General features: G+C 43.2%; 7 protein-coding genes across 7 annotated transcripts; 6 read left to right on the top strand and 1 right to left on the bottom strand.

The window, feature by feature from the left end:
- Positions 1-4,135: 4,135 nt before the first annotated feature.
- Positions 4,136-5,071, bottom strand: LOC133133520 (putative gustatory receptor clone PTE03). Its single transcript, XM_061249622.1, has one exon. It carries the CDS (start codon positions 5,069-5,071, stop codon positions 4,136-4,138), a length of 936 nt encoding a protein of 311 aa, XP_061105606.1.
- A 9,065-nt stretch (positions 5,072-14,136) lies between these two features.
- LOC133133519 (olfactory receptor 52J3-like) lies at positions 14,137-15,084 on the top strand. Its single transcript, XM_061249621.1, has one exon. The coding sequence runs from the start codon at positions 14,137-14,139 to the stop codon at positions 15,082-15,084; it is 948 nt and encodes a 315-aa protein (XP_061105605.1).
- A 6,399-nt stretch (positions 15,085-21,483) lies between these two features.
- LOC133133518 (olfactory receptor 52J3-like) lies at positions 21,484-22,437 on the top strand. Its single transcript, XM_061249620.1, has one exon. It carries the CDS (start codon positions 21,484-21,486, stop codon positions 22,435-22,437), a length of 954 nt encoding a protein of 317 aa, XP_061105604.1.
- Positions 22,438-30,286: 7,849 nt separating this feature from the next.
- On the top strand, positions 30,287-31,240 carry LOC133133517 (olfactory receptor 10A3-like). Its single transcript, XM_061249619.1, has one exon. The coding sequence runs from the start codon at positions 30,287-30,289 to the stop codon at positions 31,238-31,240; it is 954 nt and encodes a 317-aa protein (XP_061105603.1).
- Positions 31,241-31,735: 495 nt separating this feature from the next.
- LOC133133516 (olfactory receptor 52K2-like) lies at positions 31,736-36,433 on the top strand. Its single transcript, XM_061249617.1, has 3 exons — positions 31,736-31,744; positions 33,669-33,744; positions 35,544-36,433. Exons 1-3 carry the CDS (start codon positions 31,736-31,738, stop codon positions 36,431-36,433), a joined length of 975 nt encoding a protein of 324 aa, XP_061105601.1.
- A 4,058-nt stretch (positions 36,434-40,491) lies between these two features.
- Positions 40,492-41,445, top strand: LOC133133515 (olfactory receptor 52K2-like). Its single transcript, XM_061249616.1, has one exon. It carries the CDS (start codon positions 40,492-40,494, stop codon positions 41,443-41,445), a length of 954 nt encoding a protein of 317 aa, XP_061105600.1.
- A 1,805-nt stretch (positions 41,446-43,250) lies between these two features.
- slco2b1 (solute carrier organic anion transporter family, member 2B1) lies at positions 43,251-66,399 on the top strand. The gene is made up of 15 exons (XM_061248583.1): positions 43,251-43,340; positions 45,024-45,127; positions 46,818-46,955; positions 47,163-47,325; positions 47,807-48,025; positions 48,557-48,649; positions 49,575-49,708; positions 52,869-52,974; positions 53,594-53,758; positions 55,255-55,444; positions 57,432-57,579; positions 60,646-60,818; positions 61,473-61,537; positions 62,991-63,111; positions 64,421-66,399. Exons 2-15 carry the CDS (start codon positions 45,047-45,049, stop codon positions 64,617-64,619), a joined length of 1,995 nt encoding a protein of 664 aa, XP_061104567.1. The 5' UTR covers positions 43,251-43,340; positions 45,024-45,046; the 3' UTR covers positions 64,620-66,399.
- The last annotated feature ends 5,046 nt before the right edge of the window (positions 66,400-71,445 follow it).

The raw sequence follows: 71,445 nt of genomic DNA, 5'->3' as shown, positions 1-71,445 counted from the left end.
TGTCGACTAAGCTGGGTATTCCAGGTGTTCCTCCCCCCTTCAACGCATTCCAGCTCCTCCTGGGGGATCCTGAGGCATTCCCAGGCCAGGAGAAATATATAATATATAATTCTGGGTCTACCTCGGTGTCTCCGCCCAGTTGGACGTGCCCGGAAATCCTCCAATGGGATGCGCCCAGGAGGCATCCTGATCAGATACCCGAACCACCTCAATTCGCTCCTTTCGACGCGAAGGAGCAGCAGCTCTACTCCGAACTCCTTCCGGATGTCCAAGCTCCTCACCCTATCTCTAAGGCTGAGCCCAGCCACCCTACGGAGGAAGCTAATTTTGGCCGCTTGTATCCGCGATCTCATTCTTTTGTTCACTACCCAAAGCTCCTGACCATAGGTGAGGGTTGGGACGTAGATCGACCGGTAAATCGAGAGCTTCACCTTCCGGCTCAGCTCCCTCTTCACTACGATGGCCCAGGGCAACGCCCGCATTATTGCTGACGCTGCACTGATCCACCTGTCAATCTCACGCTCCCTTCTACCCTCACTCGTGAAGAAGACCCCGAGATATTTGAACTTCTTCACTTCAGAAGCTCCTGCTTCCCGCCTCTGCACTGGCGGTTTTGAACATGGCTCACTCGGACTCCATGTCCCCAGTCTCCCCCGGGATGCGTGAGAAGTTACTCCGGAGGTGGGAGTTGAAGACCTCGCGGACGGGGGGCTCTGCCAGACATTCCCAGTTCACCCTCACTACACGTTTGGGTTCATGGGGTCTATCCACTTGATCCAACTCACCACCAGGTGGTGATCAGTTGACAGCTCTGCTCCTCTCTTCACCCGAGTGTCCATGGCCGCAGGTCTGATGATACGACCACAAAGTCGATCATTGATCTTTGGCCTAAGGTGCTCTGGTACCAAGTACACTTATGAGCTACCCTATGCTCGAACATGGTGTTCGTTATGGACAATCCATCACCAGCACAGAAGTCCAATAACAAGACACCGCTCGGTTTAAGATCAGGCAGGCCATTCCTCCCAAGTTACCACTTTGTCGTGGGAGACCCAATGCTAGCAATGCTAACGCTAATGCCCCTGACAACATAGTTCCCAGAATCACCGGGACACACAAACCCCTCCACCACATTAAGGTGCTGATTCCTTGGAGAGGCCACCTCTTAGAGAAGGGCGAAATATATTTTAACATAAGAAATGTTGCTCGTGAACACACATATGCGTTGCACTTGTCATCCCCCCACCCGGGGCGACATGGCTCAGGCAGTAAGAGCAGTCGTCTGGCAACTTGCATTAGAGTTCAGGTTTCCTCCAAACATGACGCCTAGCATTCACGCCAAAGAGTTCAATCTTTGTCTCATCAGACCAGAGAATTTTGTTTCTCATGGTCTGAGAGTCCTTCAGGTGCCTTTTTTTTGCCAAACTCCAGGCGGGCTGCCATGTGCCTTTTACTAAGGAGTGGCTTCCGTCTGGCCACTCTACCATGCAGGCCTGATTGGTGGATTGCTGCAGAGATGGTTGTCCTTCTGGAAGGTTCTCCTCTCTCCACAGAGGAATCCTGGAGCTCTGACAGAGTGACCATTGGGTTCTTGGTCACTTCCCTGACTAAAGCCCTTCTCCCCCGATTGCTCAGTTTAGACGGGCGGCCAGCTCTAGGAAGAGTCCTGGTGGTTCCAAACTTCTTACATTTACGGATGATGGAGGCCACTGTGCTCATTGGGACCTTCAAAGAAGCAGAAATGTTTCTGTACCCTTCCCCAGATTTGTGCTTCGAGACAATCCTTTCTCGGAGGTCTACAGACAATTCCTTTGACTTCATGCTTGGTTTGTGCTCGACATGCACTGTCAACTGTGGGACCTTATATAGACAGGTGTGTGCCTTTCCAAATCATGTCCAATCAACTGAATTTACCATAGGTGGACTCCAATTAAGGTGTAGAAACATCTCAAGGTTGATCAGTGGAAACAGGATGCACCTGAGCTCAATTTTGAGCTTCATGGCAAAGGCTGTCATTTCTTAGTTTTTTATTTTGAATAAATTGGCAAAAATTAAAAAAAAACTTCTTTCATGTTGTCATTATGGGGTGTTGTGTGTAGAATTTAGAGGAAAAAAATGCATTTATTCCATTTTGGAATAAGGCTGTAACATGACAAAATGTGGGAAAAGTGAAGCGCTGTGAATACTTTCCGGATGCTCTGTAAATTAAAAAGGATTGTAGGGCTTGTACCATTCAGAAATTTGAGACAGAACAGATTCATGACAGAGCATGTACATACAGTGTACACAAAAGATACACTAAATTACAAAAAAATTACAAAATGCCTCTCAGCCAGTTCTCCATAGTTCTCAGTTCTCGGGAGTGCTGAGATTTAACCCCAAACTACTTTGCCTGGTTCAGGTACCTGCATTATTAAAAATACAATGACCAGATCGTCCACATGCTTTAAACGAACTGGTTTGTACAATGCATTTTCCAACCATGCCAGACAGTGTTATCTTTGCCGAAGTAGCTGGACTCGAAGGTGGGGCGTGAAGTTGTCTGTAAATTGAAATCACCCAACCCACTGGAGTTCTTCAAAAATTAAGAAGGGTACATTGTACGTCATCATAATGTAAACCAAAATGTGCACATTTGCTGCTAATATCTCTGCACAGACATTGCTTCGGCCAGCCACCAAGAGAGAATGACTGGTTATAACTTTATCTGTAAAATGAACTAAATGTTGTTTTGTGGTGGAATTGCCATTTAATCTTTTCATTTTCTTCATTGTTGAAGTCTTTTGTCCCCTTCTCTCAGTGATATTCAACAGTTTCCTTTTTTCTTGGAGATAGTCTTGAATACTACTTATCACTTTTTATATATTAAGAGTACAAAGGGAAGATGTCTGCTACTATAGATCATCAATATATGATCTATTATCTAGGGATATATCCAGGCATGGGGGGAGAGAGCTCATGCCCTATTTCTTCAGTGACAAAACAATACTGTTTTGTCTGAACTGGGCCCCAGCCGTATTACAATATTATTATTACAACACTGACTTGCTCCAAGATAATTCATGTGTCCAAGAAGGGTGAAAGATACTTTTAGAATCAACTCAAAACAAATGGATCAATTTAGAATCAACTCAAAACAAATGGATAATTCCAACTTTGTTGGAAATTAACAGGGAAAGTCAGAAGGGTGTGACAGTAAAGTTCTATAGGACTGCAGCAGCATAATCATGAAGACAGGTGACAGAATGCTAGGTAAAATTATTTTTATTAAAGCAATATTACTATCATATTCAAGCAGAGGTATGTGCAATTTGTTGTATTTTATCAAATTATTAAATTATATACTGTATATATTACATATAGAAGAGCCCAAGTGATGGAAGTTGCAGACTGGTCTATCAGTGTAGAAATACATTTTAAAGCTCTGTATTATACAATAGTTTATTATTTTTGTTTTATCACTTCTCATTGATATAAAACAGGACAGGATCCTCTTCTAAAGCTGAGTCAAGATGCCAAGAAGTGCATACAGTATATATTACCAGAGATACAGTCTTAGGCACCCGAGATTATATATATATATATATATATATATATATATATATATATATATATATATATGTTTATTTTTTTGTGTGTGTGTTAGTATAAAAGAACACATTTGAGATTTCCAAATATTCATTTTCCAAAAGATTAAGATTTAGAGACATTTTTGTATTTAATTTTAAAAAGTAACATATTACTGTAAGCAATTGACTACTTTTTACATAGAAACGTGATCAAGGCTGTCTGAGATCAGAAGCAGGGAGCCAACCCAAGTCTGCAGAAGAACTGTGGCAAGTTCTCCAACATGTTTGGAATAACCTCCCTGCTGATTGTCTTATAGAACTGCAGGACAGCGAACTGATGAAGAGAACTGATGCAGTTTTAATGTTGAAGAGTGGTCAGAAAAAATATTGATTTGATTCAGTTTGTAACTATTCTGCCAAATTACTAAAATGTAATGTAAAATGTATAGTATATTTATTTAGGACCTTTCATTTAATTATTTTTGAAAGAATCTTATCTGTACAGAATGTTATCCAGGTGCCTAAGACTCTTGCACAGTACTGTAGCTCCAAGGCTAATTTTCTCATTACTGCAGCTGGGTTACTTTTGAATGAAGTATCTGCACAATCTTGGTCTTCAGTTCCTTGGTCTGCATGGCATATAAGATGGGGTTCATGTTGGCGGGAATGATGTGAAAGAGAAGAGCTGCCATTTTCCGGTAACCGTTGTGAATCTGGAGACGATGCATAATGATGACGAGGAATCCGGACCAGAGCATGATCAGGTAGAGGGCCAGGTGGGTGCCGCAGGTCTGCACTGCCTTTCTGTTCACTTCCTTGTTCTTTTTGGAGACACAGCTGACCAGGATCCTGAAATACGTGAAGGCCACACTGCCAATGGATGAGCTGAGCAGGACCACACTGAAGGTCAGTCCGTAGATATTGTTAATGCTCACATCCTCACAGGAGAGCTTGAACAGGGAGGCGTTGTCACAGTAGGCATTTAGAATCACGGAACGACAGCGTGATAGTCGTACGGTGAGGCCTAGCAGGATGGACACCAGGGTTATCGATGTACTCCAGGCAGATGCAGTCAGCTTAGCCACCATTGCAGGACTCATGATGGAGGTGTACCTCAAAGGGTGGCATATGGCCACATACCTGTCAAAGGCCATGATCATCATCACCGTGTGGCAGGATGTGGCATAGGTGTGGATGAAGAAGGCCTGGGAGACACACCAGGAGTAGCTGATGGACCAGTTGGCGGAGACCACATCGAATATCAAGCGGGGCAGAAGCACAGTGTTTCCCAGGACGTCGTTGAAGGACAGGCTGAAGAACAACAGGTACATTGGCGTCTGCAGGCTCCTGTCCATCAAAATAATCAGCATGACCCCTATGTTGGTGGTCAGGATGATCAGGTAAATAACCAAAAGCAGGGCGAAGACTGGGTAGATGAAACGATGGGGGACATCGAGTCCCTCGATCACCAGGATGGGACTGTTGTGCGTCAGGTTATTCATCCTGGTTTTCTATGGGAATTTTGTCAGGCTGGGAAAATGAAAAGCATACAAAACATTTAATGGCATGGATTTATAAAATGAAAAGTATATTTAATGAGCCACAATTCCTGATCTTTAGACAAAATGTAGTATTAGACCAAAGAAACCTGAGTGAACAGAAAACACATTGAATCACTACCCAAATCACCTCTATGAAAAAGTAATTGTGCCCTTAAAATGTAATTTTCCAGGAAATCCAAATACACAATTTCACAAGAACAAAAATACACAAAAAAGACTGAAATATTTGTCTCAAGCATGATGGAACCCAATGAGCACTTATCACCTACCCCAGTGAATGTGTGACTGGCGTGGCCCCATCCTTCCCTTCTCTTGGATGCATTAAATGGTTCCTTTTTTTATAGAACTTTGTGTTCCCCTGAGCTGTACTTTTCTGTGCTCACTTGTTGCTGTGCATCAAGATGGAAGATGTCTATTACTATAGTGTCATAAAAAATTGTGTTGTGTAGCTATTATCTCGGGATATATCGCATAATTAGGGAGTGAGAGATAATTCACAGTACAACACTGAAATGCTCTAACAAGCAGAGGTGACAGTAAGCCAGAACACACCGGTACACCGTACCACAAAGATATTAGAAATGTGTACGGCAGAAACGATTGGTTTTTAATGGATAATGTTACATATAGCCTCCACATGTCAATTCAATTTACAAGGTCAACTGCACGCTGTTATAAAAACTTATAAACTTATAAAAACTAAAGGCCAGTTCTTGCGATTAGGTTACAACGGCTGCCCACAGTAGCCTGAATGTCAACATTTTACTTGCAATCAACCTGCCTAACATTACTTAAAATTCTGTCACTCTGGGTTTTAAGACATGATTTACATTACATTAGATTATTGCCATTTATGCCATCATTTACGAGACCTGTCTAAATATAGTGAGTTCTCCCACAAGAGAATTTGTCAGGTCTGGCCCTTGTAGAAGTTGTTGTTCAATGAGGTTCCTAGGAATTATGAAAGTAGTAATGACCATTAACATGGTGTACCCAGTCTGATACAGAATCCATGAATTGGTGGTCCTCTTGTGGCATCTCTTATTCATCACAATAAATCATGATTATATTGCTGTAAGAGTGGTCCATGCTCTCAATGGAGATCCTGTTGACTATACATGACTGTGTACAGGCATCTGAGTTGGCATGTTTGTGTGGTAATTATCAATCCATCCAAGTGCAGTCCTGACAGAATAAGGGCCATTGTTTTTGCTTGCGTGGCTTTATGGACTTGTGCTCCTTCCTTCTAATGAGAAGTTCTACTTCAATGTCGATTTCAGGCACTTTCACCTCACTGAGGTAGGGCATTCTTCCGTTGAGGAATGCTCTCTCTTGGAACTGGGATACTGTTCTGAGTGAACAATTTGCTGAGCTCTATGAAATTGTTCTCTAGTTCACTGACTTCAAAATCTGCGAGGCTGCAACGTCCCAAGCTCAGTCTTTCTGCCCTGAACATCAAACTACATTGAATTGTACCTGTCGCTACTTCATAGTGCTTGGACGCCTCCAATCGAAGAAGAGAAAAGGGTGTGGAAGTGAGCACCACATACGCTTATGTGAGTGGTCAATACACATGCACACACAGGCACACAATCTGACTTTAGCAAGTATTGATGCATTTATTTATATATTTATGTTGGTCACACCTTGGGGTTTTCATTAAATCTATTTTTAAATAATGTTTGTTCGTACACTATTAAGAACACAGCTGGTTGCTTGTTCACTCGAGTAAACGGTCCCACCCCAAATTCCAGTTAATGTAGCGAGATATTTGAATCAAGTGGTAACCAGTTGCATATTCACATTATTCATTGCATAGCCTAATTACAGACCAAGACTTTTACAAATGAAAAAAAACAAAAAACAAAAAAACATTAAAACATCTAATAGATCTACGGCCAGTTTCACAGACACAGATTAAGCAGTCCTGGACACAACTGAGTATTGTATGGAGAATCAAAATGTAATTTAGTCTTGGACTAGGCTTAATCTGTGTCTGTGAAACTGGCCCCAGATCTAGTAGATGTTGGAGTTCATCCATCCATCACACACATGGATCACGGGCAGGCTGGAGCCAATCCCAGTGGGCTGGAAGCGGGAATGCACCCGGACAGGTCGACCGCATGTCTTTGGACTGGGGAGGAAACCGGGGGAAATCCACGTGGACAGGAGGGGAACATGCGGACTCAGCACAGAAAGGCCCTAGCTGGGACTCACACCCCGGGCCTTCTGGCTCTGAGGGGACAGTGCTTTACACATCCACGCCACCCACTCAAATTAACATTTTTACCGACCAGCTCAGGAACTACTGGTAATTACATGAGTAATTATACAGAGGATGCTTTCCTGCAAAGATACTGTTAATGTTAATGGGGCAAAAAGGTCCTACAGTCAGATATACATAAACATACAATACGATACAATATTTACACCTGTACACCTGTAAATAGAGTTGCTAAAAGCAGTATTACACTATCAGTGAACATGTTGACCCATCGATTTCACAGAAACAAAACAAAAAGTATGCTAAAATGATGCTGCAGACGAAGTAAAAATGAAACATTTTATTGAATTTAAAATTGTAAGAACTTTATTATTTGTAAAACAACTGATGCAACATTTTGTATTCTGTCATTCACTCACTCTGTTGTTGTTTATTCATGAGGGCTTTGGGCCCTGTCGCCACAATGGGGGGGGGGTGGGGGGTGGGGGGTTATACCTAATTAACACCTAAGGTGCTATCATACCTGGCCCAGAGTATCTGGAGGATAGGGAAGACACTTTATGGGGACCAATTAACTGTGCCCCCTGAGTATGATACTCACAGGGACAGAAGCAAAGTTATGATACTCTTATTGAAATTTTTTATTTTAACCTTTTGGTATCATCTCTTTTTACTTGGATTATCTTTTTTATGAAAAAGGTAGAATGCAGGGCAGTTTCTCATTTGTTTAAACCCATATATAAATTGTATTTGCTCTTGCAGCAGTTGGGCTTTCTATGGGGCTAATCTGTTTGTAAGAGGACCCTGTGTGATTTTCTTCTCCACTATCACACAAATGTTGACTTCACCAAGCCAACACTATGAAAATAATTTTTGAAGAATATGATAAAAACTCCCAGTATATCTAATCAGACTAGTTCATGCATACGAGTCGACTAAATGTCATCATTTGTTATAAGGGTGCCCTCTACCATGAATCATTTCAAGAATGCTGAAGGAATATTCCAGTTCATTTCCCATCTGGTTATGAGGACAGTGTTCCCAAAACAGTCTCAGAATGTAATTCTGTGTTTTCTGTAAGGAAAAGAAAGTCAAAGGAAACTGGTAACACTCCCATTTGTTGTGAATTTAAGGAACATAAAATTAATCAAATTAAGTGTTTAACATGTAAAGAAATGTACAGATTTATGCACGGGGTAAAGTTTTACACCAACGTTCACGGAACATTCTGGGAACCAAAGATCATTAGCTGTGTATCCAGGGCCAAATGGTCACAGCAGAAATCAATTTGAGGGGATGAAGTATAAAACACTTAAAGGAGTTTCTTCTCCTGAGGGGGTAAGAACACAAAATGATTAGCCAAATCTCTTGTGTCCCCACCGGCTTTAGGCTTCGGCCTTCCACCCCCCTTTCCTTTTCCTCTACTGTATTTTACAGAATGAGCCTGTTACATCCGCCCCCTCAGGGACATTGTTGCCCACACATGGCGATGAGTGGGGAGAAAGAGATGACCATTGCTTAGTGGTAATAGAATTCTTGTGTCTAACAAAGTGAAATAGCTCCCAGCTTCATAATGTATCACTGACCTTTATTTGAAATACCACAATGTGAATCTGTAGTTAGGACACAGATATCAACCCTCAGTCTAACGTGAATGTTGAAGTTTTCACATGATGTTCAGGGCAACTCACACACTTTCCTTTTCTATATACAGATGGACATTTTCTAAAGAGATTTCAGTTAAGTACCTTGCTGAAGGGTACAATAGCATTGTCCCCCTAACTGGAAATTAAACCTGCAATCTAAAGCCCAGTTGCAAAGCCCAATTCCCTAACCACTGCAACTTGCCCTCACTATTGCCAAGCAGACAATAACTTAGATGATGAAACTCCACCTGCTAACAGCACCAGAATGTCTCAATTCTAAACTCATAGTTCCCCAGACAAACAGGTCTTTATATGTTTATGCTTGTTAAGCATAGTAAAAAAAAAAAGTCATAACTGATCTGTCTATTGTGTACCTGAGCTGTCTACCAGCTACAATCCTTTATTATAATTTCCTTTTATTTCATGTTATTGTTGTTATTATTATTATTATTATTATTATTATTATTATTATTATTTAGTATTATTTTTATTATTATTCCTTGTACAGCTCCTCTCAACTACTTATTATTTTGAAATGTGTATATTTTGCATTATATTTTATGCTAAATAAAATAAATAACAATATATAAAGGAATCATGATGTTATATACACTCACCAAGCTCTTTATTTTTACTTTATTACACCTACATATTCATGCGATTATCTAATCAGCCAATTGTGTGGCAGCAGTGCAATGCATACAATCATGTAGATACGGGTCAGGAGCTTCAAGTAATGTTCACATCAACCATCAGAATGGGGAAAAAATGTGATCTAAGTGACTTTGACTGACTGGTCAAAGCTGACAGGAAGATGACAGTAATGCAAATAACCATCTAAGTGACTTTGACTGTGGAATGATTATTGGTGGCAGACAGGGTGGTTTGAGTATCTCAGAAACTGCTGATCAGTGAGCAGCAGTTCTGCAGACAGAAATGCCTTGTTAATGAGAGAAGTCAGAGGATAATAGCCAGACTGGTCAAAGCTGACAGGAAGGTGACAGTAACGCAAATAACCAGACATTACAACAGTGGTATGCAAAAGAGCATCTCTGAACACACACCGCATCATAACTCTAAGTGGATAGGCTACAGCAGTAGAAGTCTAAAAAATATGTCTAATAAATACGTAATAAAGTGCTCACTGAGTGGATATCTTTGTCAGTTCTAATGTGCTCTTTGAGATTGTGGAAGTAGACTGTAGTTATGTTACTGCATAATGTTTTTAATGCAAAAAAGCTGTGTAAGGCAGCCTAGATTTCAACATTGGCTAAATGCCTGTAATGTACAGAAATGTGCAAAGCATAATTATAGTTAATATGAAGGAAGAAAGGGGAAATATTAACATATTTTTGCTGGGTCAGGTGCTTTAATAATATTAATGTATGTGAGTCAGTTGCTGATCTTGAGGTGAAAAACAGAAAACAGCAGACTCTGCCTATCTATCTGGCTATACAGAACAAGGATTGAGGGACACAGTTTTAATGGGACTTACTTAATGGTCCCTTGAACAATTACATGTCAGAAACATATATTTTGTTTTTCTTTCTGCCAAGAGCCGTTGTTGCACCTAATGAACAGAAGACATGCATATTTTAGGAAATACGATTCCTTGATTATGCAAGTTGCAAGAGGATCAAATATCCAGAGGCACCATTATTAAGACGCTTCATTAGTGAAAATGGCATTATGACTAATAAACATTAATTGGCTTGCGGTTTCCCCGAGTCTCTGCTGATTAATTACAACCTGACACTGTTAGTTAAACTTTCCTTGAGAAAACAACACACAACGGAGCTCGTTAATAACAAATCCTCTCCCAGTCTCCCAGCTGACTGAAGCAGACACAATGGTGACCTCCTCAGACATCAGATGGCTGTCATTAGTGTACCTCACAGATATAATTGTCATGGGTCACTTCCAATGCCGTTTTCCCCTTTTGACAGGGCTGGGCTGTTAATTGAGCAAATAATATAGCTTTCATTTTCAAAAGTACAGCAGTCAAAATGCTGTGCCCAGAATGGAAGTTTATACTCTCCCTTATGAAACTGTATGTATCTAAGGCAATATACTGTATATATTTGGCCCTTTTTGAAATAATCATAACTATCAGGAATTTCACAGTAATGCTTCAAAACCCCCCAGTCTGAGATGAGCGTGAGACAAATGCTATGTGTGTGAAACAGATGCAATATTATTTCAGAAGTAATATGTATGTGAGACAGATTCAGTGTGGCCTGCATATGTGTCTAATGTGAAGTTTTAGATTTGTGTATAAATAAATCGGTGACCGCAGAAGGAAGTGAGCTAAAACATTAATGAAAGAGAGTGAAGTTAAGCAGATATGCTCCATTGTGTGAAATCTAGAACACCATTTCAGTTTACTGTAGTGTGCATTTCCTAGGCTTCTTAGAACTCCCATTGCTTTTCCACAAAGTTACACAAGTCTTTCCTGTTACCTTGCTTTGTTTACATTGTTCACCTGACATTTGCTGTGAGGGACCATCCGACCCCACCAATCCCCCTAGTAAAATGGAAAGTTTTCAAACAAAAGGTTTGAGAAAGTCAAATGACATGGGTGTAATGAGACAACTTCATTTGATCCGTCTACAGAGAGCAGAAATCTCACTGGCATTGTCAGCAAGCCCCCATGTAATTAACTCAGTCCACAAGGCTGAAGTCTGATGCAACACAATCAAACAAACAATGAATAAGCCGATGGCAACATTAACTTCACACCAGAAGTGTGATAAAAAAAAAAGAAATATAACTAAAAACAAACAAACAGATTTTATTTTAATATGTGCCACAAGGATTTTTAATCAAGGAGTGAATTATATGTACCCCCTACTTTAGATGCTTACAGCATATCATTTAGTATAGTCTCCCCATGGAGTTTATTAACTGTTATTGCAACAATGATTAAATAAAACATTAGCAGATTAGCTGTTAGTTTTGGCCCTGTGCATATATTTAGATTAAGGTGTTTGGGGGAATTGTATTCCCAATGATGCAATGGGGGACCAGATATGGCAAAATAAGAATCAAATGAATAAATAAAAAATATATGGAAAAACAATTAAAAACAAATAAATTTACACAGAAATAAATAAATTAAATATATAAATAACTAAATACATGACCAAGGAAATTGTTGTTGTTGTGAATAGTTTTCAATATATTCTGTATTCATTGCTAATGCACCAAACTGCATCTCTGGGCCGTTGTCAGTGACCTATCCTAGTTAACCCTCGTTAACTAGGATGACTGCTGACAATTGTGACCTGATGACATGTTTTAGAACTCTACACAAAATTACACATAGTGGAGTGCAAAAATATGGCCACCCCCGGTTTGAATGTCTGTTACAATTAATCTGTATGTGATCGAAAGCAATCCTGAACTGTAAATGGTTAAACACGGGTCCTTTCTGCACATTTTGAAGCAAGATTGCTTTTTATTTTAATTTTTTACTGAAAAATGAAAAGGGCTCTGTGCAATAGTTTTTGGAACCCTTTTGGATTATTCTTTGTTACTTTTGAAAAAGATGATTGCTAAGGCCCAGACCCAGGTGATTTACTTGTTAGGGCTTCAATAAGTGAGGTGAGTATAAGTCCAGTGCTGAACTTTTTTTTCTGAAGTAGCTCCATGCCTTCTAAAGCATCCAACTGCAGTGGCTCTGCTGTTTAATATTAACAACCATGGGTTCCTCTAATCAGTTGTCCAAGAATTTCAGAATGAAGATGGTTCATTTCCCCAGATAAGGGGATGCCTGCAAAAAACTCTCAATCTTTCAAACGACCTATTTCCACTGTCAGAAACATTATTAGAAAATGGAAGATAAACAGAACCGTTGAAGTCCAAGGCAAAGTCTGGAAGGCCAAGAAAGATTTCTGATAGAATGGCCCGAGACCTGGTGAGAAATGCCCAGAAGAAGAACGTACACATCCGGTGCATAAGGGAGTGGCATAATTGGGCTGCCGCTCCGAGGGTGGGGGGAAGGGACTATGGTTGCCATGGAATCACGGTCCAGGGCTGGAGGCAATGTGGCATGAAGAAGTCCTGACGATCTCTTTCCAGCCACCGGAGGGCAGGGTTGTAGTAGTCTTTCCTCAATATACATGGGCGATAGAGATAGATGGGTACAATTGGTGTCCAAACTGGGAGAAAAATGGAGGGGAAAAAGGCTAGTTTTTTCATGGCTTTTCATAGTCTATATTTTCATTCTGTTTCTCATGCCACATTCATTCATTACCCCCCCCCCCCCCACAAACCTAATCATCTCAAAACCGAGGGCCAAACAAGAACAGGCTTGCATAGTCTTGTTTCTATATATAAATTCTTAAAAAAGAGGGACAATCAAGATAAAATTCAACTTCAAACCAACTTACATCAATAGTCAAATAGTGAAATACAAATTATATGCTAAATACAAATAGCTATGCTATTCAAAATAGCATAATTACATTTAAAAAGTCAAAATTGAAAATTATGCAATTCAATTTCTTTTGCCGCTAATTTCTGTCCATAAAAGCTCTTCTTCTTTCTGAATAAAGCTTTTCCATATTTTTCCTGTTTATGATACTGTAGTAGTGTGCCTGACTGTTGTCCTTAAGGACAAATGCCCCCAGATGATGGAGTAAAGATATCAATTCCTGTCAGTGAATGTTACTGAGTCTGAAGGGATTATTAAGATATTAAAATAACCTGTTTCTAGAGGAGAGGCTCAGACAGCAGAACTGTAGGGCTGATGCACGTGAGTGCTTCCAGAGACTTGGTAAGGTACTCTCTATCCGTATAACTGCAGACAGACATACAGACTACCGTATGCGTCTTTGTCAATGGTTCAATCAATGGTTAAAGTTTGTTTTTTTGTGTGTTTCCAGAAAGGGAGTTTTGCAGTCAGCTAGTTACATTAACTTGTTAAGACTGTGTTAAGACTTGTTAAGAAATTTTCATTTACATATTTGGAAGATAAAGTTCAGAGAAATGCAGATTGAGGCTATGATTTGTATATGTCTGTTTTTGTGTATGAGTACACCAAATGTCTGTCTCTTTATCATTTCGAGAAGAGGTATTGTAGGAAAGAATACATCAAGCAATTAAAGACCAAAACTCTGAAATAGAACATGAAGATGGAATCCAACAGCACAGACCTTCCTCCATATTTTTATATGGAGACCCTGGATATACCGCCAACCAAGACCTACCTAGCTGTTTTCATGGGGACACTGACCTACTGCTTCATTGTGGCTGGCAACATGACCATCATCCTCAGCATCACCCTGAACAGAAGTCTGCACAAGCCCATGTACCTGTTGCTCCTCAACCTGCCCATCAACGACCTCATGGGGGCTAGTGCATTCTTCCCCCAGCTCATCAGTAGCATCGCCCTGGATGACCGCTCCATCTCCTGCGCCGCCTGCTTCCTCCAGGGGCTGCTGCTGCACCTGTACGCTGGCGGGGCCTACGTCATCCTCACCGCCATGGCGTACGACCGCTTCCTGGCCATCTGCTGCCCGCTCAGGTACAGCACCTTGATGAGCCACGGCAACCTGCTGAAGATCATCATGGCAATGTGGCTGTTGGACCTGGCCCTGATATCGGCCCTCTTCTGTCTGATTGCCCGGTTTCGCTTCTGCGGAACCAGCATCACTGACATGTACTGCAACAACTCCAGCCTTGTCAAGCTACTCTGCGGGGACACCACAGTCAATAACTACTATGGTGCCTTTATCTCTTCTTTCCTGCTAGGGATCTCCTTGGTTTCTGTGGTCTTCACCTACATCCAGATCCTGGTGGCCTGCCTCACCAACAAGCAGTCAGACACCAGGAGCAAGGCCCTGCGCACCTGTGGCACTCACCTGACAGTGTACCTGGTGTTCCAGGCCACCAGCATATTGACTGTGCTCTCCCACAGGTTCAACCAGGTGTCTCTGTACCTGAGAAGGGTTGTGGGGGTCTCAATAATAGTGTTTCCCCCTATCCTCAACCCCCTGATATACGGCTTAAACACTAAAGAGATTAGAAGTGTAGTGATACATTTTTTCACAAAGAAAAGGATTACTGGCTTCAAAGGGTGAAAGTCTGACTCTTCAGTCCTGAATTCATTGTGAAGAACTGAATTTTTGGCATTAGTTGTAAGATGGCATGAATAATCTGCAATTGTTTGCCATTAACTGTAATGTTGTCTTTATCTAAAACACAAGTGGTACTTGAATTTCACACAACATATACACTCACTGAGCACTTTGCTTTTTATCAGACTTATCTAACCACTTAGAGGTTTGATGTGTTGTGTGTTCAGAGATGCTCTTCTGCATACCACTGTTGTAATGTGTGGTTATTCCCCTTGTCCTCTGACCTCTCTCATTAACAAGTTTCTGTCTGCAGAACTGCTGCTTTCTAGTGACTGTTGTGCATGAAAATCCCAGGAGATCAGCAGTTTCTCAGATACTCAAACCACCCTGTCTGGCACCAACAATCATTCCACAGTAAAAGTCACTTTGATCACATTTCTTCTCCATTCTGACATTTGGTCTAAAAAACAGCTGAACCTCTGTAGCCAAAGAGGTGACAATCATCTTAGAACTCACAATACTTTTTCATGAAGGGAGCCTTCCTTTTTTGCTTTGCATTAATTTTTGCTGCAAATTGTTTATTTAATATTATTGTTAAAGAACATCTAACCGCACCAGCCCCTCAAGTAAAATGGAATGTTTTCAAAGAAAATGTTTGAGAAAGTTTAATGACACAGGAGTACTGAGACAACTTAATCTGATCTGTGTAAAGAGCAGAAATCTCTCTGGCATTGTCAGCAAGTCCCCATCGCAACCTATAATTAACCGGCAGTCAATCTGCAAGGCTACAATCAGGTTTAACACATCAAACTACTTCTGAATAAGACCATGACTGCATAAACATCACACCAAAAGTACAATAAACAAAATGTATCCTAATTAAAGTGCCAAATGAGTTATGAAATACAAATGCATATAAATATGTCAAATGTTGTGTGTACTTATATGCTGCAAGCCTGTGTGAAAGGATATATGTTTCACATTTTCACAGAGATAAAAACAGAAGGATTTTGAATCAAGGAGTGCATTATTAACATTTAAAGGTCATTTCTCAGGACCTTTCTTTTTATTATTCTCTTTCTTCCAATTTTGTTAATACCATGTGGTCCTGGTTTTTTACACTTTTAAAATGCATGCAATAATATTGGCACCCCTCACAATTATTGTCAATAAAATCAAACAAAGTGAAATTGGAAATAGAATTTTACTTAATTTAGTTCCTCTCAGTTTAAAGGAACGATATAGTGTCATTCCATCACTTCCTGTTTTACTAGGGTATAAAAATGGTTAAGCATACCACTTAGCACTGTAAGGGCAATAATAAAAATGCGTAAAGCATATGGAATCATTGCAAACTTGCCAGGAAAAAGATGCAAGTGCACATTATCCCCACGGACGGTAAGATGGTGAGGGGGCCATGAGTAACCCAACAATAACACTTTGCTTAGATGAGTTGAATCTTTGGCTCACCAAGTCTCAAAAAGAAGTATACAATGGCACCACCATACCAACAGACTCCTTGGACGGGTGGCATAATGCCCTTACTGAGATATAAACAAAATCAAGCATCTGGAGTTAGCACCTGCTAAATTAGAATTATGACTGGAAGAGAGTGCTATGGTCAGATGAGACCAAAATCTAATGTTTTGGCTATACATGCTATGCACCCCGCGATGACCCAAGGACATAATTTAACTAGGGTGAAGGTATGTGCATGCTTGTACTTCTGATGTTGCTGAAAAGAAGTTAGTATCGTTAAATAATTATGACCGCTATGTCGAGAGACTAGATCAGCCAATAAATCAACCAAGTTACAAAGGCAGTAGCACCACTCTGACTTCTGCTTTATTCTGGTACAGACTGTCCAATAATCTCAAAAATAGTGCCTATATATTAACTCCAATTTCATTTATATTGAATCACAGTAAATTAGTAGATCATTCATCATTTAGACTTGATTGCTGAAGCAATCCCGCACTGCAACTGCTCCTTGAACTATTGCATGTCACATTGGCCATTATGTGCATCACTCACAAGCTGGCTAGATGTTTACAGTCATTTCAGAGGTCGCAGGAATAGCTAATAGTGGCTCAGGGACCCAAGAAGGCTAACATTAGCTTTTCCTGTTCTTGACATGAATGAACTGCCATGCGGAGGAGATCAATTTAACGACAAAGGTCAACATGTGCATAACACTGTGATACAATAAGCTTAAATGTGCATCTTCCCAAGACCAACTTGAAGGGGGTGTCCACGCTTTACCTGTAGCTTTAACAGAGAGTGTTCAGTAAGCGAAACTGCGCAGATCAAGTTTTAACAATTAATTTGCCAGGCATGGTTAGTTAAACCCATTTACATTACATTACATTCAAAATTAGAACATAAATAAAAGTATTACAAAATATATAAGAAAATATTTTCCTCAGTTTTCCCTTCCTGGATGATTACCAAGTCCTAGGTATACTGCTGTGGAAATTAGACGATTGCACCAATCACACTAAGACCAGCAAAATGATAATGACTGAGCTCTGAGAGAAATGTCACAGGGAGGGGGTGATTCAAGAGAACCTAGGTCTGAGGTTTCTTAGGGAAAAATGCCCTTTTTAACATTTCACAGGTGAGCATCGTCTGATGAAACAGATCCCAGTAAAAACAACGATAGCTATACTTGAGTTTAACTTTCATATTTATTTGCAAAGAAATAACAGAAAGTGAGAAAGCTTACCGGCTTTCTGATTTGAATCAGACACAATAAGACTCTTATACACACTTTTCCAGATGGGGGGGCTTTACCAAAACAAAAAGAAATTAAGCTGGCCACTGACATCAGTATTTTGTCTTCTGAATACCCCTTATTGACCTTTCTGTAAAACCGGAATGTGCTAGCTACCCCCTTCCAGGAGAAGCAGAAACAGTAAGTAAGCACTTCATTCAGAAAGTAAAATATAAAAGGTTATTTTTAACCATGTGATTGTCCTCATGTCAACACACATCAATGAATTCTTTCACTCTTCTTTGATTGTTTGGCCACAGCCCCAAGCAGCCACACAATTGAGGTTTTAAACAGGGTTCATACAGATTCCTTGTCCCCATCCAACTCCAGGGTATGAGATGAGCTCTCTCAAAAGTGGGAATCAAAAACCTTCTGTTCAGAGGCTTCCGCTAGTCATTAACAGCAAACCCTCATATATGGGCCTTTCTTTGTCCGTCTGGAAACTTTCCCCTACCATCTGAACCCACTCACCACCAAGTGGTGATCAACTGACAGCTCAGGTCCTCTCTTCACCCGAGTGTTTGTTATGAAGAAACCATGACCATGAGCCTGTTCCACAAACAGATTACTGACACTGCTTAGGTTCAGATCGAGAGGTTGCTCCTCCTAATCATGCCCCTCCAAGTTTCTCAGTCATTGCCAGCATGAGTGTTGAAGTAACCCAGTAGGACTATGGAGACAGTAGGTGGTGCCTTTTCCAGCACTCTGCCATCCGTAGTTGCATTGAGGCGACCCTCTTGTCCACTGCAGTAAACTCCAACCGACCAGCCCCCAGCCAGATTATCATGAGATCCCCTTCCTCCCACCCAGTGCCTCTTACCCTGGAGAACTCCTGAGTAGGAGATATTAATGAGTTTGGTTCCAGGCCATGGAAGAGCTAACCAGCTTTTCACCCTTTTCACAGATTTTTGAGATCTGGTTATGACCGTGTTCCTCAGAGTTTCTCGTGGGAGGTGCTGCAGAAGTATAGGGTGCTGAGGTCCTTACTGCAAGCCATGCAGTCCCTGTACACTTGGAGTGAGAGCTGTATTTGAATTCTTACAATAACTCAAGCTTGTTCAATGTTGGTGTGTTTTGTCTCTCCTTCTGCTCCTGGGATTCATGGATAGGATCTCTCTTTGGCCCCATCATCCCATGGAAGTAATTTCTTATTTATTCATCATGGAAGTTCCACTGTTGAAACATTGTGAGCTAACTTGGTGTTCGGAATACGGTGAGTTTATGTTACCCGACATAATGTTAGAATGTCACCACCTTTACTGAGTCCTTTTTTGCCTTGCTTCCTTTTTTCCCGATGCAAGAGAATATTTCTCAAATTATGCATGCTGTGAATGTATGCCATCTCAAAATGTGATCTGCTACTGTTTAACTGAAAAATGCAGCTTACATGAAAGGCCAATCAAAAGTGCTTGAGATGCAGTTCATTAGGCCTATGCAAATGAGACGGCGTGGTGGTGAGGAGGAGGGCACGCAAATAAGCCTACATCTTGCGTTTTTGTTTATTTTATTAAGCGTAGTTCTACATGTATGATTTAGGCTACTACATGAACATGTATTTGTTGTACTATAATTAACATTAGACGCAGGCCTGTGATTGATGAAAAAAAACGATTCTGGAGAGGCCAATTTGGCTGGGGAGGCTCTGGGCTGCAGCCCAAGTAGCCCGTCGGCTTAAGGTGGCCATAGGTGAATTGTTGCATCGGACAGAGACGGTGACGAAGGAGCTGAGCCAAAAGGCAGTGAATTTTCATCCCTCGTCTCACGTCTGGGATTCCTCTGCAGGGTGGCGGGACTAACTCTCCTCAATAGAGTGAGGCGCTCAAGCATCCGGGAGGACCTCACTGCTGAGCCGCGGTTCCTCTGCATTGAGAGGAGTCAGCTCACGTGACCCTGGGTGCCTCCCTTTGGTGGTGTTGCGGGCACGTCCACCTGGGAGGAGACCTAGGGGCAGATCTATGACACGCTGGAGGGATTATATCTCCTGGCTCAGATCTCAGACCTGGCTGGCCTGAGATCACATTGGGAGGCAGTTGCTGGGGAGAGGGACATCTGGGCTGCTCTGCTTGCCCTAGTACTACTGTGACCCTGACCAGCTCCCAGCTCGACATGGTTTAGCCGGTTGACCAGTTCAGACCAGCTCCCAGCTCAACATGGTTTAGCTGGTTGACCAGTTCAGACCAGCTCCCAGCTCAACATGGTTTAGCTGGTTGACCAGTTCAGACCAGCTCCCGGCTCGACATGGTTTAGCCGGTTGACCAGTTCAGACCAGCTCCCAGCTCGACATGGTTTAGCTGGTTGACCAGTTCAGACCAGCTCCCAGCTCAACATGGTTTAGCTGGTTGATGAGTTCAGACCAGCTCCCAGGTCTGAACTTTTCGTCATTTATATTTTCATTCTAATTCTGTTTGCCTCCAAAAAAAAAAAAAAAATGGCTTGATAGAATTCTGAAAAATTGCACTGGAAACCTCTTCATAGTCATAGACTTCATTGTCACGGTCATTCCTACCTTTTGCCTCATTGTTTGTTGTTATGACTTGAGAAAATCGGTGGAGGGTGAGAATTGTCTTTTAATGGAATGATCTGTTGCATTTGGAGGAAGAGGGCTGATTCTAAAACAAAATATGTGAATACTAACAATAGCTACTCATCGACATTGTTGCTGACATGAAGAATATAGTATCCATTATCTAGCAAGTGACCCCCTGAACACACATGTTAGTCATTTGGCAGACGCTTTTAATCCAAAGCGATTTACAAGTGCATAGGTTCTACCATAAATCAAAGCATCACATGATGATGGGTGTATACTTTTTTTTTTTTTTTTTCTCTCTCTGATGGTGTAGTAGTGCCCCTGAGTTTTGTCCTTAAGGACAAAAGTCCCCAGACGAGGGAGTAAAGAAATCATATGTTGTCAGTGCATCAGGTTCTAGAGTTTGAAGGGATTATAAAGAACCTGTACCTGGAGCTGAGACTCAGACTGGAGCACTGTTGGGCTGATGCATGCGAGTGCGAGACTTGGTAAGATATTCTCTATCAGAATAAATGCAGATAGATATGATAGATAGTCATTCAGTCAACATTTTGCCAATGGCAACAGGAGTGATATGCCCACTCCTTTTGGTTTTAATTAAAATTCTGACTGCAGTTTTCTGAGTAATTAGTAGTTTCTTAATTACTGTCTTAGTCATGCCAGAAAACATTTAACATTTTGCTATGTTAAAATGTCTCACTAAAATGAAAGAAAGCCATATCAGTCATTATGCCCATGTCAGGTTGAAAAGGTAGGTCTAAATGACTCACAGCTTTCTAACTACTCATTTTTAGTCCTCCCAGCCTAATGAAAGCTTATTTTGTTGATTTGAGGCCAAATAAAAGAATCACTCATCATTGAATTTCACACAAATCTTTTTAAAACTGTGCATGTGGAGGAAAAAATAAAACTTGCATGTGTTTGGAAGACAAAGTTCAGGGAAATAATGATGGAATATAATCTATTATCATATGCATGTGTGTGTCCTTACACAAATGTTTTCTTAATTTTTTGTTCTTGTGTTCACAATCAACTCTAGAAGAAGTATTGTCAAAAATACGGCAAGCAACTAAGAGAGTAAAACTCACAATAAGAAAACATGGTGTTGGAGCCCAACAGCACAGATCTTCCACCATTTTTTTACATGGAGTCCCTGGGCATAGCGCCATCCCAGGTCTACCCAGCCATCATCATGGGGACAGTGGCCTACTGCTTCATTGTGGCTGGCAACATGACCATGATCCTCAGCATCACCCTGAACAGAAGTCTGCACAAGCCCATGTACCTGTTGCTCCTCAACCTGCTCGTGAACGACCTCATGGGGGCCACGGCATTCTTCCCCCAGCTCATCAGTAGCATCGCCCTGGATGACCGCTCCATCTCCTCTGCCGCCTGCTTCCTCCAGGGGCTACTGGTGCACCTGTATGCGGCTGGAGCCTACACTATCCTCACTGCCATGGCGTACGACCGCTTCCTGGCCATCTGCTGCCCGCTCAGGTACAGCACCTTGATGAGTCACGGCAACCTGCTGAAGATCATTACGGCGATGTGGTTGATGGACCTTGTCCTGATTTCAACCCTCTTCTGTCTGCTCACCCGATTCCGATTCTGCGGTAACAGCATCACTGACATGTACTGCAATAACGCCACCCTAGTCAAGCTGGTTTGCGGGGACACCAGAATCAACAACTATTACGGCCTCTTCCTCACTTCTTTCCTGAATGGGATGTCCCTGATCGCTGTGGTCTTCACCTACATCCAGATCCTGGTGGCCTGCCTCACCAACAAGCAGTCAGACACCAGGAGCAAGGCCCTGCGCACCTGTGGCACTCACCTGACAGTGTACCTGGTGTTCCAGGCCACCAGCATATTCACCGTGCTCTCCCACAGGTTTCCCCAGGTATCCCCATATCTGAGAAGGTCCGTTGGGGTCTCAATATTACTGTTTCCACCCATCCTCAACCCCTTGATATATGGATTAAACACCAAAGAGATTAGAAGCGTAGTGATACATTTTTTCAGGAAGAAAAAGGTTGTCGGCTTTGATGGATGAAAGTCTGACAAATCTGACAAATCTGAAAGTCCTGAATCTTTCACTGTAATGAACTTTTGGTATTAATTTTAAGATGGTATGGATAATCTGCAATTGTTTTCCATTATCTGAAATAATTTCATGATGATTATGACTAAGCATGTTTTGCATTCATTTGCCCTTATTATTATTTTTTATCTAAAATGCAAGGGGTACAAACAGTTTGATCCAGAAAGAAAAGTCCTGTGTCCATGCTGAAATACACTTTAATGAAAGTTGACATATCTTCCTACTTTGTTTAATTTGACAGCATACATTACGTTAATACACTATTGAGTAAGTAGGCCAAATGTATCAATAGTTAATGATGATAAGTTCAAAATGAATTGCTTGGGTTTCATGCACTGTGTATATTACACTATTTGAGAGTGACAATACATTTCTTTTTTGGCCATATTCATGTCCATATACTGTAGAAGGAAATTAACTGAAATAAAATATTTATTTTTAATTTTTAATATTTATTTAAATATTTCCCAACCCCTTAACTCAGCTGAAATCGTTCTCCCACCAGCAAGCGCTCCTGCTGATCAAGAGGAGATGTAAATCCTCTGATTCATGTGACACCTGTTCTTGCTGTTTTTCACGTTGCAGATGCACCACCGAACACATTACATTATTGGCATTTGGCAGACGCTCTTATCCAGAGCGACGTACAGTTGATTAGACTAATCAGGAGACAATCCTCCCCTGGAGCAATGCAGGGTTAAGGGCCTTGCTCAAGGGCCCAACGGCTGTAGGGATCTTATTGTGGCTACACCAGCATTAGAACCACCGACCTTGCGTGTCCCAGTCATTTACCTTAACCACTACGCTACAGGCCGCCCTCCTACACATACTGCACATGCCGGTGCATAATGAGGCCAGCATATACCTGGTTTTTGAGTCTGCAGTCTCCTAGTGGGCGCAATAGAGTGGCCTGTGTGTTGCTCAATCTGCAAGCTGTAACTAACAGTCTGTGCTTGGTGTATAACACCACATGCTCAGGTGTATAATAAACCTTAATTAGCTCATGCTGTTCTGAGTGAGCATGTCATTAATTAGCTGAGTCTACCAAGGGGCTCATATTAGCGACTTCTGCTGTCATAAATCAATCAATCAATCATTGGGCGGGGGTTATCCACCTCGGGGTTCTGTGTTGATCTTCACTCACAACGAATTGTGTCTTATTCTCCCTTTTCCAATACAACCTAACTTACAACTAGACCCGTTGTGTAATATTTTATAGTGTAATTACGGAAATGTCAGTTTTGTATGACTGACCATCGACATACCAACAACAAAAACATTTCCTTTAAGAAAAATGATCAGGGTTATGGCCACGGTAAAACTGCCTCTAAAGCTTGTTCACTGTGGCCCATGGTGCTCGGTGAGTGATCACATGGTGTCTTAAGCCCACTACTATGCCAAATGTTTAACAGCCAGGTCTATGTGTCCTACTCTAGGTATGTCTGCTCCCCTTCACAGATTTAATACAGTATGTGTGGAGTTGGCTGTGTTATGCGCAGTAAATCGTGGGTGGAGGAGAATATGTTGTTTGAATAAACCTTGCCTTTTCAAAGAGTGCAAGGTTTTATTAGATATGAGCATTTTATGAAATTTTATCAAAGTTAATCACAAAATCTCTCTCCCTCTCCTTATACATAAACAGATGGAACATTTTATGTTGCGCTGGCAAGGTTTACAGATTCCTTCCTACAGTATTTGTAATGCAAAGGGATATGTTGCCATCATGTGGTCAACTGGTATCGTTACACTCTTCTGGGGAGTGCCAAAACCTCATGGTGCTGGTTGCCAATATAAATATAAATAATTAATAATCTATTTCAGGGTTTTATAACTCCATTGGTGATCATCACAGGAACTTGAAACATGGCTTAAATTAGGCAAGACACTTGTACCATTTACAATATGCTCTTAATTTGGTTTATTTTAATAAATTAGCAATAAAGTGCTGCAAATACAAAACAATGTATATAAAAACGCAAACATTTAGCCATTTCTCAATGAAATATGAAAATAACAAAGATAATACAGGTAAACATACCTTTCCTGAATCATAAACTCCTTGGCCATAAGTGTGCAATATCTGAGGGTGACATGTACAACTAATAAAAAATATATGAAGCAAAATGTAAGCAGTGCATACTGTTGTCGCTTACTGTCTACTAAATTTGTTAGAGTGGTATGAATTCTAACAATGCATGCCACTATAAGTGAGAGCACTACCCTGGGTATGCTACAGTACTCATAAACATAAACATAAAAAAGATAAGATGGCTACAGGCCATTCAGCCAAATGTGACAGTTTGATTATTATTTTTCCTGTGAATAAAGCTATATATAAACAATAACATAATAAAACAATGAATAAATACAATCAATAATAAAAATAACAGACAACAAAACTTATTACAATAAAACTATAAAACAAACATGCTAAAAACATCTCTCAGATCAGCCAGAACCTTGCTGCGGGTGGCCGAGAGGAAGTGGAGGAAATCCCAGATGTCTCTTCTTTTTTTCCATGAACAACTTCCTAGACCCTCACCAGTCTGGCTTCAGACCCGGCCACTTGACGGAGACCGCATTCCTCTCTGTAAGTGAATCAGGCCGCATGAGCAGCCTCCCTCTCCTCTGTCCTGATTCTTCTAGACCTTTCTGCCGTTTTTGACACTGTGGGTCACTCCATTTACATTTACATTTACATTTTTGTCATTTGGCAGACGCTTTTAATCCAAAGCGACTTACAAGTGCATAGGTTCTACCACAAGTCAAAGCATCACATAGGAAAATACACATGGAATGCTGTTCTAAATATATACTCATCATCATAAGTGCAATTTTTTAATTAATTAATTAATTTAATCAGGAGGAATCAGGAGGGACTAAGGTAGAGTTTGAAAAGGTGTGTTTTGAGTTTGCGTCAAAATAGGGGGAGGGATTCTGCTGTCCTGACAGTGGTAGGCAAGTCATTCCACCACTGAGGAAACAGAACGGAAAACAGGCGTGAACGTGCAGCTCGACCGCCAGGTGCACGTAGAGAGGGAACCATAAGGCGACCAGAGCTGGCAGACCGGAGTGGTCTAGCTGGGGAGTAGGGAGTGATTAAGGATTGTATATAAGGTGGGGCAGTCCACTTAGCAGCCTGAAATGGCAACACTAGGGCCTTGAATTGGATGCGTGTGGCAATAGGAAGCCAGTGGAGGCCAATGAGGAGCGGGGTGACATGATCAAGAGTCACCCCAAGATTCTTTGCTGTACGGGAGGAGGAAACTACAAAGTCCTCAACAGTCAGTGAGAGGTCGATTGACGGAGAGGACTTAGCAGGGATGTAGAGAAGCTCAGTTTTGGCAAGGTTAACTTCAGGTGGTGGGAAGTCATCCACGCAGAGATATCAGCCAAGCGGGCAGAGATCTGTGTGGTGACTTGGGTGTCGGGGGGGAAGGAAATAAAGAGTTGGGTGTCATCAGCGTAAGAGTGATAAGAAAAGCCATGGGAAGAGATAACAGAACCAAGAGACATGGTGTATAGCGAGAAGAGGAGAGGCCCAAGAACTGAGCCCTGCGGGACTCCAGTTTGTAGGGGGTGAGGGTCAGAGACTCAAGTCACCTGGTAGGAGTGACCAGAGAGGTAGGAGGAAAACCAAGCGAGTGCAGACCCTGTGACACCCATCCCAGCGATGAGAGCAGAATCTCATGGTTGACTGTATCGAAGGCGGCCGACAGGTCGAGGAAGATGAGGACAGAGGAGAGGGATTTGGCTTTAGCAGAGTGGAGTGCCTCAGTGACCGCGAGCAGGGCAGTCTCAGTGGAGTGGCCACTCTTGAAGCCGGACTGGTTGGGGTCATGGAGATTATTCTGGAGAAGGTAAGTGGACAGTTAGTTGGGAGCAGACCGCCCGTTCCAGAGTTTTAGCGAGAAAGGGAAGAAGAGAGACAGGCCGGTAGTTGTTCAGGGCAGAGGGGTCAAGAGTAGGTTTTTTGAGCAGGGGAGTGATTCTGGCCCTCTTCAGGGAAGGAGACAAAGTCATCAGGTGTGAGTGATGAGGGGGGTGGGGGGGAGGGGGGCCAGAAGAGAGGAGAAGGTTGAAAACAGTTTGCGGGGATTAGAGGTAGCCGCGTTAATTTTCGAGTAAAAGAAGGAAGATTTAGCTAGAGAGACAAAGGAATGGAAAGATGATAAGAGGGCATGGAAGGAAGGGGAGACAGGACCTTTTCCATTTTCTCTCCGCTGCCCGCAGTTCGGTTCGGACAGCTCGTAGAGCATCAGAAAGCCATGGACTGGGGGGGGAGGCCCGAGCTAGTTTGGTAGTGAGGGGACACAGAGAGTCAAAGGAAGATGAGAGGGAGGACATGAGAGTTGTAGCAGCATCATCGGGAGACAGTCGAGAGAAAGACTCTGTGGATGGTAGGGAGGAGAGGATTGTAGATGAGAGGGTGGAGGAAGACAGGTGGCGTAGGTTCCGGTGGGGGGGAAGAGTGAGGGTAAGGTCAAAAGAAGAAAGGAGGGAGAGAAAGGTAGACTGGGTGGACTCTGAGTTGAGGTTGAAGTCACCCAGGAGGATCAGCGGGGTGTCATTGACTGGTGAGGAGCTAAGGAGGATGTCCATCTCATCAAAGAAGCTCCCCAGAGGACCCGGGGGGCGATAAACAACAATAATAAACAGTTTGCACGGCAAAGTAACAGAAACCGCATGAAATTCAAAAGAGGAGAAGGCGAAGGATGAGGAGAAGACACTAGATCTCCATGAGGATGAGATTAGGAGACCTGTGCCACCTCCTCTGCCAGAGGTTCTGGGTGTGTGGGAAAAAGAGAAGGCAGAGGAAAGGGCAGCCGGGGTGGTTGTGTTCTCTGGAGCCACGTTTCGGTTAAAGCAAGAAAGTCAAGGTTGAGGTGGGAGGCATAGGCAGATATGAAGTCTGCTTTCTGGACGGCGGACTGGCAGTTCCAGAGGCCACCAGCCACACAGAGATCAATATCAGCGGATCTGGGAGGGTAGAAGAGGTTTGAGATATTCTGCCCATGTTGGCGGGAAGCGAACCTCCTACCTGACTAGGACCTGGGGAGAGGAGAGAAGACAGGGATGGGAAGAAAACACATGGAGGGAACTAGCGAGGACAAGAGGAATACTACGTAGTGAAATGAGGGCAGGCAGCGAAAAACAAAATGAAACATCAGGCTCTCAGACAGCCTGGATGGACACCCGTAGATACACACCCTCGACTTTGTACGTCTGCTACTTCTTTTAGCCGAGGCTGCTGCACCCAGCTGACGCTGGTGCGCTACACAACTGCTTAAATAACACTGACGCTGAATACAGAAAATGCTACCAGCCCACTGCAGAACACTAATGCACACTGAAGTGAGTTCAGGTGTGCCAGTAATAATACCCTAAGCAGGGTGCAAACTATTGGCTCCTCCTACAACAAAAGCTGTGGCCTGCCAGCCAGTAAAAACAATAGCCTAACTCAATAGCCTAGCTCACCAGAGAGAAACAAACACCTAACCCAGTTTCACTGTAATCTAAATAAACACCACTTGTATTAACTAACAATCAAACAAACAAATACACAGCAGAACACTATAATGACAACTAAACTGAATTAGAAACAGCAAACAAACAAATGATACTTAACTAATCCAGGAGAAAATGCTCCCAACCCACTGCAGAACACTAATGCACACTCCATCCTCCTGTCCTCCCTGTCAGCAATGGGGATCTGCAGCACAGCCCTGAACTGGATCAAGTCCTACCTCCCTGGTCGCTCCTTCAAGGTTGCCTGGGCTGGTACAGTATCGACACCTCTGCCCCTGACCACAGGAGGTCCCCAGGGCTCAGTCCTTGGCCTGCTTCTTTTATCCCTTTACACTAGATCCCTTGGCCCTGTTATTACTGCTCATGGTTTGTCCTACCACTGCTATGCTGATGACACCCAACTCTTTATCTCTTTCCCACCATCTGACACACAGATTTCAGCTACATCTTGCCTGAGTGACATCCAGAGCTGGATAGACAACCACCAACTAAAGCTCAACCCAGGTAAGACTGAAATGATCTTCATCCCTGCTCTAACCTCTCCCTTTCTTGATCTCTCCATTTCCCTGTGGGATGACGCCATCACCCTGTGCAAGAAAGTGGTGGTGGTGATGGACAACAGACTGTCCCTGTCCAAGAAGATTGTGACAGTGCCCCGGCCATGCAGGTTCTTCCTATACAGCATCTGAGGGTCTGCCCCTTTCTCACTCCCTACTCGACCCAGCTCCTGGTCCAGGCGATGGTTTTGTCCCGCCTGAACTACAGCAACTCTCTTGGCTGGCCTTCCAGCATCCGCCATCAGACCCCTCCAAATCATCCAGAATTCAGTAGCTTATCTGGTCTTCAACCTTCCCAGACACTCCCACGTCACCCCCCTGGTCACTTCCCTCCACTGGCTGCCTGTTATTGCTCACATCAAATTAAAAACATTGGTGCTAGCTTTCCAAGCAGTTAACGGGTCTGCCCCAGCTTACCTCCAAAAGATCATCAGACCCTACATACCTGCCAGACCTCTTTGTTCAGCCACCGCAGGATGCCTGGTTCCTCCCCCTCTCCGCACTTCCACCTCTGGGTTACAACTGCCTCCACGGTGGTGGAACGACCTCCTCTTGGAGGTTCAGAACAGCTGAGACTTAAGGCCTACAAGCATGTTATAGCTTTAGCCTTTTTTTTTCATATGAATAAGATATTTTGAGTCAGAAGTAACATTAGCTTTGCAATTATCTAATCAGCCAATCATGTAGCAGCAGTTCAATGCACTAAAATATGCAGATAAGGGTCAGGAGCTTCAGTTTATGTTTACATCAACTATCAGAATGGGGAAGAAATGTGACTTTGACCATTGAATGATTGTTGGTGGCAGACAGGGTGGTTTGAATATCTCAGAAACTGCTGAGCTCCTGGGATTTTCACACACAACAGTCGCTAGAGTTTGCAGAGAATGGTGGAAAAAGAAAAAAGATCCAGTTCACAACAGTTCTGCGGGAAAAAATGCCTTGTTAATGAGAGAAGTTAGTGGAGAAGGGCGAGACTGATCAACGCTGACATGATGGTGCCAGTAACTGGGCGTGCGGGCAGTAACTGGCTAAACTACACAAAAATAGTACATAGATACTCCGTATGTGAAGCTAGCAGACAGAGCTTGTTGCTTCATCTCATAGTTTGATTGCAGGAGCACTGAATGTCTGAGTTGAGCATTCTCTGGATACTGGCATAAAGGTCACAAGGGGGTTCAGACAGACAGGAGACTTATCTGTGATTAAGATTTGTGTTTACAGAGTTTCTGGTCATGTTGCAGAGCACTTAGGGAAAAATGCCCCCATATGAGGGAGGACAAAAATGAAATGCTGTCAGTGCATCACGTTGTCGAATCTGAAGGGATTATTGAGATATTAAAATAACCAGTGCCTGGAGGAGAGGCTCAGACAGCAGAACTGTTGGGCTGATGCATGTGAGTGCTTCCAGAGACTTGGTAAGGTACTCTCTATCCGTATAACTGCAGACAGACATACAGACTAGCCTAGAGTCAGTCAACATTTGTCTTTGTAAACAATTGAATCAGCTCTTAAAGTTAGTTTTTGCCAGCTAAACTAACTTGTCAAAATTGTTATCAAAACCATGTTTGTGAAGGAATTTCACAACTTCACAGGAAATTATTTGGAAGGCAAAATTGTTTTGTACAAAACCTTTATCTAATTTTCATAATTTTGCCCCTATCATTTCTAGAACAGGTACAGGGAAAAATACAGCAAGCAACTCTCAATAAGTGAACATGCAGATGGAGCCCAACAGCACAGATCTTCCGCCATTTTTTTACTTAGAGTCCCTGGATATACCACCATCCAAGGTCTCCGTAGCCGTTTTCATGGGGACACTGACCTACTGCTTCATTGTGGCTGGCAACATGACCCTGATCCTCAGCATCACCCTGAACAGAAGTCTGCACAAGCCCATGTACCTGTTGCTCCTCAACCTGCCGGTCAATGACCTCATTGGTACCAGTGCTTTCTTCCCCTACCTAATCATTAGCATCGCTCTGGATGACCGCTCCATCTCCTCTGCCGCCTGCTTCCTCCAGGGGCTACTGGTGCACCTGTATGGGGGTGGGGCTTTCATCATCATCTCCGGCATGGCGTACGACCGCTTCCTGGCCATCTGTCGCCCGCTCAGGTACAGCACCTTGATGAGCAATGCCAGTGTCCTGAAGATTGTCGTTGCAATGTGGCTGACTGACCTGGTCCTCATGTCTGTCCTCTTCAGCCTGCTCTCGGGGTTTTGGTTCTGCAAGACCAGCATCAATGCAATGTTCTGCAATAACGCCAGCCTGGTCAATCTAGTTTGCGGGAACACCAGAATCAACAACTATTATGGCCTCTTCCTCTCTTCTCTTCTGAATGGGATGTCCCTGATCGCTATGATCTTCACCTATGTCCAGATCCTGGTGGCCTGCCTCACCAACAAGCAGTCAGACACCAGGAGCAAGGCCCTGCGCACCTGTGGCACTCACCTGACAGTCTTTCTTGTGTTCCAGGCCACCAGCTTGTTAACCGTGCTCTCATTCAGGTTCCGCCAGATATCCCCGTACCTTAGAAGATCCATTGGGATCTCAACATTACTGCTTCCCCCCATTCTCAACCCCCTGATATATGGATTAAACACCAAAGAGATTAGAAGTATAGTGATACATTTTTTCAGAAAGAAAAAGGTTACCAGATTTGATGGATGAACGTCTGAGTCCTTCACTGTAATGATGGTATTCATTTTAAGATGACATGAATAATCTGCAATTATTTGCCATCAACTGAAATTATTATTATGACTATAAGATATGCGTTGTGTTGTGGTACTTCACACAAACAGTTTGGTCCAGGAAAAAAAGTCTGGTTGTATCCAGGCTGAAATACACTTTCACGAAGGGTGACATATCTTCCTACTTTGTTTGATTTGACAGCATACATTCCTCATGAATGTCATTAATTCCCTGAGTCTATCAAGGGGCTCATATGTGTGAATAAATCAAACAATAAATCATTGGGAGGGGGATATCCACCTTTGGCTTCTGTGTTTGTCTTTACTCCCAATACATTGTGTCTTTTTCTCCCTTTTCCACTACAAACTGACTTACAACTTGACCTGTTGTGTAACATTTTTGTTTTTTGTATGACTGACTGCCGACATGCCAACAAAGAAAACATTTACATTAATTAGGATCATCAGGGCGATGGCCAAAGTAAAATTGCTTCCAACTCTGGCCCATGGAGCTCTGTGAATGATCACTGAGAGGTGTCTGAAATCCATTACTATGCCAAATGTGTAACAGCCAGGCCTATGTGTCCTGAGTGAAGTTGGCTGCGTTATTTGCACTAAATATTTTTCAAAGAGAGCAAGTTCTTATTAGATAAGACCATTTAATAAACGTACTGCAGAATGGTAATCTCTCTCTCTCTCTCTCTCTCTCTCTCTCTCTCTCTCACTCTCTCTCTCAGCTCACGGCTGAAGCAAATGCCAGCAGACACTGCAGCCCACGAGTGTTGAGTCGCCCTGATATCCAGTATTTGTCATGCAAGGGGATATGTTGCCACCATGTGGCCAACTTACATCCTTACACTCTAGTGAAGTGCCAAACCCCATGGTGTTGCTTGCCAATATAAATATCAACTTTGATATTCCTTTAAATAATAATAACCAAGTCTTCTTCCGAGCCTTACCCATCATTAGATCAACACCAATGTCATCAACGTTATCATTTTTTAAATTGACTATATGGCTTGGTCCTGTGATGAACCCCGTCACATGAAATTGCCATTTTTGCATTGTTCTATTTCAAGGTTATATAACTCCATAAGTTAGCATCACCAGAACTTGAAACATGGCTTAAACAAGGTAATAAACTTGTACCATTTATAATATGATCTTAATTTAGTTCATTTTCATAATTTAGTGATAAAGTGCTGCAGATACAAAACAAATTATGCAAATATGCAAACATTTGGCAATGTTGCAATGACATATGAAAGTCACAAAGATAATTCAGGTAAACATACCTTTCCTGAATCATTACATTTACATTTTTGTCATTTGGCAGACGCTTTTAATCCAAAGCGACTTACAAGTGCATAGGTTCTACCATAAGTCAGAGCATCACATCCAGAAACTAGCAAAATACACAGTCATAAACTCATTGGCCACAAGTGTGAAATATCTGAGGGTGACATGTACAACTAATAAAAAATATATGAAGCAAAATGTAAGCAGTGTATACTGGTGTCCCTCACTTTGTTAGAGTGGTATGAATTCTAACAATGCATGCCACTATAAGTGAGAGCACTACCCTGGGTATGCTACTGTACTCATAAACATAAACGTAAAAAAGATTACGGCCATTCAACCAAACTTAGCTCGTCATTTACATTTTTTTAATTGATACATTTTTTTCTGTGAATAAACAATCTATATAAAACCATCTACAAACAATAAAACAATGAATAAATACAATAAATCAATTAAAAATAAAAGGCAGTACAATTCGTAACAATAAAACCATTGAAATCGGTGACAACAATTAAACAATAAAAGGAACATTCTACGGAATCTCTGAGATCGGCTGCAACCTTGCTGGGTGCGGCTGAGAGGAAGTGGAGGAAATCCAGATCCTCTCATGACCGGGCTTCATATCACACCTCACTGGCAGCCTTTACCTCTGCTACCACATCAGCTAAAACCTCTTTTTTTCAGTCTTTTTTCAATCAGTGCATATTTGTCTAAACCTCATCAACTTTTAGAGAGGAAGGTGGCTGGTATCCGGAACTCCTTCACTCATCCGGTGATGCCACCTACTCGCCAAACCACACCCACTGCTGCACCGACCTCCTTCACGATGATGGAACCCACAGACATACTTCAACTCATCACAAACCATTGTGCAACCGCCTGTCCGCTTGAACCTATCCCATCAGCTCTCCTCCAGTCCATATCCGGTGAGCTCCTTCCTTATCTCTCCTCTTTTTTTAATGGCTCCTTTGCCAGTGGTAATGTTCCCTCTGACTTTAAACTAGCTGGTGTTACCCCAGTACTCAAGAAACCAACATCAGACCCCTCTGATGTTGGGAACTATCAACCAGTATCAGTACTGCCTTTTCTATCCAAAGCTGTAGAATGAGCAGTACTTAACCTACTGTCATCTTTTCTCCAGCAGCACAATCAGCTTGACCCTCAACAGTCTGGCTTCTGATTCGGGCACTGAACAGAGACTGCTCCCCTGCCTGTGACAGAGGCACGTGCCCTCTTCTCTGTCCTGATCCTCCTTGTCTGCAGCATTTGACACAGGCGACCACCGACTCCTGATTTCAACGCTGGCTGAGAGGAGTATTTCTGGGACTGCCCTCTCTGGGTTTGCGTCCTATCTGGCAGATAGGTCCTAGCAGGTAGTCTGGTGGGGGTCCATCTCTGCCCTCATCCCCATCTCAGAGGAGTCACACAGGGTTCTGTACAGGTGCCTCTGCTGTTCTACCTTTACACAACATCCATTGGCTCAATAATTGCGTCACATGGCTTCTCATGTCACCGTTGTGCTGATCACGCCCAGCTTTTCCTCTCCTTCCCTTCCGCCACCACACAGGTTAATGAGAGAGTATCTGCCTGCCTGGGCTTCATCTGCTCATGGATGGCCAGGCATCACCTGATTCTCAACCTCAACAAGACAGAGCTGCTCTCCATCGCTCACGGAGCCTCCCGACCACACCATATCTCAGTCACCGTTGATGGTGCTCCAGCGGCTGCTTCCCACTCTGCTAGGAACCTGGTGGTGGTCCTGAAAGACCACTTCAAAGGGCAGGTTGCAACTACATCACAGTCCTGAAGATGCCTTCTTTTTAACATTAGGAGGATTCAACCATACCTGACCATGTACTCCACACAACTATTCATCCAGGCTTTGGTAATCTCCTGACTAGATTACTGCTACTGGCCTACACTGCAGCCGACAAGACAGCCCCTCTGTACCTACATGTTTTGCATCTGTTTCAGACCTGGTACACGAAGGAAACACAGCTGAATCTGTCACTAAGGCCAACTAGCATCTAAGTTGTTAAGCCTTTGTTTCATATTGTTAATATGTAAAGATTTGGAGTCAGAGGTAACATTAGCTTTACTTATGTGATTCTTGGGCACATATATGTAGGGATATTTATATGTATGGACAAATTATGGTTTTATGTTTTGTATTTTTTTCGGCCTGGGTATACACTAAAGGTACACAGTTGTTCTTGTATTTGCTTACTAATGAAGCAAGAACACAGAACTTGTTGCTTCATCTCATAGTTTGGTTACACTGAATGTCTGAGTTGAGCATTCTCTGGACGCTGGCACCAAGGCCACTAGGGGTCTTCAGACAGACAGGAGACTGCATTTAGCTGTGATTACGACTTGTAATTACAGGGTTTCTGGTCATGCTGCAGAGCACTTAGGGACAAATGCCCCCAGTTGAGGGAAAGAAGAAATCATATGCTGTCATCATGTTTTAGAGTCTGAAGGGATTATTACGATATTAAAATAACCAGTACCTGGAGGAGAGGCTCAGACAGCAGAACTGTTGGGCTGATGCGTGTGAGTGCTTCCAGAGACATGGTAAGGTACTCTCTATCCGTATAACTGCAGACAGACACACAGACTAGCCTGGAGTCAGTCAACATTTGTCTCTGTCAGCGGTTGAATCAGCTGTTAAAGTTAGTCTTTGCCAGTCAGCTAAATTAACTTGTCAAAATTGTTGTCAAAACTGTGTTTGTGGAGGAATTGAACAATTTCAGGAAATTATTTGGAAGACAAAATTCTTGGAAATATTGAGTGCATATATGTTATTTTTGTGTATGTGTGTACAAAACCTTTCAATAATTTTCTGCATTTTGCCTCTATCATTTCTAGAACAAGTGCGGGAAAAAATACAGCAAGCAACTCTCAATAAGTGAACATGCAGATTGAGCACAACAGTACAGGTCTTCCACCATTTTTTTACTTGGAGTCCCTGGATATACCACCGTCCAAGATCTCTCTAGCCATTCTCATGGGAACACTGACCTACTGCTTCATTGTGGCTGGCAACATGACCCTGATCCTCAGCATCACCCTGAACAGAAGTCTGCACAAGCCCATGTACCTGATGCTCCTCAACCTGCCGGTCAACGACCTCATGGGGGCCAGTGCATTCTTCCCCCAGCTCATCAGTAGCATCGCCCTGGATGACCGCTCCATCTCCTCTGCTGCCTGCTTCCTCCAGGGGCTCTTGGTGCACCTGTATGGGGGCGGGAATTTCATCATCCTCTCCGGCATGGCGTATGACCGCTTCCTGGCCATCTGTCGCCCGCTCAGCTACAGCACCTTGATGAGCAACGCCTATGTCCTGAAGATTGTCGTTGCAATGTGGCTGACTGACCTGGTCCTCATCTCTGCCCTCTTCAGCCTGCTCTCCAGGTTGTGGTTCTGCAAGACCAGCATCAATGCAATGATCTGCAATAACCCCAGCCTAGTCAATCTGATTTGCGGGGACACCAGAATCAACAACTATTATGGCCTCTTCCTCTCTTCTCTTATGAATGGCATATCTCTGATCGCTGTGATCTTCACCTATGTCCATATCCTGGTGGCCTGCCTCACCAACAAGCAGTCAGACACCAGGAGCAAGGCCCTGCGCACCTGTGGCACTCACCTGACAGTCTTTCTTGTGTTCCAGGTCTTCACCTTGTTAACTGTGCTCTCATTCAGGTTCCGCCAGGTATCCCCGTACCTTATGAGATCCATTGGGACCTCAACAGTAGTGTTTCCCCCCATCCTCAACCCCCTGATATATGGATTAAACACCAAAGAGATTAGAAGTATAGTGATACATTTTTTCAGAAAGAAAAAGGTTACCAGATTTGATGGATGAACATCTGAATCCTTCACTGTAATTACGGTATTCATTTTGAGATGCCATAATAATCTGTAATTGTTTGCCATTAACTGAAATTATTTAATGATGATTATGACTATGAGATATGCATTGTGTTGTCCATTAATTTGTCTTTAAAAATTTGTATCTAAAATGCAAGTGGTACTTCACACAGTTTGGTCCAGGAGGAAAAGTCTGGTTGTATCCAGGCTGAAATATACTTTCAGCTGAAGAGAATGGCCAGACTGGTTAAAGCTGACAGGATGGTGACAGTGACACAAATAACCACACATTACAACAGTGGTATGCAGAAGAGCATCTCTGAACACATCAAACCTCTAAGTGGATAGGCTACAGCAGCAGAAGACATAAAAATGTCTAAAAAACAGATCTGGTCTAATAAATACCTAATAAAGTGCTCACTGAGTGTATATTACAGAAAACAATCTCGGTTCTGCACTGCTTGTGTTGCACCTAGTGATGTAAAATACATAGCATAACATAATAACGAGAACAGGCCATTCAGCCCAGCCATGCTTGCATTTTCCTACCACTAATACTCAGGTGTACAGTGTGTACCTTAATTAGCTCATGCTCATTTTCTCAATAAGCATGTAATTGATTCCCTGATCCTATCGAGGGGCTAGTATTTGTAACAGAGAGAAATTAATCATTGAGAGGGGGGCATCCTCCCTTGGCCAAATCACTTAAGTGCTGGTCCCTCAATGCACTGTGGGCTCCTCTCCCGTTTCAAATGTAAAAATGTTTTTGATTGACCACCCACACCCCAACAAAGATAATATTTCCCTGTGAATGTTCAATGAGAGGTGTACATCTTATTCCCACTGTATGCCAAATGTTATCCGGCCAGATCTGAGATATGTCTGCTCCCACGGACACAGCTGGTTTGGAGGTGTGTGTTCTGCACACTACAGTACATATGCAGGAGTGTGTGTTCTTTGAATACACCTTGCCTCTATTTGATAACAGTATTCATAAACATTAGGCACAATTGCATTACATTACAAGGCATTTAGCAGATGCTCTTACCCAGAGCGACGTACAATGAATTGCAGATTGAACACAGGAACAAGTGTGAAGAGGACCCTAGAGGACAGTACGGTTCCGAGTCCTAGCGTGACCATACAGATCGGAACCCTTGAGGAATACATCAACTTACACACAAGCATACCACGGTTGGCAGCTCCATTCGACCTTTACTTTACAACTTCCTGGCCTGAGGAAGTTGGACTCCCGCTCTATAGCCGAGTTCTTCCCAGAAAATATATTTCCCCAAATAACAGGTTTCGCAATTATTGGCGCCCCTGGTTTAATACTTCCTGCAAACACCACAGGAAAAGATGACAGCCGTCAGTCATTTCCTGTAATTTCTGATAAGGTTAGAGAACACATTTGGAGAGATTGTTTGCCATTACACCATGCAGAACTTTTCAGAATCGTTGATATCCCTGGGTTTGCCCTCATGGACCCCCCTCTTCAGTTCAGACCACAGGTTTTTCATAGGATTTAAGTTTGGAGACTTAAATGGGAGATGACCATTGCACAATATGAATGTCATTTTCACTGAGCCATTTCTGTCTGGATCTTTAGGTATGTTTGGAGCCATTGTCTGGCAGGACAGTCTACCAATGACCAAGGGCCATATTTGGCTATTGAATATTGGAATTTTTGTCAGGAGAAGCGAAAAGCACACAGTTCAAAGTGCATGGCGCAGGTGGGAAATGGGCTGGATTATGCTGACTATATTATCAGTGGGTGCGGTGCACCTTTTCATAATTCATATTCAATCAAACTATTTTCATTAACTTTAATACCCATACATATTGCACAGGTAATTGCCTTAGTCACTACAAATACAAAGGACATATAATGTGCAACGTACGATTAAATCTTTAATTCACATGAATGATATTGCTTACTAAACTGAACGGAACGGACGGAGTGGAAAATAGGGATTTCAGACTCGCCACATATGCAAATTTTCCTTAGTTATTTGCATGACCTAAATGTTTGAACTTGAGTTTTAGGCTAGCTATTTAGATAGCCTGCCTTCCAGACAAAGCGAGTACACAATTTAGCCTTGTATAACTGCCTTCCAACATGCTACTATCACATATTGTTGCGGCTGGGTACAGTTTTACAAACTAGCGACAAGTTTCAACAGCTGGCGGTACACGATTCTGTAGTGAATGCCTTACTTGTCATTGAACATTGAGTTTGACTGCTCTTACCTCCTGAGCCAATGTAATCCATGATTCTGTGTACTGTTGATATCATCATGTAAAATTTGGGATCAGTCGGCCATTAAGGGGCACGAAAGCAGTGACAGCAAATATGCAGGTTTTTACATTACATTACATTACATTAATGGCATTTGGCAGACGCTCTCATCCAGAGCAGTATACAGTTGATTAGACTAAACAGGAGTCCAGGGTTAAGGGCCTTGCTCAAGGCCCCAACAGCTGTGCAGATCTTATTGTGGCTACACTGGGGATTAGAGCCACTGACCTTGCGGGTCCCAGTCATTTACCTTAACCACTACACTACAGGCCGCCCACTTTTTAAAGAGTGTGTCTTTGGCTATGGTTCATGGAAAGTCCTATAACTTGCATCAGTAGATCCTACTCCTTCAGATGAACAACTTTGCCGAAAATAAATTATATCAGCAACCATTGAGATCTTCAAATTTTACACAGACATGCTGTGAGTAACGCCGATAAGAGTTATTACTTTTTGTTTTGATGCTGCAAACCATTGGTCCATGACATGTCAGTGAATTGTTGTGGGCATGGCCATTTCACTGAAACAGCTCTTGAAAGATTTTCTTCTGATCATCATGAAAACTTGGCAACAGTTGCATTCGGGGCCAATGTTTCTGTAATTCCACCAATAGTTGGCACTGTGAGAGGAACATACAAGATTATACATAAGCAATGCTTTACCAATAAAATTGAAACTTTACCAATCAATGATCAAGCCATACCTGAACAGATATGACTGACATCAGCCAATCAACATTCACTGGGCACTTGACAATCTTGGCAATGACTGACCATCATGAGTGAGTGAGGGTAAACCATGTAAAATTTTGGGAAATAAAGTGAACATTTAAAAGTTTGAAAAGTTTGGACCATTCATCAGATACAGTATGTGTCCTTACAGCTTAGCAGTCCGTGCTTGCAGCATGCTCCTTGGACCCCATTAATTACCACTCGTGGTTATAGTAATTATTTTGAATTGTTTTGAAAGACAACTCAATCGGCTGATATCAAACTTTCCACTTTGATACACGGTTTTCAACTTTAGTGAGCATCTGTCCTTCTAAAGCACAAACTAAATCACAACCACAAAGTAAATCATCTAAACTTCAGCATCATAGACATTTCTGGTCTGGAATTTCTTTTTTTTTTCTTTCTTTTTTTTTACTTTCACTTAAAATCACTTTTCACTTAAATCCAGGTATTTATTTGGACATACTGTGTTTACAGGGTTTCTGTTGATGTCGCAGAACACGTGACTTTTGTCCTTAAGGACAAAAAACCCCAAGCGAGGGAGCATAGATGTCGAATGCTGTCAGTGCATCACGGTATTGAGTCTGAAGGGATTATTACGATATTAAAATAGCCTGTTTCCAGAGGAGAGGCTCAGACAGCAGAACTGTTGGGCTGATGCGTGTGAGTGCTTCCAGAAACTTGGAGAGGTACTCTCTATCCGAATAACTGCAGACAGACACACAGACTAGCCTGGAGTCAGTTAGTCAACATTTGTCCTTGTCAAAGGTTAAACCAACGGTTGCAGCAAAATCAATTAACGTGAAGGAAAACGTGAAACTTTATGAAATTTATTTGGAAGACGAAGTTTTGGGAAATATTGATTGAACATACGAACCAATGTTCATGTGTGTGCAATGTGCTTGTGTGTATGTGTACACAAATTCCTTCTCCAATTTTCTGTCTTTTTTTTCTTTCTTATTTCCTCAACAGGTGTTTGTCAAAAATACAAAAAGTCAAAATTAAAACGCTCAATAAGAGAACATGGCGTGGCAGCCCAACGACACAGTCTTTCCTCCATTTTTTTACTTGGAGTCCCTGGACATACCGCCATCCCAGGCCTACGCTGCCATCATCATGGCCACGCTGACCTACTGCTTCATCATAGCTGGCAACATGACCATTATCCTCTGCATCACCCTGAACAGAAGTCTGCACAAGCCCATGTACCTGATGCTCCTCAACCTGCTCGTGAACGACCTGATAGGAGCGACGCTGTTCTTCCCGCAGCTCATTAGCGGCATCGCCCTGGAGGACCGCTCCGTGTACTGCGCCAGCTGCGTCCTCCAGGCGATGATGGTGCACGTGTACGCGGGCGGAGACTACGTCATCCTCACCGCCATGGCGTACGACCGCTTCCTGGCCATCTGCCGCCCGCTCAGGTACGGCGTCATGATGAGCCGCGCCAACCTGCTGAAGGTCGTCCTGGCGATAGTGGTGACGGACCTGGCGGTGGTGTCGCCCCTCTACTGCCTGCTCGCTCGCCTGCGTCTCTGCGGCAACAGCATCACTGACATGTACTGCAACAACGCCAGCCTGCTCAAGCTGGCCTGCGGGGACACCGCAGTCAACAACTACTACGGCATATTCGTCGCGGCTTTCCTGCAGGGCATGTCCCTGATCGCCGTGATCTTCACCTACGTCCAGATCCTGGTGGCCTGCCTCGCCAACAAGCAGTCGGACACCAAGAGCAAGGCCCTGCGCACCTGCGGCACTCACCTGACGGTGTTCCTGGTGTTCCAGGTCACCACCATGTTCAAGGTGCTCGCGCACAGGTTCAACCAGGTGTCCCCGTACCTGAGAAGGGCCGCGGGCGTCTCCATCTTCCTGCTGCCCCCCATTGTCAACCCACTGATTTATGGACTAAACACCAAAGAGATTAGGAATATAGTGATACATTTTTTCACAAAGAAAAAGATGACCAATTTTGATAGATGAAAGTCTGACTGATTGTGAGTTTGTTTTAATGAAATTAACTTTTGGTATTAGTTGTGAGGTGGCATAAGTAATCTGCAATTACATTAACTTCAATAAGTTTGAATGATTATGAATGTCCCTTGACTAGAGTGAGACATCTGTTCTGTAACCTATTCATTTGTCTCTAACATCCATCAAAAATGTAAGCGGTTCTTTTTTGTTTCACACACACAGTTTAATAAGTAGATTTTTGTGATTGCTGCTGAAGAAACCAAAGTCCAGGAATGAAACAATGGTTTTAGAAAACAAAAACAAAAAAAACTTAAACAGAAATGTGTTGCACTGTTTAATTAATGTACGCTTGGTTTATTATTATGATTTTTACCTTTAGATTTATGAAATCTCATCACCTTTTGGTCTCCAGTCATATGACCGAGCAAAAGTAAAAAAATAAAAATATTGGGAGGTCAACTTTATTTTTAATAATGCAAAAGCAAACATATTTACATTAGTAATTTAGTATACAATAGTAACATTGTAATACCTGATTTAATACTATACATGAGTATAACCATATTATACATGAGTTCAACACCTGGGGGGTTACGTATTACACATAACCATCTATGTTCTGCTCAGCCTGAGTTTAGCTGAGTCTATTAGCTGAAAAGGTAGGTATAATGTGTGATAATTGTTCATTCATTTAATGGTCTTCCATCACAATTGTGAAATACAGTGTTATTATTTTCTGGAATTTAGCCATTGAGGCTTAATTGTCAAATTGTGCCCTGAAAGCCCTGACACATTTCTTTAATGTGCTTAAATACTGTTTTTCCGAATGACATGAATGGAATAAAGATGATAATTATTATTGACGTTTTTTTTTTTGGCATGTTTTCTTCTTATTTTCTATGTACAATCCTTGTACATAAACAAAAGAAAAATGTTATAATATGCATACAATGCTTTTGCAGTTCCCTTCCGCAGGATTTGTCATGCGAAGGGAAATGCTGCCACCTTGTGGTCAACTGATATGCTGTCCAGTGCCATTCCAAAATCCCATTGGTTGCCAATTCCATAATATATAATCATGATATTATTATAAATAACCCACTGTTCCTCTGTGCATTAGCATTCCTTGTGATCACAATCCACACTGCTGTCATCAACTTTGCCATTTATGTAAATTAATACATTACAGTAGGTCTTGTGATTAAACTTTTCCCCATCAACCAGAGCGATTTTATTAGATTTTTGTCATTGTTTTCAATTAAACACAATTGGAGCCTACCAAAGTTTTCAACTTTATTGAACCTGAAATTATAACCTAATTATATTATATACAAATTATAAACAAAAGAAAGACAGTTCCCTTGTAAAATTACAGATGTTTGCAAAGCAAGGAGTCATTTTGCTTGTAAAAGGCAAATGCCTGGCTATTTTAAAATGACCATGCATGTTAACCCCAGATAAGTATTATGTTAGCAGGTACAACCGGTTTTGTCTGGTAATCTGAGAAGGACCTATTTTCTAGGTTTTTTCTAGGTTTTTTCTTGGCCCTGCTGTAGGGTAATGCTGCATTAAAGGCATCAATCACTTTTAAGACTATGCTACTTCAACTCAAAAGCCAGCGGAGTTGAGTAGTTTTCATTTGTAAACCGTTTGAGCACTCAATTTCAATTCCTCTATCATGCATTAGATGTCCTAAGATCCAAAGAAATCTTGCACAGGATACTGCAGGAGAAATGGTCCAAATCTTTATTTTTACACTGAGCGAGGGAGGCACTTCCTCCATGCAGCTTGAGATTACAAATCCCTCCCCTTCAACAGAAACAAGAACTCCTGGTTTTTAACTTTTCAGTTGGTTTGGGACATGTTGAGAGACTTTGGAAAAACATTCCGTCCTGCAATACGATGTAAGTTTCCGAACTCCTTCATTCATCTTGCCTGTTTAGATTTGAGTTTGCATGTAAGTGATTGAAGAGACTGGCGCACACATTTGCATGTGCTACAGTCTCACTGTGTTTGAGTTATTGCAGGTTTATGTTGAAATGCATTCAGTTGATTTACTGAGCAGTTTGGACTGAGATTCACTTTAATTGACACACTTTGTGATCAATGCCCACACAACTGCTGATATGAAATGAACACTGTTTTATTTTCATGTCTAAGAATGTGCAATATACGCTTTTAAATGTATACAAATTCTGTCAGTTTGTGGACCCCAGGATTTAGGCATCTTCACGTATGTCTTTTTGAACTTTAGCAGAGTTTTCACTTTTAGCTGAAACAATCAGGAGATTGTTCCCCCCCCCCCTTTTTTTCCCCTCATGTTTTGTTCAGGAGTTTAGATCTTATCAAGGTCGCAAGCGAATCACTGCAAAGATTCTTGATTACACTGGCATCCGCGGTGGTTGCCAAAATGAAATCTAAAGCAAATTACCGCCATTTCTGGCCATCAACTTTCTTATCTTCAAGTATTGCTAAACTGATAGAAAAACCGCCACAGGGGCCTATGGTTATAAGTCTTGACCCCTATCTTCTTGTAACATTGACATACATAATAGAGATGAATAGCAAGTCTCTACTTCCTGTCGTGTGTGCTATTTTGGCCGACTGCCATCTGCCTACTTCTACTGTATGTCTGGGTGAAGGACCAGATTGGGAGATATAAATGTAGACATAAATGTGCTGCCACATTGTGGTAATGGCAAAATGAAAATGTATAAAAATACCCTGCAATGAAAGTTGAGAATGTGCACTTTAACCACATGTGAAGTGCTTGTCCTGCAGTATGGGGGTCATTTCATATACACCATATACACGTGCTACATTGCTTAATAAAATGTAAATAGTTTTTACTACTTTTAAAGTTAACATTTTTGACACAGATACAGTACATTCTGCATTTTGTACAGTACCTCTGCAAATGTAGCTGCAATATGGATAATGGTAGCACTGTCATTACAGTGCAGTACTGTATTTCATAATGTGGTTGTTCAATTAATTGCATGAACCTCTTGGCTAATTGTTGGCAGCAGATTGCTATAATTTTAACAACATTTTCCACACTGTGTAATTATGCTGCCGGCTATAGAATTGGCTTCATTCAAGCACTGGATGGGTCATTCAACTTTGATGGCTAGGTCTGGAGTTTGTTAACCGTAAACGATTGATTGAATCCAGGCCTGAGAGGTGCAGAATAATGTAAGCACACTAGGGCGCTCCAAGTGTAAGGGGAGCTGTGTGTTTAGGTCGGACAAGCTCGAACAGGAGTCAAGCTGTGTGAGTCTGGAGAGGTGTGTGGATGGTGCAGGCATGCAGAGGGAGAATCTTGTGGGTTTTTTTGGGTTATAGGGGAGGTTGATGAAATATATATTTATATACAAATTTCACCCCCTCCAAAAAATAAAAAATATAGTAATAATAATAATAATAATAATAATAATAATAATAATAATAATAGTGTCCTGGTTACTGCCATCCCTAGCCCTGAAAATGAAAGCGCAACAGTTTGCAGACGGCAAAGTCCAAAGGTTAGCACAGTAAACAAATGGAGTAGCTATATAACTATACAACTCCTCCTCTATTCTTTTCAGTTTCCTGAAGAAGTAGGGTCAACATGACGGCTTCCGATCATCAGAAACGGGATTTGGCTGAGCTTACTCCAGCAAGACGCAGAAGCCCCCTTAACAACATAAAGGTATGCTGTCCCCGAAAAAAGGTGACCCAAATGGCTGTGTTGTGCAATGCCCTGTTTTCTGGCTAGCTGCTCATCCAGCTCAGACTAGCTGCTAGCTAAACATGGCTTACCATGGTGTACCATGGTTTGACCAACTGAAGCTTTGTTTTGAAACAGCAGGTTGACCAGTGAATTTGAATACAAAAATGTGTTGTCCCTAATCTTGCTGCTGAACAGACTGCTGATTAATTCCTTGGAAACACTTTTAGGGAGTGTTGTGGCATTTGCCTGACCTTGGGCTTCTGGCAATGTTGCAATTCTGTTATATAAGACATATTGTTATAAATGTCAGACAAATGACATTAATGAGTTGCCCAGCTGTATGATAAAGATGTTTTGCTGAAGAGTTCATTCAACAGGAACAAGAAGAATATGCACATGACTGGAACAACATAGATGGTGCCAAGTGTGTAGTTGTGACTGTAAAATGCAGACTACATATACAGTATCAGAGAGATTGGTGCTGCATGTATTAAAGAGTGCCTTATCACTGCGGTCCTTTCCTGGACAATCTGGATTTTACATTTTCCCACCACAGTTTTTCTTCTTATTTATTTATTTATTTCGGATTTTTTCCCCCCTTTTTCTCCCAATTTGGTAGCCAATTGTACCCCGTCTTGCACTCAAACCCAAAGATAATTTGACAAGTAAATATCATGTACACAGAAATCTTGAGGCTTTTAAATTCACAAGAGGGAACAGCAAAGTGAACTCCAGGATATTCTTCAGCCTAAGCTCTGTTAACAGAACCTAAGGCGGGTGTATGTATATGTATCCACCTTTAGCCTATGGCCACAGTCTTATCTCTTAATTGCTGAGTATGAAAGTAATATCTCTGTTATGACATGAAATGGGAAGGCTATCAGTAAGCTTATCATAGGAAAGCAAGTATTCCAGCAAATTAGGCACTGGAAACACTTACTATTGACATGATAACAAAACTATTGACATAACATACCGACGTGGGTTTTTAAGGACACCCCTCAAGATATGATGTCCCAATAATTGGTGCAGATCACATGGACAAAAAACATGTAGTCAATATACTAGATACTTCACGATGAAACATCGCACATACAGGCAGTAGAGGCAAATACAGGAAGTAAATTGCCAGAAAGTGGCAAATCCTGGAGGGCTGCAGTGTCTGCAGGTTTAACTCCAGTCCTGGAGGGCCGCAGTGTCTCCAGGTTTAACTCCAGTCCTGGAGTGTCGCAGTGTCTGCAGGTTTACCTCCAGTCCTGGAGGGCCGCAGTGTCTCCAGGTTTAACTCCAGTCCTGGAGGGGGCCGCAGTGTCTGCAGTTGTACGTCACTCTGGATAAGAGCGTCTGCCAAATGCCATTAATGTAATGTAACTCCAGTCCTGGAGGGCTGCAGTGTCTGCAGGTTTAACTCCAGTCCTAGAGGGCCGCAGTGTCTGCAGGTTTAACTCCAGTCCTGGAGGGCTACAGTGTCTGCAGGTTTAACTCCAGTCCTGGAGGGCCGCAGTGTCTGCAGGTTTAACTCCAGTCCTGGAGGGGACACTGTGACTGCAGGTCTTTGGTTTCCTTCAATCAGTTGTAAAAGTAAGCCTTGGAAACCAGATGCACGGACTCTAAATCATTGACTTTGACAGTTAAGCACTGCGCATGTGTGTGTGTTTTTTCTCTTTAGTTTTTTGTCTTCTGCCATGGACTTCTCCAGCTGGGTCACCTTCTGTTGTCCGGCTACCTGAAGGGCTCTGTCTCCACCATCGAGAGGAGATATGGCTTTTCCAGTCGGACTTCAGGCCTGCTTGTGGCCTTCAATGAGGTAGGCACACAACACACCGCACCTATGGCTGGGACGGGGGGTGTGGTTTCCGCTCTCGTACCTGTGCAGGTTGGGAACACAGTGTGATGGGGTTTTCCCTCTCGTACCTGTGCAGGTGGGGAACACAGTGTGATGGGGTTTCCGCTCTCGTACCTGTGCAGGTGGGGAACACAGTGTGATAGGGTTTTCCCTCTCGTACCTGTGCAGGTGGGGAACACAGTGCTGATTGTGTTCGTCAGTTTCTTCGGGAGTCGGGTGCACCGCCCGCGGTTCATCGGAGGGGGCGGGATCATCGCCGGCATGGCGGGAATCATGATGGCCATGCCCCACTTCCTCAGCAGGCCCTACGAGTACAGCAACTCCATCGTCAGTAAGTGACCTCACTGTCGCCACCTGCTGGTGACCCCCAGTCATTGTGCTGGTGATGTTTCTGCAGGGATATTTTTAAATGAAACTTTTGAAAAATACCCCGACAGGAGGGCTACAGGCTGCAGAAGAGCAGGTTTACCACTTAGATGTCTTACCCCCCTAGTTCAATGCTGAGCTTCGAAAGACAGAATTGTTTTTTAGCCAAATGAAGCCTCAGTCAGTGGGGTGACTTTGGCCTGGGAGGTAAGAGCAGGTCTGACAGTTGGTCAGTGTCGAAGTGTCCCTGAGCAAGACACCTAACGTTGTTAGAGTTGGAGTGAAAACCTTCAGGATTGTAGATCTCCAGGAACAGGGTTGGGCAGCCCTGCTCTAGCTGTTGAATGAGGTGTGCTTTGTTAAGGTTGGAGTGAAAGCCTACAGGATGGTAGATCTCCAGGAACAGGGTCAGTGACCACTGATTGTTGTTTACAAAATGGCTGCAGACGCTCTGAACAGCAGTCTTTGCCTCATGGAGAGCAGCCCTCGCACTGAGGCCCTTCACCAGAACTGCACCGAGAACCAGAGAGATGACAACCAGGCCGTAATGGTCATCATGTTCCTGGGTCAGCTCCTCCTGGGCATTGGCTGTGTACCCATACAACCCTTTGGCATCTCCTACATAGATGACTTCGCCAGCAAGAGGAACTCTCCAATGTACCTTGGTAGGGGCAATCCTGCAATGAGTCATTCGATAATAGCATATGTGAAGTCCAGTGTATGCTGGAGATTTTACTTTACAGTAATCTTCTATAATGGGTGCACATCATCAAAAATGTATTCATTTATTAATGATTTATAGATAGCATAATGAATCAGGGTTGTACATAGTGCAGTCCTGGGTCAAATACTGTTTGTATTTCAAATACTTATTTCGGTATTATTGAATCACCTCATATAATTTTTACCGCAGCCAAAATGCATTTGACTAAAAAAAAAAAAAATTGTAAACATTGGTGAAAATACAATACAATACAAAAAAACATTTATTTTAATATTGTCAGGATTTCCCAGAGTTACCCTGCTAATTATCAATATATTTGTCATTATGTTTTCCAAAAAAAAAAAAACACATTTACATATTGTTTATGAAAGGGTGATTTTTTGGTTTTTACAGTGAAAACCTGGTAAAACCAGCAGTCCATGTGGCTCCCCTGTTTTGGGGACCCCCTGGTCAGACAGTATTTTTCTTGCAGGCATAGTCTTCGCCATAACCACGATGGGTCCTGCAGCCGGGTTCATCCTGGGCTCCTTCATGCTCCGTTTCTATGTGGACATAGACAAGCCCGGTGAGTTTCATCCCTCTTCCAGTTCACAGGACGCCTTCAAATATCGCTCCAATCCCCAAATAGGCCCCACTGTTCAGTATTGAATTCTGGACTGTGCAGGAGCAGGACTGCGGCCCAGTTTCAAAACAGACTTAACACAATATTGATACTGCCAAGGGGCCAGATGAAAAGACAAATGTCTTTTCTCTTCTGCAGACATGCATATTTGACCCTCATCTCCATTAAGGCTCTCCGAAGGCATTACAGTGGTGACGTCCCCCGTCAGGCATAAAATGAGACGCTCCAAAGGCAGAGCTGAACAGCTAAACCAAGTTCTGTCTCTCACTTTGAGTCCAACTGTAGGATCCTCCGTATCAGTATATTTATTATTAATAGAGTTGTTCGGTGTAGCCACAGCAGCGATGCTGGATGAGTACTCACATGTTTCAAAGCAAATACACAGAGAGCCAGTCCAGGAGCATTAGAAGCGTAACAAAATAGTCGAAAAATGAGTGTGGCACTATTTGTTTTAAACTTTTGGATTGAGGGAGGACACACCGCAGGTGTTCGACCTGGGCTTGCTCGTGAGCTGCAGGCTGTTTAAGGTTATAGCCTGCAGCTTTTCATCTCGTTAAAAACAGAAATGAGATCCTTACATGAACTCAGTCCCCTCAGCCTCTCGGCTTTGAGCAATTCAAGTCCATGAATACCAGCCCCAGGGAACAACAATATCAAAATGACCACTTTTACCAATCTATTCTTTGTTCTGTTGTTTGATACATGTTATTGCAAACACTGAATAATAATAATAATAATAATAATAATAATAATAATAATAATAATAATAATAATTGTTCATTAAATAATGAATCATTTTCACTAGGGCTCTCAGAGCTATGTGTCTGCAGGAGATGATGTTTGTGCATCTGTCCTGCTTTGTCCTCAGGTAAGGGTGTGAGGTTGACCAATCAGGACCCCCGCTGGGTGGGTGCCTGGTGGCTGGGCTTCCTTGTGGCTGCTGCCTTCCTCTTCCTCACCTCCATACCCTACTTCTTCTTCCCCCGTGAGATGCCGAAGGAGGTAGGAACAGTTGTTTAGTCCGCTGGCTGGCTCTTCACCTTGATAGATGGTCAACAATGTGGTTAACAATTTAGCTTGTTAGATAGTTAGCTAGTTGCATGGATCGCTTGCTTCTTAAACAGTCAGGTAGTTGGCTAGTTAGCTTGCTAGACAGTTAGCTAGTGGCTTGGATAGCTAGCTCGTTAAATAGTTACCTAATTGGCTGACTTGATAGCTTGTTAAATAGTACAGATAGTTGCTTGACTAGTTGGCTAGCTTTTTTCTTATTTATTCTTCTTATTCTTGATTCTGTTCCGCTAGTTTTATTCTCTTCCTGTGTTGTCAGGATGTTAGTGCAGCTCACATTAAAAAGAAATATGGCAATAACATCTGTGCACGCACACAGAGATCATAGAAGAGAAGAACACAATATTTAAACACAGTAATTAAATAAAAACATTGAGTCTGTCACACTGAACCTGTGCCTGCAGTCCACTTGCTTACATAAGAAAGAGACTGGGCAGCATCAGTGTACACCAGTGCTATGATGAATGAAAACACATGACAATGGCTACGTTTACATCCTTGCCAAAATGCTGAGTAATCAGTTTATGGCAGTATTCAAATTATTGTGTACACATGGATGTAATTGTGCAATTACTTCAATGATCTGTGTACTCAAAACTGAATAAAACACATGGATTTTTGGTGCATATGGATTCCTTACACTTTCATGCACTTCAGGTAGATGTCAAAGATCCGGGAAGAAAACAAACATGGCTGCCAATTAGTTGAGCATTAGATTATGGAACAAACCATTTAAATGGAGCGATTGGAGTAACTACGTTACTTACAGTATGTCCATGTGTATGCAGTAACGTAAAATAATGGCATAAGCAGACTACTCGGTATGCCATCTGAGATGCTCTTAGTTTACAGTGTGCTGGTGCCGATGGGATATCTGCCTGGATGATACATATTTTTTGGCACTCAGCAAAGGACAGCAAAGCTAGTTTTGTCTTGCCCAGAATGGTAATGCATGAAAGCCAACTATTTTAAATCAAGCATGCCTTGTTAGCTCTCCAGAGCGGTTGCACAACCGACGATCACTTAATGTGTCTCATCTGTCTCTCCACTGTTCAACTGCCAGCTTTGTGTACTTTCCCTGGCCTGTGATCGATCATCGGTCGGTAACTCAATGGTTGTGAGCACATCCTGGAGCCTTTTCCTTCAACCCCAACTAAACGCATTTTATTGCAGCAAGAGATTTTGATGAACTGAGAATTAGTTGAAACAAACACAAACTCAGACACAAGAACAGACAAGAACAGATATTGGGAAACACCCATTGTGTTCCTGTGAACTTGTTTGAGACTATATTTAATGGCCCACGTGAGGTTCTACAGGTTTGAACACAAAGAAGCAAGAATTGTTAAAGATCTCAAAAGCTTTCCTTATTCCCACCAAATATGTTGGAAGCATCCGTGCCCAATGAGAACAGAATTAATATCCCATCATTCATTACGAGGAGATAATAATAATAAGCTTACCACAAGCTTACAACTGTACAATTCACCAATAAATGTGACTAAAAACTAAGAATGAAAATGTTGCGAGAAACATTTTGTTACAATAGTTCACTGGAATAGTATATAGTTGACTAATCATAGAATAGAACTAGAGATGTGCATTTCCTCAAGAAAATGTGGAGTGTGATTGCGTCAAACCGTTGTTTGGACTATTGGACTATTGTTGCTACTGTTAATGCTAAGGTGAGCTGTTGCTAGTTGGTTGCTAAGGTGGTGCTAGGTGGTTGCTACCTTGTGACATTATCAGCTGGCGATGTAATGTCACAATGTTCAACATTTCACCATTCATTCTCTATGGGAGCTTTTCCTTGGAAAAAATATCTCTGAAAATCTTGGGAACATGGTTGGTTTAGTGATGATATCCTGAAAAACATGGGAGGAGTAAGTAGACAAAAATGTGGCAGAATAATAATAATAACATTGAATTTTGAATAACAGTAGCGTGCTGCTTCGCAATCACACTAATCATATAATTTCATACTTTTACCCCCCTCTTATTTTTGTATTTCACCAACTCTCTTAATTTCTAACATCTAACAGAATGCCAGCATGTTCTAACAAAGCAAAGAACTGACAATCATTCATTCATTTGTGCCACGTCTGGGCCCTTTTGGCCATCTGTGTTTCTCTGTTTCCTGGTTTCTGTCTGGGTCCCTGGTGTTCTTACGTCTTGTTTCCCCCTGTGGCCGCCGTGGTCTGTTTTCTCCATTCACTCTTGTCCGTTTGTTTCGCCTGCGCTCCGTTTGCTGTCTCCGCCTCCCACTCCTTGTATGTGCTTCCTTCCTGTCTCTTGTCATTTTCTTTCATTTCACCTGTTCCCTATCTGTTCATCAGTTCACACACCTGATTCTTGTTTTGCTTGTTATCTGTTCCATGTATACTGGTCTGTTTTGTTTGTTCAGGGCTAGTTCGTCATATCCCATATTCTGTGTCTGTCCCTGTATTGTCCTCTCCCTGGTTCTAGTCTCCTATACCCCGTGCCTTCACCCCTGTACCCTGTACCCCATGCCTTCACCCTGTACCCTGTGCCTTCACCCCTGTACCCCGTGCCTTCACCCTGTACCCTGTACCCTGTGCCTTCACCCCTGTACCCTGTGCCTTCACCCTGTACCCTGTACCCCGTGCTGTCACCCCATGCCTTCACCCCTGTAATTCTGTCTGGTTTGCTCTGGTTTGTGATCTCTGCCTGGTGTTTCGACTCTGTTTTGGATTATCCCATATGTACCCGTCTGCCTGGATTTTGACCATCGCCTGTTTCTGGTTGTGTTTTGGATCTGCCCCTTGTTCATTAAAGCCTGCCTTTTTTCACCTCCCTGAGTCTGCTCTTGGTTCCTCTGTCCAACAACCCCTGACAATGTGTAAGTTTTTTTTTGTACTGGATAGTTATTTCATTTTTATTTTTGTGTTACTAAACAAGATCTATTTAAAGTGATGAATGTGAAATCAGCTAATCTTCCGCCCTGAACGTTCCCGTTGGAGGTCAGCGGGATTTTGGGCAGGGAGAGTAGAAAAGGCCGGCACGGGCCGGCCTATAGATATCCGTGTGGTGGAATCCCAGAGTCCGCTGAAACTCCCGGTTTTCCTTTTCTCAGGATGCCGCCGGGGCCGATATGGAGGTGGAAACGAAGACCAAGGACAAGGAGGAAAAACCCAAATCTGACCCACTTCAGGACCTCACCCTCGTGCAGTTCCTCAGGAGTAAGTCACCGTTCCCCTCGGGAGTGAATAACTCTTTAACAAAGCAGATGTTCAAGGACCACACAGCGTGCCACTGCCACTGGAATTTGGCAGATGCCAAAATAAAATGATGTGCCCTTTTTATGTATAATCTTATTATGCAGCGACACTGGGACATGTGTGGAACACATAGGGGGCAGCCTATGCTTAGTCTAACCAACTGTAAGTCACTTTTGATAAAAGCGTCAGCTAAATAACATGTAATGTAATATAATGTCTCACCTTGAAGGCTTTACATCAACATCTGTACAAAGTTGTTTCCGTCAGGTGTGCCGCAATAAGGTGTGCTGTTTGCTTTTGGGATTATCCTGAATCCTGTGACTCAATGACCTACTTTCATGACAGAACATAATGTGCTATTGTATCCTTTTGTTGTTGTTCTTGAGTGATCGTAATTTCATCTAATTACAGTCATTATATATAAAAATTTCGTCTCTTATTAAACGTGGCTCTATAATTGCTTTTTTTTTTTTAAACCCCACCTTTTTTTTAATTATATTTCTTTTTGCACTTGACATCGAGCTTACAAAGGATTGTTCATTCATTCATTAATTCACTCATTCACTCATTTTTTAAACAGGCTTCCCCCTAATAGTCCTGAGGACTCTGAGGAACCCAATCTTCCTTCTGGTTGTATTGGCGCAAGTTAACCTAGCTGCTGTGGCAGCGGGAGTGGCAACATTCATGTCAAAGTTCATCGAGAAGCAGTTCACAAAGTCAACATCCTATTCAAACATGGTCATAGGTAGGTGATCAAGGCTCTCCTCATTAGTTTATATACTGTATTATAACTGTCTTTATTGCTATGGCATCTCTATAAAGGAAGTCATTTCTAAAGCATGTTGTGGCTATTGTACATGGGGTGGCTTTACTAGCCTTCATCCTGGTATGACAAAGGATCCATCCTAGCTATGGTCATAGGCAGGAATCCTGAATTCACAGGATGCATTTCTGGCTTTGTGTGTGTGTGTGTGTGCTATGGTGCATAAGGACCCGGGATTCTAAAGCTGTGTGTTTGTTTCTGAGCTGGCTTTTTTTTTCTCCTCCAAAATTCAGTGTTCTAGAACTCATTTGCTTTCAGTCACCAGTCGTGATTGTCACGTCAGCATTAGAATGTCCAGTGACCATCCCAATCGCATATTTGTGATCTAACACCTTAAAGTGCCTGTGTGACCAACCTCTTATTGCTTTGGTTAAACTGTCCAGAAGCCCTCCTATACAAAGCCCTTTGGAACCCCCTTGACCACAGAGCTCACAGAAGGTCACAGCTGTGGATAGCTGTTCCAGTTGTAATGCAGTTCTGTGGTCTAGAGGTTTCAAGCTGTGGTTTCAGCTTCAGATAAGCACACTGGAATTGACCCAATGGGGGTTTTCCACTGGTAAAATAAATCATTAATAAAATAGAGGAAACAAAATAATAAGAGTAAAGTAATGACAGAAGCATTTGAGGAATTTATAGTGTTAATGTATAACCAAGGAAATGGTTGCTTGTTAATTTGTCATATAATATGCTGGCTCAAAATAGCACTACTACTACTACTACTACTACTACTACTACTACTACTACTACTACTGCTGCTGCTGCTGCTGCTGCTACTACTACGACTACTATTACTGCTACTGCTACTACTGCTGCTACAACTGCTACTACTGCTAATAACAATGACAATAATAATAATAATAATAATAATAATAATAATAATAATAATAATAATAATAATAACTGTATTTATATTACACTTCTCAATTAATACAGTTCCTTTCCTTCTGCAAACACATTACGCACTTGATCAGGGGTGTCCAATCTTATCCAAAATCAACCAAAGTCGGGGCAGGTTTTTATTTTAGCCCAGCACTAAAACACCCGATTCTACTTATCAATGTCTTGATTGAAAACCATAATTAGCTACATAGTTTAAAACTAATTCAGGTTAGTTTTTGGATAAGATTGGACACACCGGCTATTTCTCCAGCTCCTGTTATTGTATTTCGACACCGATAACTTGGCGGAAAGTCAGCTCTGTCCTCTGCAGACGCTTTTGCGATCGGCCATGGATAGGAGCCCGCCGAATGCCTGAATGAGAGCGGAACCATTTGTCAAAAGAAAGAAAGCATTCACAGGAGCAAAAGTGAAAGTGCAATCACTGACACGCACAGCTGCACTGACTCTGTGGGTGGACCGCTCCCACGGTCGAATTACGACCGCGGCGCCCTGAAACGTGTCTGTCACTTCCCTCCCAGGGGGGCTGAACATTCCCGCGGCCACTCTGGGAGTCCTGCTGGGGGGGGCGGTGATGAAGAGGAGGGGCCTGTCGGTGAAGGCCATGGCCCGGATGTGCGCCACCACTGTGCTCCTCGGCATCCTCTTCGCCATTCCCCTCCTCTTCCTCGGCTGTCCCACGCAGAGCATTGCGGGGATTCACACCCCCAGGTGAGCCTCCAAATCTTACCAGCGTTTCAGTTTACCACCGCCTCGTGTGCATGTCGTGTCCTGTCAACAAATCTCTCAATCCCGTTGACCAAGGTTGAGAGCGAGATCATTTTTGAGACGGAGATAATTGAACACAATGCAGGTCTGACTCATTGCTATTTGCTGTATGCTTTTCACCTTAATTTTGTACAAAATGGGTTCATGTCAGTGCCCGTGTGCCCACAGGACTGTGATGATTTCACCTATAGGACTAGAATTTTCCATCTTTCTGCATATCACCTCCTTGCCTGGAGGTCTGTGCTGAATTAAAAAAATTAATAAAACAGGTTTCATATCTTTTGTCTGTTGTGTCTCCGCTGTGCCGGTTAAACATTTGCAGTGCGTGTCCTTCAGAGTGATCCTGGTTTTCATGATAACAATCACAACCAGGAGAGAAAAATACCGGAGCTTTGGAAATGTGGCGGTTGACAGACCTGAATGGAACGCAGTCTTTTGATTAGCTCATCTGAGGACAGTTGTGGCATTTCCTGCATACAGATAACGTGTGCGAGTTGTGGGAACAGAGGTTGTCACGGTGAAGAAAGCTGGCCGGGTGGGAGGCATCTGTAAGATTTCTCAGTAATTTGCCCGCCCCCATCCCCCTTACTCACCCCCTAACCCCTTGCAGTAATACCCCCCACCCCCGGCTTTCATCACGAATACAGCCAAGTGTTTCACTTCACAAAAAAGAAAACGCAAAAAAGAAAATCAACAATAAAAATCTATGCATAAACTCGATGCATAACCAAGGGTGCCAACAATCATCAGTGGAACACAATGTATTTTTTGTCCTGTTTTTTTCTTGTGACTTGCGTAACTCTTCGGTTGAGTAAACTTGCTGAGGGAGCTGCTGACGAGAAACATGTCTGTTCAGGCAGCCCTGTGGGAAATTCACACGGGCAAATTTCAGATTTTCTTTCTGTGCTGGGTTCAATTGTGCTTTGGAAAGGAAAAACTTAAAAGGCCAGGGTGCTAGGTGAGCCACATTTCCACGCATTGTGCTGCACAATGACAGTTTTCCAATTGTGCGCTACTGCTTCCAACCAATCCCGATGGGCTTTGGTGGTGCCCTGCTATTCACCCATCCGTCCTCCCTGGTCCTCATTATAGTCCAGGGTCAGACCTTGACCCTGAATTCTGGCCATCATTCCCACTTGCAGGGACGTGTTAGAAAATGTATGATAGCATTGCGGCGATGGAAGCTTTCTATGTGCTATCACTGTTTTTTTTTTTCATCCGTCCATCATTATTTATTTTTCCACGTTTTTTCATCGGTTAACCAAGGCAGAATATAATGCTGTCATATATGTATGGGAAGCTTACAGTCCCGTCTATGCAACGGTTTTATTTTTGGTACCCTAAAGTGAATAGGACTTGACCTTTCACTTCTTGTGATATAATCACATTGGCAATTTCGGAATGCCTCTAAACAAATCGTCTGGTGCTGCTACTTGCCTCACAGCAAGGAGGTCCTGGGTTCGGATCCCGGTCGGCCGGGGCCTCTCCGTCTGGAGGTTGCATGTTCTCCCTGTGTCTGCGTGGGTTTCCTCCAGGTACTCTGGTTTCCTCCCACAGGCCAAACACATGCAGGTCAGGTTAATTGGAGAGTCCAAATTGCCCCTAGGTGTGCTCCTGCCGTGGCCCTTGACCAAGGCACTGGCCTCAGAGCTGGAGCTGGTCCCTGGGCGCTGCACTGTGGCTGCCCACTGCTCCGAGGGAACTAGGATGAGTAAAATGCAGAGGACACAGTTCATTGTCTTTGAAGGCAATGACATTAAAGTTTAATCTAATTTAATCTAATAGAAAAAAGGCACGCCCAAGGCCCAGCGCTGGTGAGGCTCTGGGATGGCTGTTAACTGCGTTTACACCCAGTATTCTGCCGGAGTGTTCGGCCCTTTTCCCGACTGGCCTGACAGTGGGAATGCTGACTTCCTGGTTCTGGTGTCAGTCACAGGCCTCCAGGACCCCTGGGGTGCGGCCTGAAATGTGCCTGCGAGGCGGAGTCTTTCGACCCCGTGTGCGGCGCGGACGGCGTGGAGTACAGGTCACCGTGCCACGCCGGGTGCACCGTCATCAACATCAACTTCAAAGTTCTGGTGAGTGATCCGCCCTTCTTCTTCTTCTTCTTCTTCTTCTACTTCTTCTTCTTCTTCTTCTTCTTCATCTTATTTACATTTTTGACAGTTTCAAAACAAGAAAAAAAAAAAAGAAAAGGAAAAAAGACCTGTGCAAAAGTTTCAACTACAATGTCTGGACTGACCTTGAATATTAGCCTGTAGAATTGATTTTGTTTTTTTGCAGATTATACTTTAGAAACAATAAACAATAACCATAAAAAAAACAATCTTGCTTTAAAAATTTAAACCAGGGGTGCTACATTTTTTGCACCGCACTGTGTATTAAACAAGCAATTCAGATGAAGTACCATGCTCAAGGATACGGCACATTTCAGCAATTTCAGAGGTAAAGCCCGCCCGGCTCCTTCACTAATATTGTTGATCCAGTTTTTCTCGGTGGATCAGAATCCCTTTCAGCATTAAGGAGCATAATGACAAATCAGTGACTCATCCACGACTGATAATTAGTGGGAATTAAAGTCAAGGACTTTTATGTGGAATGTTCGTCAGCATCTAATTATTTGTTTCTGGCTCGAGCTAATATTTTCCGACTGTTGTGCAACTTTCCATGGGATAGTATAAAATTGGCTCAGATTTTTGAGTACGGGAAGGTACGCTTTGGAAACAATGCCAGATGAGTCTAGTCACCAGTGTTACAAAGACGATTTCCTATCAGTCACTGACCAGGGTTATTCACTGACAGAAAATGTCAGGTTAATATAAACTTTATAAAAATAAAGATTCTGCTTATGCTGCTCTTTATTCCATACGATAGTTTATATATGTACCCAGGTAGAAAATACATGTGCAACATTGGCTTTAAACTCCGATTGGATTATTTTACTCTTTTTCATATATTATACCCTGCCCGTTTCTCCGATATTTTAATCATGAATTGTGCTTCTCAAATCTCTGATACTGCCTCCTTTCACTTTTTCTGCTCATATTTCAGTAACGTCACTGTGCTTGTTTAAACACCGCTCATGAATCCTTCAAAGTTAACCGCAACTTGACTTCTGGGAATGCAACGTGTCAACACTGGCCTAGAGAATACCTTTCTCTTTCGCTTGGCTTCTCTTAATCTGTGTCTGGTCTCACTTAACCGCTTTATCTCAATAGCCATGAAACGTGTCTTATTTTTTCAAGCCGTTTTCTCCCTCCATGAAATGCGGAGGGAGATGCGGAAATTCCAGTTTTCACTGGCGTTTTAGTTAGACTGCGAGGTCTTAAACAAATGTTCTCCTTTCCCCCTCATGGCTACCACTTAAAAACGAGAAAACTGAAATAACACGGACACTAAAATAAACTAAGAACCCCACAGAAGCGGGAACATAAAAAATGCTTGAACTATTGTTTGCTCATTCGCGGTAGCGTGCAAGCTAACTAGTGGCGTGTTTGGCAGTTCACTAACATTGCATAGCTATTTTCTTTTTCTATTTACTATATTATTCTTGTCATGACATTGTTATTAAAAACGCTTTTATTTTGATGGTTTCTATAATATGTATATCTTCATATTCGGTAAGCTTTTTATGAAAGCAATGACTCACTCCAGGACGTGATATATTGTAGCTAAAGACTAAATATTGTAATTTTTATCAGTGATAGTGATAGTGATAAAACGCCCCTTAGCTGTGCTAAAATTACAACATACAGTGGTGTGAAAAAGTGTTTGCCCCCTTCCTGATTTCTTATTTTTTTGCATGTTTGTCACACTTAAATGTTTCAGATCATCAAACAAATTTAAATATTATTCAAAGACAACACAAGTAAAAAAAAAAAAAAAAAACTGCGTTTTGTGTTCACTTGGGTTGTCTTTGACTAATATTTAAATTTGTTTGATCTGAAACATTTAAGTGTGACAAACATGCAAAAAAAAAAAAAAAAATCAGGAAGGGGGCAAACACTTTTTCAGACCACTGTACCACTGCCTGTCGTGAGTATACTAGTAGCTTCATGATAGTCATGAGTCTAGCAATGGCCATTGCACTGTGATGAGAGATACTGTCAAATATTAGTAGTGACAGGGCTCCATAACCATTATAATAAGGGCGAAAACATAATTACATAATTAGGCTTTATTATCATTATTGCCAGTATAATTATTGTTGTATCACCTCTGCAAACTACTTAGGTTGAACTTCCACTCACAGTCAGCTAACGAGATTTCCCCGAAAGGCCTAAAGTGAAGTGTCTGGAATGTTGGGTCCCAGTCATTTCCTTAGTAGGAAGTGAAACCACTTGATGGTAAAGTGAAATGACATAAGATGCACTCGTGTGCAGCTTTTCCTAGCTTTGTTGTTTGGGCAGTTAAGTTACATAATGCCCTTTCACTGCAAACCCCCCCCCCCCCAAAAAAAAAACAAAAAAACAAGTCTGTCTCATTTTAGCCTTATTTTCAGACTTGCTGAATAAGACAAAACATATCGCTAATGAGGTGAGACAGTTTGACTCATTTCAAGATTTGCCAATGGGGTAAGAACATTTCACTTGTTGAGCAAACAGTTACTTAAAACAAGCTAATATTTTCTGCTTGAGTGAACAAAAACAAGATTTTAAAACTCATTTCAAGGTTAAAACAGTTTAAGACGTAGTTTTTTGTAGTGCCCTGCTGGAAAAAAAACAAAACATCTGAAGGTAGGTTTTGAAACAGCTGGTAGCTGGTTGACCAGTTCAGACCAGCTCCCAGCTTGACATGGTTTGACCAGGTCAAACTATGTTTTAAACAACTGGTAGCTGGTTGACCAGCTCATGCCCAGCCAGACCAGCTACAGGGCGGCCTGTAGCGTAGCTAACCCTGCATTGCTCCAGGGGAGGATTGTCCAGGGGAAGATTGTCTCCTGCTTAGTACTAAACTAAACTATACATTGCTCCGGATAAACTGTATGTCACTCTGGATAGGAGCGTCTGCCAAATTCCATTAATGTAATGTAATGTAATGTAATACCCAGCTAGACCAGCTCATGCCCAGCTAGACCAGCTCAGTTATCAAGCTGGCATGGCTGGATTTCACAGCGGGCTGTGCGTGTCCTCTGTCCCCTGCAGAACTACACTGCCTGTAGCTGTGTTGGCGCCTCGAATGGATCCCAAGACTACGCTGCTCCTGGCACCTGCAGTACCCGCTGCTCACACCTCTTCATCCCCTTCATCATCATGTCCACCCTCACCTGCTTCTTCCTGCCCTTCTCCCAGACCCCCTCCTTCATGATGGTCCTCAGGTACGCGCCCGTCTTGGTCTGTCTACACAAGCAGGGCACCCCAAAATGTGTCCTGCCACCCCCAAAGCCCACCTTCTCCTTCATTGTTGATGATTGGTGATTTTTCTCTTTTCCACTGACAAAATACATTGAAGGAATGCAGAAAACAAAAAATTTATATGCAAGAAATCTAGGGTGCCTTTTGCACAGTAATTTACAAACCAGCAGGACACCCCAAAATCTATCCTGCACCCCCATACTCCACCCACTTCTTCATGGTGATCTTGAGGAATGTCTGTCTTAGTCTATACTAGCAGGGCACCCCATAAACTGTAACGCAAATCCCCACAACTTTCCTTCACCAACACCTGCCCTCCTCTGTGATGATGTAGATATGGATATGTCCATCTTATGCAATGTCTATCTCAGGGAGTTAGCTGGAGTCTTGGTCTTAGCTCCCTGTATTGAGCAGTGTGCATTTAAGGCCCACCATGGTAAACATGTCAACATGTCAGGGGGGAAGGGGGGTTTCAACATCAGCGCATTCACAGAGAATGGGGAGGGATAAACAGTGTTGTGGTTTGAGGATGTTTGTTGCTGCAATTCCTCTCTTGACCGTTAGAAGTGCAAAATTTACTGGGTTCAATAAATCCATTTCTTTTCTCTCCTTTCCAGGACAGTGAAACCGGAGGACAAGTCTTTTGCTGTTGGGGTCCAGTACATGCTCTTCAGAGTATTGGGTGAGTGGGAGAGAACATGTTGCAAGATCTCTTCTTCCTCCTCCTCCAAATTCTTCAAACCCTTCTCACCACCTGGGACCCATTTGCCCAAAATGACTCCTCCGCAAACATCTTAGCAGCAGGATAATTAAAGGCCGCTCATGTGGCTTTAGTGTGGGGGGGAGAAGAAGAGCTACAAACATTCTCACCATTGACTCATTCTCACAACCCCCTTATGAAAGTGTATTTTCTCATAAGTTGGAATATGAGAATGCCTATATATACTAATTCGTTTACTAAATAGTTTGAGTGGTACCAGACCCGGATCAAATAAGTAATGGTTTTGGATTCAAATACTTTTCTGTACTCGATTGATATTGCCTGGTGCAATTGAGCCAAATAAGAGGACCAAAAGGTGGGGTAGGCATACCTTTTGAGAGGGTTTCATAGGATCCAATACAACAGACAAGCTCAGTAAAGCCTAAAAAAGTATTTGAATCCGAAACAGTTAGATACTTGACCCAGGAGGCCTGAGTGGTATATACCTAGTTTGAGTGGACCTGAACCCATTTGAACCTGTCATGACTCTCTCTTAAAAACTGTTAGGGAAAAATACCCTTTTTAACATTTCTTTGCATCGTCTCATGAAACAGATCCCAGTAAAAACAACGATAGCTATACTTCAGTTTAACTTTCTTATTTATTTGCAAAGAAATTACAGAAAGTGAGAAAGCTTACCGGCTTTCTGATTTTAATCAGACGTAGTAAGACTCTTATACACATTTTTCCAGAAGGGGGGGCTTTACCAAAACAAAAATACAGGAAGCTGGTCACTAACATTTATCAGTATTTTGTCTTCTGAATACCCCTTGTTGACCTTGCTGTAAGACCAGAATGTGCTAGCTACCCCCTTCCAGGAGAAGCAGAGATATGGTCAAAGGCTGTCTGTCTGCTGGTAGTAAACACTTAATTCAGAAAGTGGTCTAATAGTAATAAGGATTAACACTAAAAGGTTATTTTTAATCATGTGATTGTCTTTATGTTCACACAAATTGTCAATTAAGAATAAATTAAGAATCAATTAAGAAAATTACCTTTACAAGAGTCATTGCCCCCAAGTCTTATCAAAGCAAAAAGCTCAGTGTTCTCAGGAAAGACAACAGCATAGACCCTTGCAAAATCAGCCAAGTTTCATTACCAATACACCATGGCTGTAGCTATCCAAAATAATATTGCTTTAATTATGTTTCTATGTACAAACTCATTAAATGTTTTATTGCCTTGTCTGTCAGTTGCAACACAGTAGTAATGCAGTTGCACCATTGGCATTTAGTGGATTTATGATTTGGACATTTGCAAAATGACTGTAATCAGCACTGTACGTATGCATTGCACATATCATTAAGCATGGCTTGGTTCCAGCTAGTGGCCCACAGAGCTGTTTTTTCAACTTGTGGCCATTTTATTTCCTTAGCCTTTCTGCCAGCCCCGGTGATATATGGAAGTGCCATTGACTCAGCGTGTATCCTGTGGGGGAAGAAGTGCAAAAAGGATACTGCCTGTCTTTACTACAACCTGGATTGGTTCAGACAAAGGTAATATAGTTCTGTTTTCATGTATCAACTGGCTCATCTGTAGTACTGTTTGACCTGTAGGGTGCAAAATAGTCACTGACTTTCCTGTTGTACTGTGTGGCCTGTTGACCTGTAAAATAGTCACTGACTCTCCTGTAGTACTGTGTGTGGCCTGTAAAATAGCCACTGACTCTCCTGTGGTACTGTGTGTGGCCTGTAAAATAGCCACTGGCTCTCCTGTAGTACTGTGTGTGGCCTGTAAATTAGTCACTGGCTCTCCTGTGGTACTGTGTGTGGCCTGTAAAATAGCCACTGGCTCTCCTGTAGTACTGTGTGTGGCCTGTAAAATAGCCACTGACTCTCCTGTAGTACTGTGTGTGGCCTGTAAAATAGCCACTGACTCTCCTGTAGTACTGCGTGGCCTGTAAAATAGTCACTGGCTCTCCTGTAGTACTGTGTGTGGCCTGTAAAATAGTCACTGGCTCTCCTGTAGTACTGTGTGTGGCCTGTAAAATAGCCACTGGCTCTCCTGTAGTACTGTGTGTGGCCTGTGAAATAGTCACTGGCTCTCCTGTAGTACTGTGTGTGGCCTGTAAAATAGCCACTGGCTCTCCTGTAGTACTGTGTGTGGCCTGTAAAATAGCCGCTGGCTCTCCTGTAGTACTGTGTGTGGCCGGTAAAATAGTCACTGGCTCTCCTGTAGTACTGTGTGTGGCCTGTAAAATAGTCACTGGCTCTCCTGTAGTACTGTGTGTGGCCTGTAAAATAGTCACTGGCTCTCCTGTAGTACTGCGTGGCCTGTAAAATAGCCACTGGCTCTCCTGTAGTACTGTGTGATATCCCTGGTTTAGGTCTTACGAGGGTCAGTGGAGTGCATGAGCACCTGAGAGGTGCAGTTAATGCAATAAGTTCCAATAAAGAGGAGTGGAAGTGTCCGACTCACAGGATGATGATATGACATCAGCACCATGAAATGAAAGTGTGCTCTGGATAAATGAAAGGGTGCAGTACGAGTGGTATTAGCTCAGGTATTAAGAGCAGGCGTCTGGCAGTTGGAGAGTCTCCGGTTCAATCCCGCCCTGGGTGTGTCGAAGTGTCTTACCTAACCCCCAAAAATGCTCCTGACGAGCTGGTTGGTGCCTTGCATGGCAGCCAGTCACCGTTGGTGTGTGAGCTTGTGTACGAATGGGTGAACGAGATGCACCAATTTTACAGCGCTTTGGATAAAGATGCTATATAAATGGCAACCATTTACCGTATATCCTCATGTTAATCGATGAAGAGTAAAAGAGTAAGAGAAACACAAGGTTTCGACCTCTCTCCCTCTCAGGTACCTGGGCCTGCAGGCATTTTTCCTGTGCGGAGCGTTCGTGTTCTTTCTGCTGTCCTACCTCGTCCTGCGAAGACTTCACAGACAGCAGCAGCCTGTGCTGCTGAACGGGAAAGACGCTAAAGCTAACGCTAACGGTGATGCTAACGCTTCCAAACCGCTGCTGATTGAAAGGAAGGAAATTGTGTCTGTAGTGTGATTATTATTATTATTATTATTATTATTATTATTATTATTATTATCTTTAGCATAATACTACGACTACTATTACAAAAAGTATGCTACTACTATTAATAATAGTAATACTAATTATACTACTACTACTAATAATAATAATATTAATAATGATAATAATAATAAAAATAATAGCAATGATAAAACTCACCTCAGCCACTGCTAATGTGTTGACACTTGCTACACATCAGCTAAGGATATGAGAGAGATGAAATTAATGAGCCAGTTAAACTGGGATATGATGGGGTGGCCAGATTTGAGGCTTTTTTGTGTGGAGAGAGAGAGGCATTGGATAATGAGGGAAAACGTAGGAGCCAATCTTCTCATTCCCTTTTTAATGAGAAATGGCATTCTGGGATACTGGAGGACCCTGGAATGTTTTTTTTAATGGAAATGCTGTAATAGGGTGCAGCTGTTTGAGTCAAAGAGACAGGGAACTGGAGAGCGAAAAAAAAAAGAAAAAAAAAAAAGAAGACTGCTCTCATTGTTTGAGGGTAGGCAGAGCGTTTTTGTTCCACACCTGCTTGACTGTTCGAATGTTTAGACTTAGATCCTTAATAAGCCAAGAGCCTGAAAGATGATAAGCCCAGTGCCTCGAGCCCAGGCTCATAAGCTTGATATGTAATCCAATAATGCAGACCGGGGTTTGGACGGAGCTAAATCCATGACTCCCGCCGCTGATCTATTGCTGGTGTCTGTTCCAGAGCAGAGCAGAATTACTGAGCTAGCCAGATAACTGCACCGAGTAACAGCTTTTTTAAAATTTTTACGCATTTACACATTCACATTTTGAGAGGGCGCAGGGTTTTGCTCAGTGCAGTTATACGGCTAACTCGGAAATCCTGTTTTGTGGAAGTGCTTCTACTTCTGGAGTTACTGGCACAGGCATGCTTGTGCTATTCACATGCTATAGCCGCTTCCTGGTGCTAAACAATAGCCATGCACCTTTTGTTTTTGCCATCGATTGATGTCAAGAGATTGTTTTTTGTTTTGTTTTTTATTATTATAACAGAGTGTTTGTTGTTTTACACCACAGATATTTCAATTTGTGTTGATGTGCAAAGCAAGAGTGAATAGCAGGACAAAAATAGCCTGCTTGAATTGTTTGAAAATGTGAACCACAATGTAATACGTCTTGTTGCTCATTTGTACTATTTTGGAACTGTTTCAAAGCTTGTGGTGAATATAATGTTTACCCATTGGCTTGAAACTACAATACGAACAGAACTCTGAACACACACTCAAAGATATGCAAGACGTTTACTGTAGAATGTACAATTCTATTACTGTATATATGGCATTTTCCCCTGGCCAGACATGTGAAATTCACTGAATCTGCAAACGTAGCATCCACATTAAAAAAGCTGAACATGTTATTCACTGCTGTTGTTCGCACATTCAACTCATTCTTTGTTCATAGTTTATCATCCTTGGTTTGTCTAGTTGCTTCCGCAGATGTGAACTATTAAGCCTTCATGCTTTGACTGCATGGCCAAACAAAGTCTGGATTTAGTCATCATTTGACCCTAATTTTGAAATGTGCCCCCACCCCTACTCACTCCACCTCCTCTTCCTTAAGTGCAGCGTTACACAAGAACCACTTCGGCTTCAAGTAAAAGTTAAGGCCAGACTTTCATTGTCTCCAGAGCCAGAAGCCCTTTCATGACCACAGCCCAACACACAGATACAATAACTGGTCTGATTATGGGAATACCTGATCACACCTTCACTTAGATTCTATAAAACGCTTTTGTGTAAAAAAAAAAAAAAGAATAAACAAGCTTTTATATTTTTTATATTGTCTTCTTACAGTTATTTGTTTGGCTACAGGGCTTCATCAATGCCATCTGGTTTTTGTTGAGCCTTGTGGAACTTTGTCCGCATAATGTGTTCTTTTCCATGATGTGTTCTAGTTACCGCTTCATCATTCCTCTCTGACAGTGGCTCTGCAATGCGAATTCAATTCAATCAAATTGAATTATTATTCGGGCCACTTCCTTTAGAAGTGGTCGGATAAACCTACTTGTACAAGTACAGGCCTTTATGAACTTCCTGGCTCTCATTCAGCTGCCTTTTACATGGAAATCTTGCTTTTAATGTTGTTTAAACATCTTTGTTTTATGACTTTGTTACAATTAAACCGGTGCGCAGAGCTGTTCAGACTGTCTTATTTCTTTCTGTCCTTTCACGTAACCCATGACAACTGCACTGCAAAAAGTATTATTTTATGTGGACTTACAATCTTATTTCTATTATTCTAAATAAAAGATTGTTGAAAAAGTTTGCCATTGAGGTTCATTTCACAATTTCTCAATGGGTTAGGACAATTTCACTTGTCAAGCAACAACTAACTTAAGACAAGCTTATATTTACAATTTCAAAGACAGAAATAAGATTTAAAATCTCATTACCAGACCAAAACCCTTGTTTTTTGCAATGTGACAGAATACAGATTCACAGACAGCTGACATTGACTCCGGTCATAATTTTTTTGTTCTTAACTTAAAAAATCTGCACCAGTACTGTAAGCTTGAGGAGGTGCGGAGAGCCAGGTGCGACTAAGGGGGTGACCCCTTGTAAGCGGACCCACAAACGAGCCCGCCACTAAGACCCCGGGGGGGTAGAGGAGACAGCACAGTACACGGAGACAACTCCGCACAAATAAAAGAAAGAGCCCCAAATAACGGCTCAGGAAATAAAAACTACCCTCCAAAACCAGGGCGAAAATCACAAACGAAAAATGAGTGCGTAAAGGCTAGCACTACTGCCCCGGACCGGGGAAAACCCAAAATAAAAGTACAACCCAGTATAAAAGACTGGGCTAACGAAAATAAAAACTCAGGAGTCGCAGCTCCGAAAAAACACACAAACCAAAATACAAAATACCGGGGACAACGTCCCTCACCCACGGACTCACACGAGCCGAAAACAAAACGAAACAAAGAACCAAAGAACCTACAGGAAGGCGGCTGCAGTGTACACACACTAATGCGCAGACCCCTTCCTTACCTTTTCTGAACACAGAACCAGCACAATACCTGACTCGAATGCTGAGTCTTACCATGTGCTAATACCGGCTAGGTGGCAGAGCGAACAGTGACACCGAAGCGAAGACTGAGGGGAAATGCGGGCTTTAAGTACCTTCAGGAGGTAGACATCACGTAAGCACTAATGACCATCAGGTGAAAGTAATAAGTCCCCTGATGGCCACAACCAGTACTACCTCCAACCCTGACAGGACCCCCCTTCTAAGGAGCGGCCCCAGACGCTCCTTCAGCCCCCCGCCTGCGGAACTCATGGATGAGCTCCGGGTCCAGAATGTTCCTAGTGGGGACCCAACAGCGCTCCTCAGGACCATAGCCCTCCCAGTCCACAAGGTACTGTCTGCCCCTGCCCACGCGACGCTCAGCCAGGATGCGGCGCACAGTATAGGCCGTACCCCCGTCAACTATCCGTGGAGGCGGTGGAGGTACCTCCGCCGGGGCCAGCACGCTGGTGAATACCGGTTTAAGGCGTGAGATGTGGAAGGTGGGATGGATCCTCATGGACCGGGGCAGTTGGAGTCTCACCGTAACTGGGTTGATCTTCTTGACAATGCGGAAAGGGCCCACATAGCGGGGGGCGAGCTTCCGCGACTCCACTCGCAATGGCAGATCGTGAGTGGACAGCCACACCCTCTGCCCTACCCTGTAGGAAGGAGCTGAACGGCGATGTCTGTCGGCCAGTCGCTTCTGGGTAGCAGTAGCCCGTAGGAGTGCCGCCCGTACTTTGCTCCAGGTGCCACGGCACCGCCGAACAAAAGCCTCAGCGGAGGGCACCTCGGCCCCCTTCTCCAGTTCCGGGAACAATGGCGGCACGTACCCAAATTGAGCCTCGAAGGGTGAGAACCCGGTGGAGGCGTTGCGCAGAGTGTTGTGCGCGTACTCGGCCCACGCGAGCTGACGACTCCAGGACGTGGGGTTGGCCGCGGCTAAGCACCGCAGTGTGTTCTCAAGCGTCTGGTTAGTGCGCTCCGTCTGCCCGTTGGTCTCAGGATGAAAGCCCGAGGACAGACTTACTGAGGCCCCTAACAAGGAGCAGAACACACGCCAAAACCTAGACGCGAACTGGGGTCCGCGGTCAGACACCACATCCTGGGGCAGACCATGTAGTCTGAAGACGTGGTGAACTACTAGCCTTGCGGTCCCCGCTGCCGACGGTAATTTTGGTAGCGCCACAAAATGAGCCGCCTTAGAAAACCGGTCAACTACTACCAAGATCACCGTATTGCCTTCAGATGACGGCAGCCCTGTAATGAAGTCGAGGGCCACATGACTCCATGGGCGTCTCGGGACCGGTAAGGGTCGTAATAGCCCTGAGGGGGGTTGGTGCGATCCCTTACTACGGGCACAGACCGGGCACGCGGCCACAAACTCCCGAACGTCCTTTTCCATCCCGGGCCACCAGAACCGCCTAGACAAGAAGTCCTTTGTGCGGTGAACCCCGGGATGCCCTGCCAGCCATGAGGCATGTCCCCACTGCCGTACCTGGGACCGAACCCCAGCAGGCACGAAAAGGCAATGAGGTGGACCCCCCCTGGATCCGGCTCGAGGCGCAACGCTCCTCGCACCGCCGCCTCCACCTCCCAAACCACTGGCGCTGCTATTTGCTCCCCAGGGATGATAGGTTGAGGAGTGTGCTCTCTGTCTGTGTTATCAAACACCCTGGAGAGGGCGTCGGGTTTAGTGTTTTTGGAACCGGGACGGTAGGTCAGCGTAAACGAAAAACGCGCAAAAAATAGGGCCCAGCGAGCCTGCCGCGAGTTCCGTGTCTTGGCCGACTGTATGTACTCTAGATTCTTGTGGTCAGTCCATACAGTGAATGGGTGCTCCGCCCCCTCCAGCCAGTGACGCCACTCCTCCAGAGCTAACTTGACCGCCAGCAGTTCCCTGTCTCCCACGTCATAATTTCTCTCGGTCTGGGACAAGGACCGAGAAAAAAACGCACAGGGGTGCACTTTTTGGTCTAGAGGGGACCGTTGGGATAGAACAGCGCCCACCCCCAGCTCGGAGGCATCCACCTCCACAATAAATGGGCGCGAAGGATCTGGAGTTATTAAAATAGGTTCCGTGCAAAACCTCTCCTTTAGCTCCGCGAACGCCGCTTCCGCACGGGGGTTCCACACAAAGCGCGCTGGAACCGTCTTCTTGGTAAGCGCCGTGATGGGCGCGACCACCGTGCTAAAACTTCTGATAAAACGGCGATAAAAATTTGCGAACCCTAAAAACCTCTGAACCTGCTTTATTGACGTGGGCGTAGGCCAGTTCTTAACGGCCGCTACTTTCGTTGGGTCCATCTCAATTCTCCCCTCAGACACAATGAACCCAAGAAAAGACACCGTATTCGCATGGAAAATGCATTTCTCCGCCTTGACAAATAGGCGCGCCTCCAAAAGACGCGTGAGGACCTGGGTCACGTGCTGAATGTGTTCGGTGTGATTGTTGGAGAAAATTAAAATATCGTCCAGGTAGACGAACACAAATCTCTCCAACGTCTCCCTGAGCACATCATTTACCAGTGCCTGAAATACTGCAGGGGCGTTAGTAAGACCGAACGGCATAACTAGATATTCGTAATGCCCGGTGTGGGTATTGAACGCTGTTTTCCACTCATCGCCCTCGCGTATGCGTACAAGATTGTACGCATTACGGAGGTCGAGTTTGGTAAAAACAGATGCAGATTGCAGGCGCTCGAACGCGGAGTTCATTAGCGGTAGGGGATACCTATTTTTAATGGTTATAGTATTTAACCCTCTATAGTCTATGCAAGGTCTCAGGCCCCCGTCCTTTTTTCTCACAAAAAAGAACCCGGCCCCCACTGGTGATGTAGATGGTCTAATAAATCCATTAGCTAATGCATCGCAAATGTATTCGTTCATGGCCTTGCTTTCCGGTGCCGACAACGAATACAGCGACCCCCTAGGTGGCGACGTTCCAGGGAATAACTCGATGGCACAGTCATAGGGTCGGTGTGGGGGTAACGTAGTGGCTCGCTGTTTGCTAAACACCTCCGCTACCTCCCTATATTCCCTGGGAACGTTCTGCGGAAGAGGAAACGTAACAGCCCCTATCATCTGCCCCTCCTCTCCACTGTCAGAGTCCTGCAAGCTTCCCTCAGAGTCCCGGTCAGTGACGTCACTGATCTCCCCCTCGTCCACGGGAGGACTCCAGTCACAGACGGAGTCCCACTCCAGACTCTCCGCCTGCGCATCTGACACCTGAGAACTAGCCCGAGGGCTGGGGAACCCCCTAGCCTCCTCCTCGTCCCCCTCAGAGTTTATATCGGTCTCTACGGGTGGGGCTGCGGGAGTGTGCGTCTGCTCAGAGTGATTGGCGCACTGCGGACCCCACCGGGACACCGGATTGCTCCGGTCTCCCCAGTTTATTCGGGGTTGATGTTTTACTAGCCACCCGTGACCTAGTACAATAGGGTACACCGGAGACTCCACCAAAAAAAAAAAAATGCGCTCCCGGTGCCCCAGAAACGGAATCCGCATTACCACCCGCTCAGTAATCTGACGCACAACCCCGGACCCCAACGGGCGACCGTCCAGCGCCGTGATGGATTGGGGCTGTGGCAAAGACCGAACCGGCAGGCTCTGGTGTCTTGCCCACTGTCGGTCGATAAAATTGTCAACTGCCCCGGAATCAATAAAGGCGTTTGCCCGAGCCTCACCCCCCTTCCACGTCAAGTTGACGGGGAGAAACGTGCGAAAGCTAATACCTCTTACCAGTCCCACTAGTGACTTTCGC

The sequence above is a fragment of the Conger conger genome, chromosome 7 (assembly GCF_963514075.1).
Source record: "Conger conger chromosome 7, fConCon1.1, whole genome shotgun sequence".
Lineage (NCBI taxonomy): Eukaryota > Metazoa > Chordata > Actinopteri > Anguilliformes > Congridae > Conger > Conger conger.
Note: the sequence above shows the minus strand (reverse complement) of the source record. Positions and strands in the feature narration are given on the sequence as shown.

Excerpts from the sequence above, each read along its gene's own strand:
- LOC133133516 (XM_061249617.1), top strand. Across the intron at positions 33,745-35,543 it reads CCTCAACAGTCTGGCTTCTG|CACCGTCCAAGATCTCTCTA; the intron begins ATTCGGGCACTG and ends CCCTGGATATAC.
- LOC133133517 (XM_061249619.1), top strand. The coding sequence starts at position 30,287 with ATGCAGATGGAGCCCAACAGCACAGATCTTCCGCCATTTTTTTACTTA.
- LOC133133515 (XM_061249616.1), top strand. The coding sequence starts at position 40,492 with ATGGCGTGGCAGCCCAACGACACAGTCTTTCCTCCATTTTTTTACTTG.
- LOC133133520 (XM_061249622.1), bottom strand. The coding sequence starts at position 5,071 with ATGAATAACCTGACGCACAACAGTCCCATCCTGGTGATCGAGGGACTC.
- LOC133133519 (XM_061249621.1), top strand. The coding sequence starts at position 14,137 with ATGGAATCCAACAGCACAGACCTTCCTCCATATTTTTATATGGAGACC.
- slco2b1 (XM_061248583.1), top strand. The coding sequence starts at position 45,047 with ATGACGGCTTCCGATCATCAGAAACGGGATTTGGCTGAGCTTACTCCA. Across the intron at positions 47,326-47,806 it reads GTACAGCAACTCCATCGTCA|ACGCTCTGAACAGCAGTCTT; the intron begins GTAAGTGACCTC and ends AAATGGCTGCAG. Across the intron at positions 60,819-61,472 it reads TCCTTCATGATGGTCCTCAG|GACAGTGAAACCGGAGGACA; the intron begins GTACGCGCCCGT and ends TCTCCTTTCCAG.
- LOC133133518 (XM_061249620.1), top strand. The coding sequence starts at position 21,484 with ATGGTGTTGGAGCCCAACAGCACAGATCTTCCACCATTTTTTTACATG.